At 44.6% G+C, this 65,850-nt stretch overlaps 2 protein-coding genes across 3 annotated transcripts in view; both read left to right on the top strand.

Moving 5' to 3' along the window:
- The first annotated feature begins 6,163 nt into the window (after positions 1-6,163).
- SLC22A5 (solute carrier family 22 member 5) lies at positions 6,164-31,830 on the top strand. 2 transcript variants are annotated; one of them, XM_019422053.2, is made up of 10 exons: positions 6,165-6,626; positions 13,766-13,869; positions 20,174-20,328; positions 21,330-21,501; positions 22,702-22,828; positions 24,533-24,633; positions 26,315-26,529; positions 28,688-28,870; positions 29,896-30,031; positions 30,396-31,830. In XM_019422053.2, exons 1-10 carry the CDS (start codon positions 6,234-6,236, stop codon positions 30,481-30,483), a joined length of 1,674 nt encoding a protein of 557 aa, XP_019277598.1. In that variant the 5' UTR covers positions 6,165-6,233; the 3' UTR covers positions 30,484-31,830. The 2 variants fall into 2 exon arrangements, with proteins under 2 accessions (XP_019277599.1, XP_019277598.1); XM_019422054.2 differs by lacking the exon at positions 20,174-20,328 and having other exon boundaries at positions 6,164-6,626; positions 21,439-21,501.
- Positions 31,831-42,985: 11,155 nt separating this feature from the next.
- LOC128778390 (translation initiation factor IF-2-like) overlaps positions 42,986-65,850 on the top strand; it is a 66,743-nt gene continuing 43,878 nt past the window's right edge. The window contains exons 1-2 of the mRNA XM_053907680.1: positions 42,986-43,639; positions 57,068-57,162. Of these exons, the coding sequence (XP_053763655.1) occupies positions 42,986-43,639; positions 57,068-57,162 (749 nt within the window). The remainder of the gene's footprint in view (positions 43,640-57,067; positions 57,163-65,850) is intronic.

The following is a 65,850-nucleotide window of genomic DNA, read 5'->3' as shown; positions in this document are numbered from 1 at the left end:
ATCTAGCTCAGAAGATTAAGATCATCAATAACTTATATTATCCAAATTTAACAAAGTCTCCTGATATCTTCCTATGGAATCTTACTCCAATATGACTCATATCCCATCTTATCTCATAAGGAGACCAAATGTTCCTATGTATCTTTTCTCTTGGTTAATTTCTTCCAGACTTATGACTTTAAATACCATCCATATGCAGATAACTCCCTGATTTATATCTCATTCTGACCTCTCCTATGAGAGGTCTCCTATGAACTTCATATTCACATATCCAACTATCTCCAAACTTATACTGAAATACAAGTTTAAAATATTAATATACTTACATATAAGTTTATTTTTATATTTGAAGTATACCTCTTGCACAGGCAACAAACGAAAAAATAGATAAATTGGATTACACCAAAATTTAAAACTTTTGTGCATAAAAGGACATGATCAACAGAGTGAAAAGGCAACCATGGAAGGGGAGAAAATATTTGGAAGTCACCTATCTGATAAGAAGTTAATATCTAAAATATATAAAGAACTCCTACAACTCAACAACAACAACAACAACAAACAACTCAATTAAAAAAAAATGAGCAAAGGACTTCATGGACATTTCTTCAAAGAAAATACACAAATGGCCAGTAAGCACATAACATAATGCCCAACATCACTAATCGTTAAGCAAATACCAATCCAAACCACAATAAGACATCATCTCATATTCATTAGGATGGCTGCTATTAAAGAAAAATAGAAAATAACAAGTGTTGGTGAGGATGTGTAAAAATTGGAACCTTTGTGTGCTGTTGATGGGAATGGAAAATGGTGCAGTTCCCTATAGAAAACAGCATGGCAGTTCCTCAAAAAAAAAAAAAAATAGAATTGCCATGCAATCCAGCAATCTCATTTCTTAGTATATACTTAATAGAACTGAAAGCATGGACTTGAAGAGATATTTATATACTCATGTTCCTATAGCAACACTATTCACAGTAGTCAAAAGATGGAAGCAACCGAAGTGTCTATTGACAGATAAATGAAAGAACCAACTGTGGTCTATACATACAGTGGAATATTATTCAGCCTTGAAAAGAAAGAAAATTCTGACATATGCTATAGCACAGATGAACCTTGTGGACAGTGTGCTTAATGAAATTAGCCAGTCACACCAGGACACACAGGACTGTAGGATTCCAGTTATATGAGGTACCAAGAGTGGTCCAGCTTATAGAACCAGAAAGTAGAAGGATGGTTGCTAAGGGCTGGGGGAAGGGAGAGAGTGGGAAGTTAGTGTTTAATGGGGACAGAGTTTCAGTTTTGCAACATCAAAAGAGTTCTAGAGATGGATGGCAGGAATGGTCGTACAACAATGTGAATGTACTTAATGCCACTGAACTGTATTCTTAAAATGGTCAAGATGATAATTTCATGTCATGTGTATTTTACCGTGATAAACTTTTTAAAAAATTAAAAGGAAGTAAAACTTGTAATTTCCCACACCCCCACCCACCCCATCAATTTCCTCATTCTAAAAATTGGCACCAAGTTGCTTAGTCCAAAACTCCAGGATTCGTCCTTAATTTCCTCCCCTCCTGCCCATATCCCATAGTAAGTCAAGTTACCTTTTGCTTCCGAAATATATTCTGAATTTATCCGTTCATCTCTTTCACAGATACTGTTGTACTTCAGGCCATCATATGCTCTGACCTGTGGTGCCACACTGGCTTCCTAAGCAGTTGACCTGTTTTTCTTTCTTGTCCTCTCCAGTCAATTGCTATAGCAACCAGAGTGCTCTTTTTATGGTAGAAACCACTCGTTTTTCTTTCTCTACTTAAAAATACTCTGATAGTTCCTCATCGCACCTATAATAAAATCCAAACTCCTTGCCACTGTTTACAGGGCGCTAGATGATCTGGTCTCCATACAAACTGGCCTCCCTCCAATGTCTCTGACCTTATGTCCCATCACTACTAGCTTTGATCACTATGTTCCAGTCACGCTGGTCTTCCCTCTGTTGTTCCAACACCCCCAAGCACATGCCCTTTCCTTGCAGACTTAGCATTTGCTGTGCTTCTGCTTGGTACACTCTCTTCCCAGATCTTCACGTGATAGGTTCCTTGTGATGCCTTGCGTCTCAGCTTAGCTATCACCTTCTCAGAAAAATATTCATTTACCACTCAATCTAAGGTAGTCACCCACTGATTGTCACTCTTTACACTGTCATTCTCTTCTATCTTTTCTTGGCACTTACCACTACTAGAAATTCATATTTGTTTTCACAAGTTTATCATCAGTTTCACCATCCCCCCACTAAAGTGTGAGCTCTGTGAGAATAGATACCTTGTTTGTTTCCTCGATTCCCAGAACCCAGAACACTGTTGGGCACATTACATCCTATTTGCTGACTGAAGGAAGAAGTAAGTAACATCAATGACTCAATTTTCCTTCTATATCACATACAGACATAAAAGCCTTTTGGCTGAACTGATATTTCTAACATTAGCCATCACCAATATCTTTTCTATCTATTCTAGAATGTGGTAACCAGTCTTCAAAAGTCAAGCAACATATTTGACATTTCATTTTATGCAGGTATACCCTGAGGGGAATGATTTTACATTCCTACTGTTGCTGAAGTGTATAGCAATGTGTAATTATTTACCTGGAATTTAAAAATTGTCCCGTATTTCTTGAAGCCAGGTTGTAGGTTTTCACATTGGAAATTACACTTGTTCAAAGTAAAATTCCAGACATCTAAGTCCTTAAAAACTTGTTCAAAGTATTTCATTACATACTTTTGCTAGTCCTAAGAATGTTTCACAGTTCATTCTCTTCACGGTTAGTTATCTATCTGTCCAGGACAAAATACATTGGGATTTAAAAGGCAGGACCATATACCAGCACAAATGTGATTTCTCTGCCTCTTCTATCTGTGCAACCCCAAACTCCTTCAAAGTCAAACCTCTAACCACAGTTGGGCCCATGAATATAGACTATTCTGTCATTATTTTTGAGGTGTGTCTGCAGTGGACACCAGGGCACCAGTGGCACAAAAGTACTGCATTCCCACTGACAAATGAAGTCCTGCTATGCCAAGTTCAACTGCAGCTGTTCTACTGTACCCAAAGTGTTGATAGGCATGGGTGATGAAATGCTACTTGGGATGTTGTCTGATGAGGGGGATAGACCCCTATTCCTCCACTCTTGAGTCATACTCTGATGTTCTGAGGCGAAGGCAAATGGAATGTCACAGAGATCTTGTCAAAAAAAATAGCTATTCCAGATTTCACTTTCTATAAAATCTGTACACAATCTGTGGAATTGACAGCATTGCCTGGGCAGACCCTCTGAATCATCCTTCACTCCGATAATGAAGCTATAACATTGGGCTAAACCTGGACCTCCTCTCTTTTCCCAAAGGAGGAGTTCTTTCTTTGGAGGCTTCTCCTTCCTCAGGCAAGTTAAGGGCTGCCTGCTTCAGCTCACTTAATGTAAACATTTCCAAATCTATGGAGAACTTGTAGTTCCAAAAGTGTTTCTTTAGTCAATAAGCAAAAATAAAAATAACTATAGCTAATACTTATTTCACACTTAACATGTGCTAGCTAGGCACTGAGCTCACCACTACCATCTGGGAAATTGAGGTTTGGAAAGTTTATAAACTTGCTCACGTTTACAAGCTAGGACTTGAAGGAGTCAGTAATTGAATGCTGACAGCTATACCCAGAGACTATGCTCTTAACTAATGCACTGTATTCTCTTAACCTGGAAGTAATTATAAAGTTTCCAAAATTCTATCTTGTTGAATAGAAGATAAATCAAGGAGTTATAGATGTTTATTCTTCCTTATTTTAATCCGTTATTTAATAATCTGTGTATTTTTTTTAACATTTTTTTTTTATTCTGAGAAACAGAGCATGAGTGGCGGAGGGGCCCAGAGAGAGGGAAACACACAGTATGAAGCAGGCTCCAGGCTCTGAGCTGTGAGCACAGACCCCGATGTGGGGCTCAAACACGTGACCAGTGATATCCTGACGGACGCTTAACTGAGTCACCCAGGTGCCTCTTAATCTCTCTTTTAAAAGATGCAGTTTCAATAATAATAGCATTCAGAGTAATCACTGCCCCACCTAGAACTGGAAGCTGCTGCTACAGGTTGCTCTTTGCTTTGTACACATAGACAAGCCTTTTTTGGTAAAAGATTTGTTTTCTTAAAATCTTTTTTGGTAACCTACTGAATTGTTTTCAGACCCTTCAGGAGTGTTTTCTGATGTCCAAGTGATATTTCTTAAGACCTTTTCACTTTTTTTGGTCTGGGCGCAGGTCAGCATTCTTCTCAGAGAAGCTTTAGTTTATTTTGAAATATTGAAACAATTTTGAGAATTGATACAAAAAAAGTTTATTTTCAAGAAGCTTGGTTTTCCTTTTCAGTTAGTTCCAGAAAAGGACTGTTACTTGAGATAAGATGTTAGAAAGGATTAAGTGCACTTTTGAAGGCATAGCCAGACATCTTCAGGAGGCAGGAATATTGTACGTATAAACAAAATGACTAGTATCTGTGTTAACACTTTTATCTCAAGTTTTAAAAATCTATGTTTTTATGTTTTAGGAAAATGTTTATATTTTCTTGCATAAAACATGCTGGCTTGTCCTCTATTTTTATTTTCAATTTAGAATATAATCACTATTAAAGAGTGTTTATCCAAGAGGTTACATTTAAACAATATACATTTAGTTCCCTATCACCAAGCCACTGTTATAAAAAAAGGAATATACTGCAATGTTAAATTTAGCAGCCCTAATTTTTAAAGGCTTTATAACAGTGCTGTCCAATAAGATAGCCACTAAAGCTACACGTGGCTACAGAGCACTTAAAATGTGGTTAATCCAAATTGAAATGTGCCGTAAAATACACACTGGATTCTTAATATTAGTATGAAAAAGAAAAGTAAGATCAATGATTTTTTTATATTAGAATATAAAATATCTCATTAATTTCTATGTTGATTACATGACGAAATGATAATGTTGGAAATCTCGGACTGAATATATTATTAAACATATTATTAAAACTAACTTCATCCATTCCTTTTTACTTTCCTTAATATGTAGTGTTTCCAGATAAAATATGGGACAACCAGTTACATGTGAATTTCATATGTTCCTGCTTATATTTTAACACTATAAAATTATCCCTCTTTTAACTGAAATTCAAATTTTCACTGGGTATCTTATATTTTTATTTGCTAAAACTGGTAACTTTATTAATATGACTACTAGAAAAACTTAAATTATAAACGTAATCTATTGGACAGTGAAACTTTAGAAGCATCTAGTTTTGTTTTGTTTTTTTACCAGCTATTGAGCCAATTGTGCAGAAATACCTAATCTGAATGAACATTTAATCCTAGACTGGGGTCGTCAATACTCTGGAAGTTAAATTTTTACATTTAACAAGTTAAAGGACAACAAAGGGGCTTGACGCAGACCAAAGTATGGAAAGGGCATTTGGATTAGAATTAAAAGTCATTGCTCCCAGCCTCTCCATTAGGGTAGTTAACGGTTCCACTTTCAAAACAATCCCTGCCACTGTTACAAGGATGGGCGGTGTCAAGGTCAGTTAACTGGCAGGGAGACTCTGGGCCAGTCACAGTCCCTCAAGAGAAGTCAGTAAAAAGTTGGCGGGGGTGGAGGGACGGTATTTTTATACTTGACCCTCGCACTCCGGTGGTCTAGCCATCCCCTCCCCTGGCTCCGCGCTGGGCCAGACGCCGAGGCGCCGAGTCTCACTGCCTTCCTAAGCCGAACCACGGCTACCTGGGTTGCAAGACCAAGACTGTTCCTGCAAAGGTCCGGTGCCAACCAGCTAGACCCCACATCTGCGCCCCGTGAGAGCCACAGATGCGCGCAGCGGCTGGGGCCCGCCCACCCGCCGTCACGCACAGACCCAGTCCCGCCTCTCCGACTGCGCCGCTAAGCCCAGAGCCCGCCCCAGCCTCGAGCTCTATGTAAAGCAGGTCTCTGCAGGCAGGCCGCTATGGCGTCTGGAGCGCGACAGCCCGTTCAGTCAGAGGGCCGACAAACCGCCCCTCCCTCTCTGGGTCGCGCGACGAGGGCCTGGCGCGCACGCGCACGCGCACGCGCACGCGCACGCTCCACCCCCGGCCCCCGCCCCCGCGCGCTGCCGCGCGCCCCCGCGTCCTTCGACCCCGGGCAGCGCGCCGCTGGCCGCCGAAGGCGGCATGCGGGACTACGACGAGGTGACCGCCTTCCTGGGCGAGTGGGGGCCCTTCCAGCGCCTCATCTTCTTCCTGCTCAGCGCCAGCATCATCCCCAACGGCTTCAATGGAATGTCAGTCGTGTTCTTGACGCTGACCCCGGAGCACCGCTGCCGGGTGCCCGACACCGCGAACCTGAGCAGCGCGTGGCGCAACCACAGTATCCCGCTGCGGCTGCAGGACGGTCGTGAGGTGCCTCACAGCTGCCGGCGCTACCGGCTGGCGGCGATCGCCAACTTCTCGGCACTGGGGCTGGAGCCGGGGCGCGACTTGGATCTGGAGCAACTGGAGCAGGAGAGCTGCCTGGATGGCTGGGAGTTTAGCCAGGATATCTACCTGTCCACCATCGTGACTGAGGTGCGTACTAGCCCCGGGGCCGAGGACGTGGGGAGGACCTTCGCACTGCACCCCACAAGGTGTGCGCTGGATGCTGTCACTCTCTCTCTCCCAATACACTATCCACCTCAAAGTGGGCATCCTCCAGGCAACGCTTTGAGAAGTGACTTCCAACCAGACCATGCCCCTCCCAGCACGAGTGTCCTATTAGCCGCCTATGTTAATGGCCACCTTGAAGAGGGTGCCAAGAAGGCCACGGTGGTCCCTGATAGATACTCTAAGACCGTGAATAATCAAAGACTTTTTCTAGATGGAGATGGGGGTGTTGAGCAAATTCAGAGCTTGGGCCAAGGGGCTGTCACCGCTTTTTCTCTAGCCTCTTGGCATCTGTTCAGAGAGAAACACTCCTTTCTTAAGAACTTGTAAAACTAAGGGAAGCATGTGTATAAAATAGTCACGGTGCTCCTTTCTCCAGTTACTCTTTCCTCATCCACCCTCATCCAAAATGTCGGTCTAGTCATACCCTATCAGGGATTGTTTACCTTTTGCTTATGTTTAGTTACCAGAATTATAGGACCCATTCATCTGAACATCCATTCAGGCTGACTTGTTCACCTGGAATGCTTTAGAATATTCGAAGGCCATGTCGTTGGGCAGATTTAAAGCATACAACTTTAGTTCATAGGAAGCATGGGGGGGGGGGGGTGCTTCTTATTCCCCAACCCCTTGGATTTTCCTTTTTGGGTAGCTTTGTCTCCCCCAGTGACCCTGCAGTCATTAGTACTACATGTATGGCATCACGTTAACGGATGCTTGTAGATGTGCTTTGCATCTTATTCAGATACTGGACTCCCTGGGGTCTCAAGCAGAAATGAACTAGCAGAGCAGTGAAAAGAGTCCTCCATAGGCACCTAGGTGCCCAGGTTCACAAAGTGTCAGGATCAGGGATTCACAGATGAGAGAAAGCTTCCTGGCAATGGCATCTCGCTGAATCTGGAGTGTTTAGCTCCAGTCTGGAACAGCTGGAAACAACCTGGAAGGAGGGCAGGGTTCACAGGGAGAGTTCTAAAAGGGAGTGTGCACAGGTCCTGATATGGCATCAAACCCTCCTGTAAGCCCACAGGGGTTCTGGAGGCTCCTTTTATGTTGCTTCTGGAGGCTGTCACCCTTCAAGGGAGTCTGATCACTGCCTTGAGCCTCTTGTGTCTATGGATGTGCACACCTGTGCTCTGTATGTTTGGATGTTTGATGTCCCCAGCATCTGTGCTTCCTTACTGCCATGTATATGTAATAGAAGTGTGATCTGAGCCCCACTGGGATCTCTCAGCTAGTGATATCATTCCACTGTCCTGAGGTATTGATACTTGACAAGAGAGGCACTGAATGGAGGTAGCTGACAGTGCTTTGTGACCCAAGAGTCGGCAGAGAATCAAAACTCCTAGTCATTACAAGTCCTCGCTCCTAGCATCATAAGCAAGTCTGTCACACCCCTGGAAGCCAGTGAGTTGTGAAAGCAGAGGCTGTCCCTCAGGTTGCTTGCTGAGGCCACCAAGGGGAAACCATACTTCATGACACAGGAGTCCCTGCAAATTCTGCTTCTGGCTGCCCAATGAAAGGGGAAGCAGTGAATTCACGAGAAGCTCATGGCATCTCTTTGGATTTTACCCTGACTTCTAGAGTCCCTTGGCTTACCCTACTCATTTGCTCTTGCTTCACTGCCCCTATCCTGTCTTGGGCTAAGACTGGTGGTGGCACTGATGAGCTCCCAAAGGTCGACTATAGTGGAAGGGTCCTTGAGCTACATTGCTGCCAATGTCAGGCTTTTCCTTTTTTGTATTTAGCCTATTTATTTAGCTGTCTTGGCAGTTTCATAAGAGCTGCGTGCCCTTTTACCTACATACACATTTTCAGCCTTTGCAAGGAGACAAGGTTAATACATTACTTAGCCCTTTGTTTTGGGATTCTGGAATGTCTGACTCTTAAGTCCAAGGCTGTTTGTTCCTCTTAGGTGAATAGTCACCCCTGGAAGCTATTGCATTAACATTCTGATGGCTCCATTTTTCTAAGACCCATTGTCTTCCAACCTGGACCTGGCCTGCTGATCACTGCAGACAGTTCCATGTCTGATAAAGTTTCAAGCCTGCCCTCAGCCCCAAATCATACATAGAGGTGTTTATAAGTACATTGGTATTGAATTCCTATTTGTTTTTCAACAGAAGATGAAAACTGTAGGTCTCCTGTTTAATTGTTTTTCCTTGTTGAAGTTATCAAGTATGTACATGTAGTACTAAACGTTGTGGTAGATTTACCTCTTTGCATCTCCCTGACATGAGGCTGGATATAGACAGGGTACTGGAGGAAATTTTTGGTGAATGGATTAATGAACAACTTAAGAAATGTTGTCTAAAGTTTGAGAGCTAAAGAAGGAAAGGACAGTTTAATTCATAGAAGGGAAACTTGGAGGTGGTCAGAAAGCATTGACCAAAATATTTTAAAGAAAATGTAACCTCCCAGCCCACAAACTGTGGCTTGCCCCTAAATGGATCTGCGACAAGGTGTTGGGATTGGCGGAAAGGAGGTGAAAAGGAATGCGATGAAAGGGAATGTTTCGGGAATAGTTTGGTGGTCCCTGTGCTTCTAGACTGGCCTCTTCCCTGCCCCTCAGTCATTCCTGGAGTACTAGAGAATCAGCCACCCCACCTTGCAGCGTTGCTCCAATATCTGAGTGCTTCTTGATTCAGGACTACCCCTCTTCTGAAACCTGGGTGATTTCTCAGGCTGCCTGGCCCACCTGCTTTTTGGTATTTCTCTAGCCCAGCTAGCAGCCAGAAAGATTCTCTGAGAAACTTCTAGCTCTTCTGGCACCCATCAGTTAGGGTGTCTTCAGCTAAGACCTGGCAGTCATGTGTGTTTCCTTGCTTCTGGCCATTCTCTGCTTCTCTGAAGCCTCCTGCCCCAGCCCATGGCAATACTCTGACTCACTCCTTATTGTCCTGGAAAGTCTCTTCCTCTGGACTGGCTTTTCTGTCAGTCTTATCTCAGGTACCGAGTCTTGGAAGATAGGACAGCCCTCACTGCTATCTACAAGCCTGCCTGAAGGAAAAACCACATCAACCGGGGAGGCAGGGCTGGGCTGACTCAGTGTGGAAAGACCTGGAGCTTGTGCCTCACTGTTAGGTCTTTGCTGACATGTCTCACTCAAGGGAGAGTGAGTGAGCAGACCCTCAGCCCTGCCTTTGGAGCTCATGGCAACCAGAGAAGTTACTTGTTGGGTCCCTGAGGCCCCTGTACACACAGTCTTAGTAGAACCATCTAGACATGAGTGGTCAGATTGAGCCCTGCTCTAGCTAGCTGAGAACCGACACCCTGGGTTAAAGTTCTTAGAGCTGACACAGAGAGGGGGTTAAATAGAAAAAAAAAGAAAGAAAAAAAAAGAAAAAAAATTCTAGAGATTGAAGCTCAGGGTTCATCTGGGCCTTGAGCAGCCAAGCCTAAGGTCCAAGCCCAAAAGATACTGTGGTGTTGCAAGTTAACAGCCCTTTTATTTATCTATTCCCTCACTCAACTATGTACCAAATAGCCTCTCCTCTGTAGAGCACTGCCAGGCGTTATATAGAGGATATGGCAGCAAATTCTTTGTCTCCTTGCCCAGACAGCCTTGGGGCAAGGATCTGCCATTAACTGCAGCAGGAGGCAGGATGAAATGTGTGTAGGAACACATGGCATTCAGTAACAGGTGGTGCTTACCAGTGTAGCGTGTCTGACCACTGATGCGGTCAGGCCAGGTACATCACAGGAAGAATTTCTGCCCTATGGGCACAGACCCTGTCTTTTTTCCCTTCCAGCCAACTCACAGGTTAGAACATTTAGTCCCAGGGATCTACATCACATCTCTATTTCCCATAACTGAGAAGCAGCTATAATTATATACTGCATACAAGAGACACAGTTCTCTCTCTTCTTAAAAACATTGACAGCTTTGGGGCGCCTGGGTGGCTCAGTCGGTTGAGCGTCCAACTTTGGCTCAGGTCATGATCTCGCGGTTATGATCTCGCTGTGAGTTCCAGCCCCGCGTCTGGCTCTGTGCTGACAGCTCAGAGCCTGGAGCCTGCTTTGGATTCTGTGTGTGTCTCTCTCTCTGCCCCTCCCCCGCTCATGCCCTGTCTCTCTCTGTCAAAAATAAATAAACATTAAAACAAAAAAACATTAACAGCTTTGTTGAGGTGTAAATAACAGAAAATAAATGGCACATAAGTAAAGTGTACAGTTTGAAAAGCTTTGAGAGAGAGAGATCCATGAAACCATCACCAGTAGAGAGGCACATTTCTGAACAGGAAGGATGGCAAGTCTGGACCCTTGCCAGAGTGGCTCTTAGATTTTTTCAGGCTGTCTGTTTTCACAGCTCACCCAGCTGAGGGGTCACAATGCTAGACTCATGACCTGAATCTTAAACACACATTTAGTTCTAACACTGAGACTTGCTATCATCAGCCAGTACCAGCCTATCCCACGAACCAAGAGGAAGCATCCATGAGCTAGTCTGTAGCTGCTTTAGTCACGGCTGGGGAGCCACGAGCTCAGGATAGGAACACTAGATTGCTCTGCAAACACAAATCTTGGATACGTAGCCTGGACTCTAAGGGCTTCTCAGCCCACCTCTGCTAAAGAGGATGCAAGCCAAATCCTGGAGCCCACTGCAATCCTGGTGGCTGACAGGTTGTGTTGGCTGAATGGGTTGGCTGGGAAGGATCTAGTCCATGGCTGCCCTTGTGTTCATTTTTTGAGACCTATTATCTTTCCTGACCCTACTCATAGGCTGTCTGTGGCCAGTAGGAAGGAAGTGTCAACCCGGGTTTGCTTTTGGAGGGCCCAAAGCTAGGTCCTGAGGATTGTTAAGAATCTTCAGTGGTGGATAAAGGGCCCAATTACTCCAAGGAGTTACACACTTGCCCAGAGTAAGGACAGCCTGGACCAAGTGGTGGGGTTGAGGCTGCAGGTACTGGAGAGATGCCCTGGGAATCTATCCCAAGATGAGCATGACAGACACCTTGTCTCCTGCAGGGGATAGTCTGACCTGGTTTCAGGTAACACCTGGCCTTGTCAGCACAGAATTCCCTATAAGCCTGTATCAGGAGACCTGACATTGTTGGGGGAGGGGTCTACTGCTCCAGAACTCACTATAGAAGTCCCTGTGGATTTCCAGTCTAGCTCAGCTGTATCAGTCCCCACCCCTCATGCGAATCCTGTTGAGAAGCAGCTACTGACTCTTCAGTTTTGCATCTCCATTGCTACAAAAGTAATGCGTGCTGGCTGGGAATAGAGCCCATCATAGTCAGGAGCTGCGGTAGTCGTAATCTGGCCCCTGAAGCTCTAACACTTAAGAGCCAGAGGCTTGCACCCCATTACCAAGTCCCCCAGTTCTCACTCCCTGGTCACTCCCATCCTGACGTAGCAGCTGTGTCTGTATGAGGACTGTCCTGGGAGCACTCACCCTCCTAGAAGAGAGATGGTATCTAGGTGCTAGCACCACTGAGGCTGCGGGGGTGGGAGGGCTGCCTGAGTATTTGGACCTTGGTGCTCCTCTATCCTTGCCTCCTGCTAATCTGGACTTCCTCTAGATTTGTGTGTGTGTGTGTGTGTGTGTGTGTGTGTGTGTGTGTGTGACAGAGAGAGAGAGAGAGAGAGAGAGAGCGCGCACAAGTAAGCGAGTGGCAGAAAGAGAGAATCCCATGAGGGACAGAGAGAGAGAGAGAGAGAGAGAAGGGGGGCTCAAACTCACAAACCCTGAGATCATGACCTGAGCCAAAGTCAGATGCTTAACCAACTGAGCCACTCAGGCGCCCCTAAACTTCTCTAGATTTGAGTTTCAGATTGCTACCTCTTCCTTGCAGTGAGGATCACCACACCATTCTCAGCCCATCCAAGGTGCATGCTTATTCCAGAGTGGAGAGCCAGTTATGTGGCCAAGTGACCCTTTTTGTTAGCTGTGGGGGTTCTTCATGGACTGCCTCACACCCCTCTGAGGTGCCCAGAGGCTATGTGCACACATGCCCAGTGGGGCAGGGAAGCAGACTTGTTTTTCCCCGTCACTGGCCTGGAAGAAATGCTTTCTTGGAAGCTGCACATCGCCCCCCCCCGCCTTTGTTACTGGGAAGCCAGCAGGCTCCATGGAGGGCAGGCCAGCAGCCTGGCACCAGACGGGCAAGGGTCTGCATTCCTGGAGGGCAGCCTTCTTGGTGATTACTGAGCACCATCTTTCTCTGTTCTGGGAAACATTTTTCTGGGAACCACTAAACTTTTTGTTTTGTCCTTTCCTCTCTTTTTTTTGGCTCCTTGTTAGGCTGGGGCAACCCACCATCTGAATGTTCAGCTGCTTCCCCATGCCTGCAGATCTCTTTTCATGGTAACTATAGATGGAACTATGCACTGGGAGCTGGGAAACTCAAGCGGAGCAGCCTGTTCGGTACCTCGATCCCTGTTTTACACATGGGGAAATTAAGGCACAGTGAGGGAGGAAAATCTTACCTGACATTGATAACCACTTAACAGTAGAGCAGAAGCTAAACCCAGTTTCTTGATTCCCAGCTCAGAGCTCTTGGCTGTAATTTGGCCTAGTGTTTTTGGCACAGCATTAAGGATCCCAGGGCTCACTGGCCCAGAGTGGGGACCTGGGTCCAGCTGCAAGAACAGATCCACATGATGCATTCCGGGCCCTCTGGCCTCAGTCCTTTGCTGGATGCCTTGACTCTTAGAGCCCCAGAGTCCCACTCTAGACCCATTCCTGTGCCATTCATCCTAATGGCCTCAACCCCACGGAAAGAGTACCCTGCCCCATCCACAGATTCTTAGAAGTGACCATGAAAGGCCACAGTATTTGCTCCCTACCTGTCCCCCCCTCCTCAAATTGGTAGCAAAACAATGGAGCTGAAAGCCATGAAAAACAGGATGGGAGGGGCCCACTCTCCCTGTGAGGGGCAACCTCCTCTCTGCTTCGCTGCCCACATGAGCCTTTGCCTGCCTGAATGAGGTCATGCACCTGTGCAGTAATGTAAACAGAACCTGCAGGGATGCAGGATATTCTCATTTAATTTAACAAGAAATCTTAAATTTAAAACATTTAACAAAAGAAGTGAGTGATATGTCCCTTTGCTCCCTTACAGTGGAACCTGGTGTGTGAGGACGACTGGAAGGCCCCACTCACGGTCTCCTTGTTTTTCGTGGGTGTGCTGGTGGGCTCCTTTGTTTCGGGGCAGCTCTCAGACAGGTAAGGTGGGTGTCTGTCTCCTGCAGCTGCAGGGGACCATTGGACCGAACAAGGAGCATGTACGTACCTGGCGTTTGACTTCAAATGATAGTCTCTCAGCCCAGGGCCTTGTGTTTTAAAAGAAGAGGAAGCTGTGTCTATACTATATACTCCATACCAGGTAAAGAGACCCAACAACCTCCTCTCTAATTCTTGCTTAGCAGAACAATCTGAGTGAATTATATCCATGATCCCACTGAACCAGAATTATGCCATAATTCACTTCTTGTACCAGCCTAGTTGGCTTTCCCTAGGTGACTCTTTCGTGTCCCTGAGCTTTGGAGAGGTAGACACCACACACATGCAGATGAATTTTTTGTACATCTTAAGGCCTACAATGAATGACCACCTCTGTATTTTCCAAACCATCATTCTCTCTGCATGGTGAGAGATCTCACTAGCTGGTAGTGGCATAACAGGCAGAACTCTTGGGTTCATGGGGATGGTGCCTCTTAGCTAAGAGACTTTTGGTTATGTTACCTACTTCACAACAAGCAGAAAATGTGCTATTTTGGCCCGTAAGCAGCTTATTTGTGTAATTCCAAGGTTTTTAACTCAAGTTCCATTCATGGCTTAGGGAGTTCACCTACTCTTGAAATTATGTGCAAAATTTTAGAGATTGTATATGAGCATTTTTTTCTGGAGGAAGGTCCATAGTTTCCATGAAGTCCTCAGAGGGATCCATTATACCCTGTCTTTTTACCCTAGGGCTCCAAGGTCTGTTGGAGAAGCCCACAGTGAGAAGAATAGCCTTCACCAAGGTCCTTGGCTGTACTGGATCACCCAGTGGAGTCCCAGCATTCTCCTAGCTGGTTGGGGTTTAACAGAGAAGTTCAGGATGAGAATGTCATCCTACCTTAAGAACAAAGTCAGGGGTGTCTGGGTGGCTCAGTCAGTTAAGTGTCCCACTTCGGCTTAGGTCATGATCTCATGTTTTGTGTGTTCGAGCCCCACGTTGGGCTCTGTGCAGACAGCTCCTAGCCTGGAGCCTGCTTTGAATTCTATGCCTCCCTCTCTCTCTGCCCCTCCCCTGCTCATGCTCTGTCTCTTTCTGTCTCAAAAATAAATTAAAAAAAAATTTTTTTAAAGAACAAAGTCATATTGTCCCATAGCACAAACTCAGGGTGATGTTCTGGCATGTTTAGATTATTGTTTTTACCTGAGAATTCTTTCTTCATGAGAAATAAATGCATTTCTCACTAGATTTGTGTTTCCCAAGTGTCATCTAGCCATTAGAAAAGGGTCGGAGTGCCTGGGTGGCTTAGTTGGTTGAGTGTCCAACCCTTGGTTTCATCTCAGGTCATGATCTCACGGTTTGTGAGTTTGAGCCCCACATCCGGTTCCGTGCTGACAGTGCAGAGCCTGCTTGGGATTCCCTCCTTCTCTTTCTCTCTCTTTCTCTCTGCCCTTCTCTCTCTCATGCTCTTTGTCTCTGTCTCAAAAATAAATAAATAAAGTTAAAAAAAATTAGAAAAGGATCAAATTCCCGCAGTCACCAGTGAGCATTAAAGAGTCAGGTGGGCCATGACCACTGATTGACAATTCTAGACGAGCCTGAGACACTTGCTCTTTTGGAGGAAAGACCTTGCTTCCCTAGATCTTTAATCTAGCAGCAAGCATCAGTTGATTACTTATATTTATCTAACAAATACATGGCACCTAAGATGTATTAGACACTCTCATAAGCACTGTACAAATTTAAAAGAAAGAACAAATAATCTCATCATAACCCTATGAAGTAGGAAGTATTCTTACTCTTATTTTTACAGACAGGGAAAATTAAACCCACAGGAGTTAAATCACTTGTACAGTCACAAAGCCAGCAAGTGGCAGAGCTAGGATCTGGGCCCAAAGAGCCTTGATGCTCTGTTTTGTGTGGACTACTGTTCTCGGGCGCTGCTCTTCCAGAATTTTCCTTCTATCAAGGCAGAATGTACTAAACAATTGAGGCATGTACTTGTCCTTTGTGGTGTAAGTGATACAGAGAAGTAGTACAGGAAGCTAAGAGAGTCTGACAGAGGAGGCCAGGAGAAACTACCCCGACGAGATGACAATGTGCTGGGAGTTGAAAGATGAGTAGAAACTGGCCAGTGATAAAGGGGTGCAGAGAGGAAGGAGCATTCTGGGCAAAGAGAGCTGTACTTAAGCCTAGACTCCAGAAGAGATGGCACACTTTAGAACCTGGAAAAAAGTCCTCTGTGGTGGATGTGTGGAGAGTGGTATGAAGAGGAAGCATGACACATGGAGGCCCAAGCAGAAGAGCAGGCCAAGCTTAGCTGATGGACAGGAATTTGGGCTTTAGTCACAGAGTAGTGGGGAGCTGAGAGTTTTGTAAAAACAGGAGTGTGGTATAATCAGATTTGTATTTTTTTTTAACGATTATCTGATAATTTTGCAGAGAAAGGACTGAAAGGGAGAAAGAGGGGTTGTGGAGAGACCACATAAGAGGCTGTCACAGTATTTATGTGGGAAATGATGGCTTGGACCAGGCTGACAGTGGTAGAAATGGAGAAGAGAGGTAGGAGGTCCAACCAACAGCCCTTGGCTGTGTGTTGGATGCAGGAGAGGAAGGAAGATTTGGGGCCTGTACAACAGAGCCCTTCTCTGAGACAAAGGACTCTGGAAGAGGACCATGTCTGTAGGAGAAGAGTGGAGCTCAGTTTGAGTGTTCTGAATCTGGTGTGACTGGGAGAGGCCTGAGTGGATGAAATGAGCCTGCAGTTGGATGTACAGCTATGGTGCTCCATGAGAGGTTTGAGCTGGAGAAACACATTTGGGAATCGTCAGCTCCGTAGAACCCTTGGCAAAGCCCCCGAGTGTGGAGGAGATTGCCTGGGAAGGGTGTAGAGTGAGAACAGGGGCTGCCCAGGACTGCTCTTTGAGACCTTCCAAATGGGCTGGTCGGTGGGAAATCTCCTCTCACGGGGTTGAGTGGCAGCTAAGACTCAGAGGAATTTCCTTGATGTAAAAATCAAGAAGGAAGTACCCCAAGTTCAAAGTTGAAACTCAGTGCATTTTTCTGGGTCAACTATGTCATGGGTTAAGTAGATCTTTGTGGGCTAGCCTGAGAACCTGATTACCAGGAACACCATGAATGCCTGAGGAAAGTGTTCAAGTTCCACAGATGTGATCCCAAGCAAACAGTAGAAGGAAAATTAATGAGTACATTGAGGACTACCTTAGCCTTCTAAAGGGCAAGTGCAGTATTTTAAAAACGTAAAAAACGTGAGCAGACTTCTTTTAAGTAGGGTCATCTATGTCAAGTAAATGAAGCAGCTAAAAGTGTAGCTGTTGTAGGTGCAGCCGTGCCTTCAGCTCCTAGCATCACCTCTCAAGTTTGTCTGCACCCCTATGGGAGGCACCAGGCTCGGCGGGATGGACGGTTTCTGATCTCATTACTTCTAAGTAAGCTGGCTCAAAAAAATGACCTCATGCCAAAGAAATGACCTCAGAGCAGTAGATTCATGCCCTCAACTTGTCTAGGGTATCAACAGTAACTTTTTGTATAGGGCAAAGATTTAGTCTCCTTTCTAGAACGTTAATAAGCCTGAAATTCAAGAGCAGTTAAAATAATCCTGGGTTGTCACAGCATTTTACCTGAAGATACCGAGTTACCTTCTTGTGTGTGAATTACAAGAGGGCATAGCCCTAGAAAGAAGTAGTCAGATATTTCCTGGTTTTCTAACATACGTGTGGTTGACATTTTGTTGACAGACTTTAAGAGTAAGCATTTCTGGTCCCAGCCCTGGACTGCCAAAAACTGGTGCTATGTAAGGATTCCCTGGGTCTTTCTCTTCCCTACCATCCCAGGGAACCCATGGGAAGGGAAAGCATGGGTAAAGGTTATCCCTGTCTCCTTATAGGAAGGGGCCGTCCCTAGGTTTGTGTGTAGGGTACTCTTGTTATGGAACAATGCAGGGGGAGATGGTCTCCTTCTAGACCAGAGTTTCTCAACCTTGGCACTATTGATATTTTGAGCCAGAAAATTCTGTGTTGTGGGAGACTATCCTGGGCATTTTAGGATGTTTAGAACATCTCTGGCCTCTACCTACTGGATGCCATTAGCACCAAAAACAAACATTAAACCTGTTTCATTGGAGACAAGCACCAAACTCTTTAACATGGCACCAAGGCCTTGTGCGGTTTGGTTCCCCCACACACACACCGACCCCGGCAGCCTTCTGTTGAACAGCTGACGCCACTCAGGCTGGCTGCTGGCTGTGTATGTCCTCCTGTCTCCTCCAGCTGCACTTGTGTATGCTCTTCTCTGTGTTCCCCAATCACCCCGACCTTCCTCAACCATGAAGGCCAACTCATGCTTCCTTGTGCCTTTTCTCCATTGCACTGATCGGAAATTGGTAAATAAGAGGTGTTATCTGATTAATGTTGGTCTCCTCCACTATACTGTGAATGCTTGGTCCCTTTTGCCTACTTCCCTTTGTCAGTAATAACTTCTTTTTCGGGCCTCATCAGCTCCCCATCATCGGGGATCCCTTCCCTGAATGCCCACGTCCCCAACCCCTAGTCCCAGGCCAGAATAGTTTCTTTTGTTGTATCCCTTGTGAACCTGAGTGGTGATCATTCAGTGCGCTTGTGTCCATGTGTAATTGTACTTTCAGTAGTGTGGTTGTTTGATTAGAATGTGATTACTCTCTGTCCCACCAACTGTAGACTGTAAGTCCCTTGAGGGTAGAAACAACATTTTTTTTTTTTATAATCCAGAAGTATCTCTAGTGCCTAGTATATAATTGAGGTTCAAGTAAACATTCATTGAATGAAAATGGGTATCAGCCAGCCCTGGCCAGACTCCAGCTGAACCTGCTAGGTTGGTTGAAATACGTTGACTTGTTCCTCTCTGACTGTGATACTATCTTTAAAACAGAACAAACCCCCCAAAAAACCAACAGTTAAAAATTTTTTTTTAAATGAACATAGAGAAAACCACACAGAACAAGTGTGTGGTGGATTGATGACTTATTCCAGGGAAATAACCTTGTAACTACCACCGAGTCAAGAAATAGAACCTTGCTGGCCACCCAGGAGCCCCCGTGCACATGTCCTGTCTCAAGTACAACAGCCTCTCTCCACCATAGGTAACCACCAGGCTGACTTAAAAAAATTTTTTAACATTTATTTATTTTTGAGAGACAGAGCATGAGTGGGGGAGAAGCAGAGAGAGAGGGAGACACAGAACCTGAAGCAGGCTCCAGGTTCTGAGCTGTCGGCACAGAGCCCAATGCAGGGCTCAAACTCACAAACCGTGAGATCATGACCTGAGCCAGAGTCAGATGCTTAACCGACTGAGCCACCCACGTGTCCCTCAGCCTGACTTTTATACTAATTACTTCCTTGTGGGTTTTTGGTAGTTTTATCCTTCCGATGTGCATCCTTAAACACAAGTCTAGTCTTGGCCACTTAAAAAGTTTTTGATATGTCTTTTAGTCTACTTTGATTAAGGGATTCTGCCTCCATCCTTTTCTTTACCGTATATTTTATCTCTTGCACTCTGGATTGTTCCTCTGTAGAATTTTCTCGTCTGGATTTTGCTGATTGCATACTCAGGGTGCACTTCAGCATATTCCTCTTTTCTCTGTGTCTCTTGCATATTGGTAGTTGGATATAGAGACTTGATCAGATTCAGGTTCATACCCTTTAGTGAGACTAGAAATCATGCATGCAGTATTCAGTTATCTTTTCATAAAAAGACCATTAGCAGTCACTGAAACATAATTCCCAAATCTGTCCATTTATTAAAGATTATAATATGGTGATATTCTAATTTTATCACTTCTCTTTCATTTAATAGTTGGAATACTTTCATAAAATGATATTTCCCCTCACCTATTATTGGTTCCTATTGACATTCTTTGGATATGTGACAACTGTTTCTTTTTCTTTATTTACCAGTCTTCATTTAAAATGACTTGTTTCTCCATCATCCTCCAAAGTAAACCAGTTCTCTTGTAAAAAGCTACATTCTGAATGTATGGGTGTAAGCATAATGAATACATTTCAACCCCTTGCAATCATTATCATATTTCTGGGACTACCTTGGGGGCAGTCCTTGTTCCTGGGCTGAACATTGGTCCTGGGGAGTGGGGAGGGCAAGTAACAGCACAGGGACTGAAGACCAGGACTGTCCTTGTACTGCACCCTGGCAGCACTGTCCACAGCCCCTCCCTGGAGAGCTCTGGGGGAAGCCCATCTTGGTGGAGCCCATTTCTGCCACCTCCTCCCAGCTGGATCTCTGTCGCTGTCTTCCCAGGTTTGGTCGGAAGAACGTGCTGTTTGTGACCATGGGCATGCAGACAGGCTTCAGCTTCCTACAGATCTTCTCGAAGAACTTTGAGATGTTTGCTGTACTGTTTGTCCTTGTGGGCATGGGCCAGATCTCCAACTATGTGGCAGCATTTGTCCTGGGTATGGCCATCAAGTTGGAGTTGAGTACTTGATCCTGTGTTTCACCATCATCCCACCACCCACTCTCTGAAGATAGCTATGATGTCCCCCAAGGGGAAATGGTCTGTAGCAACACCAACCAGCACTGCTTGAACCTAGTTTTGTAGGTAGTGAAATTGAGTCCTCTGAGTGCCCAGCCTTGAGTCACTAGGAGCACGGTAGCCTGAAGGCTGAATTCCAGTTCTTTTCTGGTCTCTGAGATGTGGCCCTTGGCCCCATTAGTATTCAATAGCCACTTTACTATAATTCACCCAAGATCATCTGTTAAAAAAAAAAGAGCCTTCCCAGAGCTAAGGTTGCTAAGGAAAGATGGAGACATGATGTGAGGAGCAAGGGCCATGAATGGTAGGCTTGCCAAGGAAGAAAACTGCCTCTTCTGTAAAGCATTGTGTCCAGGGAAACTGACTGTAAAGAATGAATTGATATGAATGGACTTTAGTCTCGTGATGTTTAGGGTTTTAATTCCAAGAACACACTGCAGTACTTTGGCCTGTTCTCACTGAAAGTCCCACTCTCACTGTTTGGAGGAATCCAACTCTAGCTTATTGGCCTTTGGGTTCCTTGGGTTGTATACTGAAAGGATTATTTCTTTCTCTTCACGTCTAATAGAATAATCTTTTCTTAAAAATATTTCCTTTAAGCCCCCATGTGCATCCTCCATAGTGACTTCCCCTTTAATAAATTCTTCCTCACATGAGGATTACATTTTGAGGCCTAACGTGGCATCTTTAGTTTACAGCTTGGGGAAGTGATAAAATTTTCAAGGTAGAACTGTCCTTGAGGAGCCTAAGAGGCCAGCGTGGGGCACCCCCAGTGGGCGCTCAGACTGCACGGGGTTCAGAATCCCACCGTTTCCTAGGGCGTGGCTGCTTCCATTTCTGTTGAAAATTACGTAAGAAAAAATCAAAAAGGAAATTACCTAAATTAAAGTGCTAACATGACTCCTCCCTTGTTTTGAACAGGAACAGAAATCCTTGGCAAGTCGGTTCGTATTATATTCTCCACGTTAGGAGTGTGCATATTTTATGCGTTTGGCTACATGCTGCTGCCACTGTTTGCTTACTTCATCAGAGACTGGCGGATGCTGCTGCTGGCGCTGACGGTGCCGGGGGTGCTGTGTGCCGCGCTCTGGTGGTGAGTGTCGCCTGTGCCCAGGGGTGCCCATCGGCAGGATGTCTTCCACCTGGCCTTCACTAGGGGGCAGCAGCAAGCCACAAATCCCTATTTGGGCTCCCAGAGACAGGGAGTGTAAATTAGTTGTAAGTTGTTTCAGAATGTTTTTTCCCTACCGGAAAAGCCAAAAAGGAAACAAAACAAAATCCCCAGACATCAACAGACTTGTTCTCAGTCCTGTGCTGGGTTTATTGAAGCGCAAGGAGAGGAAGAAGTTGTAGCCGGGAGACGATGGGGTCTAGTATGACCTTCAGGAAGTTATCAGACTGACAAGACTGCCTAGGCCCTGGTTCCAGCTGTGTGTTGCCAAGACCTCACACCACAGGCACTGGGAGAAGAGGGAGAGCACTGGAAGTGAGAGTCCCCTGGCTTACACGGAGGAAGCCAGGCTCCATATGGGCTTCCAAGATAGAGGACTTGGACAGGCAAAGAGGAGGCTGTCCATACCAAGAGTGGGAACACAGCAGAGCGGCTGAGGCAGGAATTGCCCCTTGCAGGTGGGGTTGGTGAGATCACTGCTCCCCTTAGAGCAGAGAGCATTACAGAGCATAGTGGGAGAGGACACAGAGCAGAGCATGAGTCCTTCCTGGTCATGACCAAAGGGCAGAGTCCATTTGGTGAGGTAGAAAATAGGATCCATAAAATCTTAAAGTCCCAGGTGCTTTGATAAACATAGGCAGGGGATCTGACAAGTCATTTGGATGCAGCAGGGGTGGGAAGTGAGGAAAAACTACAGGCTAAGAGGCCAGTGCAGAAGCTTCTGTGGATGCTGGGGACAAGTAGGAAAGTACAGCAGGGCAAGAGTCTGGGCTGGGCCAGGCCCAGGACAGAAGCCAGGCTTCAGGAACTTATCTTATGCCTTTCTCCTCAGTGTCCAGCAGGTGGCACCACCATTCTTTAGAAATGCAGGTGGCCAGCCTAAGAAGCAATCTCGTCCCGGTGCGCAGGACCCTCCAAATTTTGTGCACTCTTGAGGGTACTCAAAAGCTCACACTTCAGGTCATTAGTGGGTATAGTGTCAACCATCTCTTTGCTTCTCACTTGGAAACACCAGACATTCCCCAAATGTAGACTCTAAAACCCCATTTCCCACTTCCACTTAAGCTGCACCTGGTCTGTTGGGCAGGACTGTCCCAGTGAGATTATTGCTTATACTTCCAGGTTCATCCCAGAGTCCCCCCGATGGCTCATCTCTCAGGGACGATTTGAAGAGGCAGAGGTCATCATCCGCAGGGCTGCCAAAATCAATGGAATTGTTGCACCCTCAACTATCTTTGACTCAAGTGAGGTAAGCACCATGAGGGAGCTGGGCAGAGGGTGTCCGTGACCATGATTTTAGGCCAGCACCACGCAGGAGCCCAGCCCTCTCTCTGCCCAAGCCCCAGCTGCCCTGCAGCAGGTCCTGTTCAAATTCACATGTTGAGGAGAAGGTAACAGTTGTCCAAATCTCTTCACCTTCACCTTTGGTTGTCATACTTATGTAATTCTCTTCTAGGCAATCATATGGTTAAACCATTAATTTGAATAATAAACACTCTGAGTAATAGGAGTTGCATGAAGTTGGCATCATGGGAAATTATTGTTTCTCATGTCTTAGGTAGTTTCTCATCTTAAAAAAAATAGTACATAAAATATGGAGCAAAAGTAGGTTTGGAGTTAGAAATGTCCAGTGTCCTTCCACCCACCAGTCATTCGTGTTGCATATCATCTTGGAGCCAGCTCCTTTTTGATATCCGCCTCTTCCACCTATGCCACCCTTCTCTGCAAACCCTATTCTCATGTGCCATGGGTAATTTCCTGGCTCTACCTTATTCCTGGGTCTTGATTCTCCCTCCTGTTCCCTCTCCTTCCACCATCTACAGCAGGCAGTTTTCCTTAGTCTCATGACTACCACAAGAGGTTAGAAGTTGTAATTGCTGGCTGATGGGGTCCTGGAATGTGTCTCTGATCTGATGGGAAGACAAGGCTGTGAGAACAGCCACTAGCAGTCATGCTGAAGTGTGTGCAGAAGGAACGTGAGAAACACTCAGGACTCAGGTGCAGATCAGGGCTTAGGAAAGGGAGACCAGTTATTACAGGCATCAGAGAAGCTGCTGGCCACCAACAGCCCTGCCGGCCTCAGTTAAGTGCTGGCCCAGCAACAGCTCCCACCCAGCACGTACTGGAAGGACCTCTGACACACAGATGGCAGGGCGGGAGTAGATGGCAGGGAGGGCTTTTAAGTGTGGTAGCTTTGGTGGCTTTTCAGTGAGGGGTCAGTCTGGGTGAACCCATAAGCCCCACTGACATCTTTGAGGAAACGAGGCTATTTCAGGGGCTCCATTAAAGTCAAAATTTGACCTTTGGTTGAACTGCTAACTTGAGAAAAACAAACTCCAAAGCTGGGTTTGCTTAAGAAAGCAACATCAGTGTGTTTAGACGTGTGGTTTATTAATGTCCTTGGCTGTGCCAAATTTCATAGGAAGTTACTCTGGGTGAAGCTGAGGTCAATTTTCCTGTTTTTCTATCTGAAATTTTTTTCCTTGGAAGTAACCCAATAACTACATGGTATGAGGACTCAAAACATTAATTCTTTAAAAATATCAAATCAATAAAGTGCACAGCCAGTTTCTCTCTCTGACCCAGAGGGCAGGGAGCCAGCCTCAGGAAGGAATGCTCGGGAGGCCTCCTGGAATGTGGCCACCGATGGTGGCTGGGGGTGGGGCAGAGAAGGAGCTGTCAGCCTGGGCCTCTGCCTTGGCTGCATCCCCTGAGGGACGGGTCACCTGCTTTTCCTTATTCTTGCTCACTGATGTGTCATCGACAAGGCCTGGGGATGCCTTCTGCAGCAGCGTAAGATACACTCAGCACACTTTTTCTTTTCAAGAAAGAAACATAAAACACTCACCAACTTGGAGACGCAGAAAGCTAAGATGGTAGGGTTCAGGCGTGTTATTGAATCTCTGAGTCTCCAGCCTCTCCGTCCCATACCCTTGTCATATCATTCCTGCAGCTACAAGACCTGAGTTCCAAGAAACAACAGTCCCACAGCATTCTGGATCTGCTTCGAACCCGGAATATCCGAATGGTCACTGTCATGTCCATAATTCTGTGGTGCGTAAGTGAGACCTACCTGAGGCTTCCTGACAAAGCTTCTGGCAGTGGCTGTCAGGCCTCTCATTTGCAAATGTGTGTCTCAGACCAAATTGAAAGCCTGTGTCATCAGAAAGCGTAAGGGATCTGCCTTGCAGTGAAAGAAGTGGGCATGTCGCAATTTTTAGCTTGATGGAATCTCAGAAAAGGAGAATGAAATCTGTTGTGGGGGCTTTTTGGGAAGCTGTGGGGTCTTTGGGGAAACCCTCCAGGTCCTGAGGCAGATCCTTGATCACTGTGGGCCCTAGTTTGTTTCTGTCCCCCCTGCACCTCAGACAGTGACTGACGAGGACAGGGGAGGCCTTTAAAAAGGAGCTAAGTGAAAACGTTATGTCCTTCCCATTACAGAGACTGCTAAGTACTGTCTGGGAATGTGGAAGCAGAACATCCTCCCTTTGGGATGTTCACAGATTGTCCTGAAGGCAGGGCCCATAGCCGAGATGTCCTCAGGCTCCTTTTAATGAGGCATTTCACCAAGCATGTCAGGAGGGCATTTGTGAGTTACCAGAGCAGGGGGCACAGCCTAGTGCCTTGGTAGCATTGGCTCAGTGGCTAAACCCTTGGGATTGTAGAATACCTGAGCTTGCTGGGTGACAATAGCAGGCTTCATCTCAGTATCCTTTGTTACTGGAGCTGTCAGTTTTGAGGCAGCCAGCTATTTTGCTCCCTGGGGGATACTATGAGTCACTCACTTCCAAGGAATTGCCCAGGACCCCTCAGGGCAGTGCACCACACCTGTGTTGGCCTCAGACAGGACCAGCATTCATCCTTCACCACAGACTTGCCAGCCTGTGATGAGTCACCTATTCTGTGGTTCACCCAGGTGCTCTTCTACCTCTGGATTTCCCAGGGACTCCTGGACACTTCCTTTTTCCTGATTGTCCCAGCTGTGGTTTCAACATGCAGATGAGTCAAAACATCCTAATGCCTAAAGGTCTGGTTTGCCAGAGTGCTGGTCATCAGCAGAGAGAATGCCTACCAGGGATAGGGTCCAGGCCTGGGACATTGGGAAGCTTGTAGATGAGAGATGATGTGGCCCTGCCATCGGGAGCTCCTCCCCTTGTCCACAAGTACAGTGGGGCTGCGGTCAGCCGCTTCTGTCCATCCTCCTCTGGGCTGAGAGCCACAGATGGCGGGTCTGCTAGGAGGTCTTTCTCCAAATGTTTGACCTAATGATTGTTTTATCTTATCCCTCCAGTCCTATCACACCTTACTTGACACATGCCTCTTTTCTCATTCTCTCGCTCCTTCTGCACTTGCTGGATTTAGGGGCGGGGGGGTCACAGGGTAGGGAAGTAGCTTTTGTAAGTACTTTGGCTTAGGGTTTTTAAAGCTGAGAAGCACGTTGGAGGTGGTTATTGTTTTTGTTTTTTCTCAACAAAGTAAATCTACCTGAATTATATAAGCCTTTTTGCTGGGACTCTTTCTATTTGGAATGCTCTGAAATTGGTGTGGTCCAGGGTTAACATGGGGTTAGGAGGAAATTATCTTTTGTTCTAAGAAGTAAGGCTCAGGGTTAAACCCGCTGTCCTCCTGGCGAGGATAGTTTTGAATTTCCTGCGCTAATTGTACTTTAAAAGTTGTTGAGGTTGGGAGGCACGTGGATGCTGTTTCTCCAGCTTTCTCCCGCACTCTTTTCCAGGATGACCATCTCAGTGGGCTATTTTGGGCTATCCCTTGACACTCCTAACTTGCATGGGGATGTCTATGTGAACTGCTTCCTGTCGGCAGTGGTTGAAGTCCCGGCATACGTGCTGGCCTGGCTGTTGCTACAGCACCTGCCCCGGCGCTACTCCATGGCCACCGCCCTCTTCCTGGGCGGTAGCGTCCTCCTCTTCGTGCAGCTGGTGCCTCCAGGTAGGGCCACATGCATCTGTGGTCTGGAGTTTTTGCTGACTCACTCATTCTCTACCAGGCTGTGTCCCCCCATTAATGAAGAAAATGAAATCACGCAGAAACAGCTTACTTGCATATCTGCATTCTCCATCACAAAATCAAGAGAAAGTGTCTCCTGGGACCAGACACTCATCATGGCTTGGGCTTTGGGGGAGTGGTGAGAGCTGGTGGTGAGCATTAACTCTCCCAAGTTAAGGTGTGCTTATGTGTCCTCTGCAGAGTAAGGGGGAAGAAAGAGCCAACCCCATTACTCTTGAACCTGGGCCTATGTTAGTCATGTATTTATTCAGTAAGTAGCTCCGGAGTGCCTCTGTGGACCAGGTGCTGTGCTTGGGGCTAAAGACGCAGAATTAAACAAGTCAGACAGAACCCCAGGCCCTCCTGGAGTTCGCACACTAGTTGTGAAGACAACAGACCAGTAAATAAAATGGTTAATATGGTGCAGACTGGGTCACCTTTGATAATAACAATAAAGGACAGTGGAGAGCTAGTTTAAATAGAGCAGTCATGGACAGTGTCCCTGAAGAACAGGCATTTGCAAGTGAGCAAGGATGTAGATGGAATGATGGCGAAGACTGTGAGAGGGTCTACACATAGAGCATTTCAGGCTGAAGAAACAGCAGAGACAGAGACCCTGAGGAGGGAATAACTCTGGCATGTCTGAGGAGAAGGAGGGAGCTGGTAAGAGGTGAAGGGATGGAGAAGGAACGGGCCAGGCACCGCATGGGTCTCACAGGCCATTAGCTGGATTTTTTTTTTTTTAACGTTTATTTATTTTTGAGACAGAGAGAGACAGAGCATGAATGGGGGAGGGGCAGAGAGAGAGGGAGACACAGAATCGGAAGCAGGCTCCAGGCTCTGAGCCATCAGCCCAGAGCCCAACGCGGGGCTCAAACTCGCAGACCGTGAGATCGTGACCTGAGCTGAAGTCGGACGCTTAACCGACTGAGCCACCCAGGCGGTCCTAGCTGGATTTTTTTTTAATGTTTATTTTATTTATATTTGAGAGAGAAAAAGTGAGCATGTGTGGGGAAGTGGAAGAAAGAAAGAGAGGGAGAGAGAATCCCAAGCAGGCTACATGCTGTCTGTGCAGAGCCCGATGTGGGGCTCAGACTCACAAACCATAAGATCATGACCTGAGCCAAAACCAAGAGTTGGATACTCAACTGACTGAGCCACCCAGGAGCCCCAATTTTTTTTTTTGAGAGAGACAGAGAGAGAGGGAGAGAGCATGTGCATGCACGTGAGTGGGGTACGGAAAGAGAGAGCAGCACTCAGCACTGTCAGCACAGAGCCCGATGTGGGGCTTGAACTCACAAACCGTGAGATCATGACCTGAGCTGAAGTCAGATGCTTCACCAGCTGAGCCACTCAGGTGCCTCAAGTGGATTTTATTTTTAAAACCATCTTGGTATCCTACTGATGGGATAAGGAGGCAACCTTTTTCCAGAATTCACAGAACAGTGTGTGGACCTTCATATTCCATCATGGTATCCAGATACATGAATATGGGGGCCTCTGGTGGTTGTGTGTGGGCGCCTGAGCCTGGCAGTGTTCTGCACAGGCATGGCATATATACATAGAGCTCACACCAGAGCTCAGGGTGACCCACAGGCCACTGTGCCTCATTGGTACAGCGAGCAGGATAGATAGGATTATTCCTGGGGATCTGCTGTCCTATGAATTGTCAAGGTCTGAGTGAGGGAAAGCATGAAATGAGTTAGAATGGAACCCCCATTCATCCACAGGTCATTCATTGATTCCACAGTGCCTGCAGTGTGCGGTTCTGGGGTGCCACCTGACCCCTCGCCAGGCATGTCTTTAGTGACTTCTGGACTAGAGCAGGTTTACTTGGGCTATTGAGAGGCTCACTTTGGTGGTCTATAGGCTGAGAAGGGCATGTCCTCACACAGCTGTGGGTCCCAGCCTCCTCTCAGGAAGCAACTTGGAGGGATATCTTGTCTACAGCTTCTTATCCCACAGAAGGTCATTAGAGAAACTGTCCCCCATATCCCAGAAAGGAGAAAATATGTTTGCTTCGGGGAAAAAAGATACAAAATGCCTAATAGCAGCGTACCGTGGGTTGGTGCCTTCTACTTCCTTCCCTTTGCCTTTCCAGATTTGTATTACTTGGCCACTGTCCTGGTGATGGTGGGCAAGTTTGGAGTCACTGCTGCCTTTTCCATGGTCTACGTGTACACAGCCGAGCTGTATCCCACAGTGGTCAGAAACATGGGTGTGGGGGTCAGCTCCACAGCGTCCCGCCTGGGGAGCATCCTGTCCCCCTACTTTGTTTACCTCGGTAAGTCCTGTGGGCTGGGGCATGCAGGAGCCGTGGCATGGAAGCACTGATTGCCTTTAATGTGAGCTCTAGTGGGTTGTTAACAGCAAAGCAGGCACACACAGCAGATGGGATCCATCCAGTACCAGATCTGTGCCTAGAGAGGGCCTGTGTCCAGGCACACTGTGGAGGAGGCACTCACTTGTAAACAGAAAACAACCTACGCACTAGCTAGAAATCAGTGAGATAAGTAGAGTTTTGTTTCTGCTCTGGCTATCCCAGGCCTTCCATCAAAGAATCTAGTTTCCTTGTCCTAAGAAACTGCAGCATGGTATAGGGAGCCCATGTACTTAATTGAAGAAATTTCTTCTTGGAATCAGAGTATAAAAGGAACATGGAGGGAAGGATGTCCATTCAAGACGTCTGATGGATGAACTGAGAATTACCGTAATTTGGAACACTTTGGTTTTACACCATGGTTCTATACTGTGTAAAGATATGCCTTGTGCCATTTTATGTAACAGGGCACAGTTTTTCTCTTCTTTGGAATTATTTCCCCATGGCAGCTTCTCCCTCCTGCACACCCCCAGCCTGCACATCTTTGGGGAGGGTTGGTGGCTGCCTTGAAAGTACCCAGAACATGTTGTGAATATGCTACATGAATCTGACAAGCAGAAACACATTATCTGGCCTTAAGGCAAAGTGAGCGGGTTGTGACATATCTAGAGAGGTGGAGGAGTTACTGCTGTACCTGGATGAGAACCTCGAGTTCCGTGGAAATGCAGCATTGGGAGATAGGAATAGTGCCCTCCTCCCGGCCCGCACCCCTCCCCTGTACCGTGAGGCGCTGCAGGACCTCTGGGCACGTGCCAACTCTGGGTTCTGAGACCTGTCCAGGTGCCAGGTTTCAATCTGGCAGCTCAGACTGTGGGAGATGCAGAGGCTGAGAAGGCACGTGGTCCCCTTTAGAGTCCTGGGAGCACAAAGGGAGGAAGGGAGGCCAAGTCTGACTGCATCCCTCGCTTAGAGTTCTGTCTTTGCCATAGGTGCCTACGACCGCTTCCTGCCCTACATTCTCATGGGAAGTCTGACTATCCTGACAGCCATTCTCACCTTGTTCCTCCCAGAGAGCTTTGGCACCCCTCTCCCAGACACCATTGACCAGATGCTGAGGGTCAAAGGGTAAGGTTGTGCTGGGTTGCTGGGTTGCAGTGTTGATGCACTGGGTCCAGGCCTGGCTGAGAGTTCCCTACAAACTCTCCCAGACACCGTGGGCTAGTTTAGCCATCAGAGGGTTAGAAATGGCAAGGTGCTTAGAGACTGTCCTGTCTGGTCTGAGACAGACCACAGTGTCACCATGTGCATCTCCACCACCCCAGAAGCTCTGGGACAGCAAGAGACCAGGAGAAACCTTTTAGAATCTGCTGTAAGAGTTTTTCCCCCTTAGTGAGATCATCTCAGTTCTGGGTTTTGTTTGACTATTTAGAGACTGGTAGACATTTTTTTAAAGATTCATTGCTAACACTAGTTTTGTTTGTTTTTGTAGGATAAAGTACAGGCAAACTCCAAGCCACACAAGGATGTTAAAAGATGGTGAAGAAAGCTCCAAAGTGCTTAAAAGTACAGCCTTATAACACAGCATCCAGTGGGGGAGAAGGTGAGGAGAGGGACAGGGTCTTGTCAGAAACAGCTTGTGCTGTTGTGCAGACACTGAGCCCTTCAGCAGTGGACATCTCCACCCTTCATGCTCTTGCCTCTGTGTCTGACTTGCTCCTGGCTGGACACCCAGACTCAGAGGTTGCATGTGGCCCTAGGGCATTACCTTCCCTCCAGAGTGACAAATTTAGATACATCTTAACTCCCGGATTTGGTGGATGGTGGACTTCGCACTCCCTAAGAAGTTAACTGTTCACCAGAACCAATGGGACCTGGAAGAATAAGAGAGGCATGTGCTAAATTTACATCTTAATTTCAGGCCACCTGAAAAGACTCCTGACAAAACTGGAGGTCTAATTATCCCCCCAAATCTTCTCCCCATTTCCCTCTAGTGGTGCACTTTAGAGGAAAACAAATAATTGCACAGAGGGTTTGCTTTCTCACACTTTCTTAATCTTAAGGGGTATTAAATGTGATTGTTGCTCCCCCAGGCAGGAGAGCACAGATCTGGGGAAACCTAAAGGTAATTAATACAGAGGGAACTGAGCAGATAATGGAAGAAGGGCAAGTGCATTGATTTGTGAGTTCTGGTGCCACTCAGTGTGACTACTGGGTTGACTTGTTTACATCTGATCAAAGCCTTGGGCTTGTCCAGGCCCATACAAGGTGCATCATTGAATCTTTTATTCTGTTTTCCACTGCTGTGTGAATCACATCTCCTAGCTACTGTGGTTTCTGATGTATGATTGGAAGGAAGTGTATCAGTGAGAAAGAGAGGCAAGCAAACTCATCTCTTTTCTCAAAACTATAATGTAAATTTTGTATGTTTGTGTTTTGTTTGTTCATTTGTTGTTTGTTATGGCTTTTTCTGCTTAAGTTATTTACCCTTCAGAATAGACTTTAGGAAAGGCTTGTTCTTCAGCTTCCTGGTTTGTGTCTTTGTTGTTTTTTTTTCCAACCCAGAATCACTCTGGCGATGGCCTGCCATTGCCCTTTGTGCAAAGAAATCAGCCTTAGCCACAAGCACTTCTCTGAGTGCCAAAAATGACGTCACTATAAGAGTTCCTTTTGTGATACCTAATCATGGGGAAAAATTACAAAGAAGAAAGTTAAACTGTGTTCACAGTCTTTCAGAGTTGCTCACTTCAGTCGTGTAACATTGGGAGATATTTTGTGTTCAGTGTAACTGTCTTTTATGATTATGTTACCACGGCACTCCAAAAGCAGATGCTTCACCTGGATAAAAACCATATTTTTGTGAAAGCTACTGAAGTGCCTTGGTAAATGAAGATGTTTTAATAAATAAAATGATTTTTTAAATAACACCTGCTGCCTACAACCTTTATTTCCACAATTTGGTGAGTCATGCCACACCACCGCCTGACTTTTGTCTGGGTCAGCTTGGGCTCATTGTTGCAGTGATCAGTGATTAGTCTCTCAGGCTAAGATTTAATCCCTGTGTGCCGGAAACTTTTACTTTATTAATTGACAGTGGAATGAGCCAGCCTTCTTGCACAAGTGCCTGGGTTCTCCTGAAAGCAGGGCCTGAGACCAGTGCTTCTGTGCAGTTAGGTAGTATATTTGGGAACAAGATTCCAAGGGGGAGGAAACAGGGAAAGAGGGACACCCAGTACAAGGATGCACGCTCAGGATGGCCGCCACCAAAGGCACTGCTCCAGCCAGCCAGAACTTCTGAGGAGCCCTGTGCATCTCAAAACCATCTGATCTGCCTCGTGGATAAAAGGGGGAAGCATTTATACATCGGCTTCCTTTCCACATGCATCAAAGGCAGCCCCATAGGTGTCAGGCCCCCAGGTTTCCAGGTTGCACATGTGTGAGTCCTGAGCAGGGCCTTTTCTCTGGTTAGAAAGCAAGAGGTAATATATTGCAGACCTGAGGTGAGGCACTGTCAGGTTGCACTTCAGTGGAGATGGTCAAAGCTTGTGTGAACTGGTCACTGCAACAGTGGCTGGAGTAGTGGGGCCAGGAAGACTGTGGATTGGACACAGTCCATAATACATGTATATGTAAAACGTGCCACAGGGCGATTTGAGCTAGAACGTGTAGATAGACCTGGGTGAAAAAGCTCCAGTGTTGGACAGATAACTCAAAAGTCCTGTTGTATAACATAACAAGTAGCATCAAATTCCAGTGGGAAGGAAGGAAGCTCATCTCATGTAATCCTACTGGCTTCTCCACTCTCCTCAAATGTGGTTCTGTGCTGGGCTCCTGATTAACTAAGTTTTCTCTCTTATTCTCCATGCCACTGATCCCAATCATTTGTGGCCTTCTGCAGACTAAAATCATAATTACTGAACGCTTAGAGCTCTTCCTTTGGCCAGGCAATAGCCCATGTCACTGCTTCCAGGACTGAGCCAAGTATCTGAAAATCCAAGCCCTCTGTCTGGGCCTGCTGGACTTGCTTCCATCAGAGCAATGGCTTTGGGAATACTAAGCAAGTTATCCTGACCAGGTACCTCCTCTTAAGGAGAGAGGGGTGCATCACCTGAAGTCACAGGGACAATTGGTGCTCAGTTAAAGCCCATAAGAATTAGAAACCAGGATCGCCACAGAAATACAAAGGACAAAACAAAGTCAATGAACAATTCAGATTTTAAAAATAATAACTTTTCTACCACAGATAAAGATGAAAGCAAGAGTAAACCTATGATCTTTCTTATTCTTGGCAATAGCTCCTCTCTCTCAGAGTTCCCTAAACATTCTCATAAATTCCAGAAGAGCTGATGTTTGCCAAAGAGAATTATTCTACTTAACACCTAGTCGAAGTGATGGTGAATAAAGTCGGGCAGAGGGCCCTGTTCTCTGTCAAGAAGTAAGTAGCACAAGAAATCTTTCTCCTAAGTGTTTATCATTTAATTGCTTTTCCTAAAGGGTTTTTAGGTTGATGGAGGCTGGACGCAACACAGTATTAACAGTACCTGAGGTTGTGTGCCATTGCCCTAAAATCAGGTTGGAAAAATGCAGGCATATCTTGTTTTATTGAACTTCACTTTGTTGTGCTTTTTACAAATTGAAGGTTCAAGATGTCAGCAGAGGAAGTAACAGCAGCTGTGGTGGAAATAGCAAGAGAACTAGAATCAGGTGTGGAGCCTGAAAGTATGACTGAATTTCTACCATCTCCTGGTAAAACTTGAATGGATGAGGAGTTGCTTCTTGCTGATGAACAAAGAAAGTGGTTTCTTGAGATGGAATGTACTCCTGGGGAAGATGCCATGAAGCCGAAGATTGTTGAAATGACAACGAAGGATTTAGAATATGATTTAAACTTAGTCAATCAAGCAGCAGCAGGGTTTGAGAGAATTGACTCCAATTTCAAAAGAAGTTTTGTGGGTAAAATGCTATCAAACAGCATCACGTGCTGCAGAGAAACAGTAAGGGAAGGAAGAGTCACTGAATGCAGCAGACTTCATTGTTGTCCCACTTTAAGAAATTGCCACAGCTCCCCAACCTACAATAGCCTCCATCCTGATCAGTCAGCTGCTGTCTGTGATTGGCTGAAAGCTCAGACAATGGTTAGCAGTTTTTTAGCAGCAAAGTATTTTTTTAATGTTTATTTTTTATTTTTGAGAGCCAGAGAGCATGTGCACAAGCAGGGGAGGGGCAGAGAGAGAGGGGGACAGAGGATCCAAAGCAGACTCTGTGCTGTCAGCAGTGAGCCCGATGTGGGGCTGGAACTCACGAACTGTGAGATCATGACCTGAGCTGAAGTTGAATGCTTAACCGACTGAGCCATCCAGGCTCCACAGCAACAAAGTATTTTTAAATTAAGGTGTGAACATTTTTTTTACATATAATTCTATTGCAAACTTAATAGACTACAGTGTAAACATAACTCTTATTATGTACCAAGAAACCAAAAAATTAATTTGACTTGCTTTTTTGTGATACTTGCTTTATTGCAGGGGTCTGACCAAACCTGCACTATCTCGAGGTATGCCTATACACCTGTTTTCTCATTTGATCCTTATAAAAAGCCCATGAGATTGATATAGGATGACAAAATGAGAGGTTTCTCAGAAGTCACATGTCTTCTTGGAGTCTCAGAAGGACCCACCCCAGAAAGTCTCACCTTGGTAAGAAGAGACTTAAGTATAGTTGCTCAAGAAGCTGTCAGAGACACTGGAACATCATCTCTCTGCTGGGCCAGCCAAAGGGCAGCAGCCAGGCACCGGATTAGCTCTTTTTACCTCAGAGGAAGTCTCATATGAGAAGCTCTTCTCATGAATGTGTGGGGGTGTGGGAATAGGCTGCACGCATCAAGGATACAGTACTAAGTGCATACAATGGTAGCAGCATTCCCCAGGGCTTGTCTACTGAAGAGCTTGGAACCATTTAATTACCATGTAACCTTTGATTAGGAACAAAATAATTCTGAAAATTCCAAATGTCATTAACCAAACAAGAAAGCAGCATGATATACAACACACTTTAAAAATTGGTGAAAGGAAGTAGAAAATTCTAACACTGTATACAATGTAGAACATTGTATCTACACTCTAACCATTGTAATACAACATAATAACCCCTAAACTCTTTAGCCATACTAAAAATTCATCAACATCTGGAAGTCTAATCCTCCCAAGTCTGGGCAACAGCAGACTGGATGAAGGCCTCTATTTCCCTCTTCAAAGATTTTTGGCAACTGCTATAGAAAACAAATAGATGAAATGGAGAAAGTGGATAATGGGGCTAATCACTGAAAGAAGTGAGGCCTGCCCTATGAGAAATGTTACAGAGAGCCCTTCAGGCTGAAATGAAAGAATACTAGACAGCAACTCAAATCCACATGAATGAATACAGCACATGGATAAAGTGAACAACCTAAGTAAAATATAAAAGACATTAATCAATGAAAATGAGGAAATTATTGCCAACCCTACAGAAATAATAAGGATTATAAGAGAATACTATCAACAACTGTATGCCAATAAATTCGACAATGTAGATGAACTGTATAAATTCCTAGAAACACAAAGATTACCAAAAATGACTCAGGAAGAAACAGAAAATCCAAACAAACTGAAGTAGAGAGATTGAATTAATAATCAAAAACCTCCCCCAAAAAAGAAATGGTGAACCAGATGGTTCTACCAAACATTTAAAGAAGAATTAATACCAGTCCTTCTCAAATTCTTCACAAAAATAGAAGAGGAGAAAATACTTCCTGACTCATTCTATGAGGCCAGCATTACCCTGAGAGCAAACCCAGACGAAGACTTCAAAAGAAAACTATACATCAATATCCCTTATGAGCATAAATGTTAAATATTCCATAAAATACCAACAAACCAAATCCAGCAGCATACTAGGAGGATTATATATTGTGACCCTGTGGGATCTATCCCAGGAACACAAATATAGCTCAATGTAAAAATATTAATAACATAATACAACACATGAATAAAATGAAGGTTTAAATAAAGGTCATATCAATTGATGCAGAAAAGTACTTGACAATATTCAACCTACTTTCATGATAAAAGACACTCATCGGGGCGCCTGGGTGGCTCAGTCGGTTAAGCAGCCGACTTCGGCTCAGGTCATGATCTCGCGGTCTGTGAGTTCGAGCCCCGCATCGGGCTCTGTGCTCACAGCTCAGAGCCTGGAGCCTGTTTCAGATTCTGTGTCTCCCTCTCTCTAACCCTCCCCCGTTCATGCTCTGTCTCTCTGTCTCAAAAATAAATAAACGTTTAAAAAAAAAAAAAAGACACTCATCAAACTAGAAATAGAAGGGAACTTCCTCAACATGATAAATGACACCTGTGAAAACCCTATTGTTAACATTATACTCACTGTTGAAACAAAGCTCTCTCCCTAAGATCAGGAACAAGACAAGGAAGCCACTTGCTACTCCTGGAATTGTATTGGAACTTCTGGCCATAGCAATTAGGCAAGAAAAAGAAACAAAAGGTAGCCAGTTGAGAAGGAAGAAGCTACAGTAATCAAAACAGTGTGGTACTGGCAGAATGACAGACATAGAGACAAAACAGAATAGAGGGTCCAGAAATAAACCTTCACATATGTGGTCAAGAAGGTGATTTGCAAAGAAAGTTCCAAGATAATTCAAGGGGGAAAGGATAGTCTTTTCATCAATGAAAACAATATTGAAATATCATTTTTACCTACCCATCCTCCTCTCTGTATAAATGCAAAGAAATGCATAGAATATTTTTCTAATATTAATAGCAATGTTTTAGATGGTAAGATTTAGGGAAGCTTTTCAGGCATTTATTATACTTTGTATAGAGTTTGCATTTCTTATAATGAGCATGTATAAGTTTTGAAGTGGTTTTAGTTAAAAAATAAAACTGGAAGTAAATATGCAAGATGACAATAAAGAGGAATTTTTTTCTTCTTTGTACTTTTCAGCATTTTTTAACCACCCCCCAACCCTCTCCCAAACCATCACCTATTTTTTAGTGTATTTTGATTCTTGAAATAACACACTTCCAGTTTTGCATTTTTCCTTCACATTCCTGCATCCATCCTTATCTCTGATTTCCCAGTCCTACCCATGTTCTAGGTTCAGCTCAAACACATCCTCTTCTTGGGCGGCACTGGAGCATATTGGCTAAGTGCCCACAGTGGGACACTGCTGGAGCAGATGTGCGGTCCAGCAGGCCCAAAAGTAGGTTTCTCCAATTACTAGCTCTATGACTTTAGGCAAGTCACTTAATCTTTCTGAGACTCGGTTTCCTCCTCTATAATAGAACAGATGATCTATCTCACTGGGGTTTTTAAAGAATTAAATTAGATCATAACATGTAAAGTGCTCAACAATAATAAATTTGTGTTGACAATAATAATACTGTTATTCCTCCAGACCTCCCTAAAGCAATCATTAGCTCTACAAATAGTCAGTCCTTATTAATTCAGTTTGGTTCCATGTGGGAAATTATAACTACCTTTGGGAGAAATAGTTTTACCCATTCATCCCTTAATGAAAGCCAGAGCCCTCAGGAAAACATACTTCATGATGCCCACACCTGCTTCTTCCTCTTTTTAGTCCAAGCAAACTAATGGTATCTAGGCTTCTTGAAAGCTTGGTTTAAAAAAAGGAAGAAGGATGGGGTGCCTGGGTGGCTCAGTCGGTTAGGCATCCAACTTCAGCTCAGGTTGTGATGTCACCATCCATGAGTTTGAGCCCCGCGTCAGGCTCTGTGCTGACAGCTCGGAGCCTGGAGCCTGCTTCGGACTGTGTGCATGTCTCTCTCTCTGCCCCTCCCCTGTTCATGCTCTGTCTCTCTCTGTCTCAAAAATAAAATAAAACATTAAAAAAATAAAATAACAAAAAAAGGAAGAAGGAGATGGGGAAGAGGAGGAGGAGGAAGAGGAAGAAGAAGGAGGAGGAGAAAAGAAAAGGTAATCTCATCTACTATCAGCCTCCACACTTCACAATGAGATGGGTATGGGCTGTCTGAGGTCTGTAATTAGTGAAGGAAACATTGTTTGACTTATCAGAGAGGTCAGTGTTCAAATACTCATATTGTAGTCATGATTTCTGTTCAAGCCTGAGGTCAGCAGGATGAACCAATGTTGGACTTGAACATATCTGCCCTATCACTCTTTACTCCTGCAAGCTACTGGGGACTGCAGTCTTCATGACAGGGTCATCCTCTGGCAGCCAGCTCTCGAAAGGCACCTTGCTCAGGGAGACAGACATCAAAGTAAGAGTGCCTTTCGGAGTACCAGCTTCTTTTCCTCCCTGAAAGACAGATTTCCATTGGTGTTGCCAAATATGTAAGTACTTTCCTTTAGGAACACTTATGAAAGACTATGTTTTCACAGGAAACCAGGGCCACCCAAAGCAAAAATCTTCACCTTTAACTGTTTAAGAACAATTGCCCACTCGCTTTCTATTTGTTTACTTTTTCCTCCTCCATAAGAAATTTAAAGGATATTTTTGCTAGTGGTAGGTTGTATTTTTCCAGAGGCAAACAGTTTTAGTTTTGAGTTCTAAACTAAGGTTTGGAGACTGTCCGTGGAACAAGCATTTTACAAAGAAGACCAGACACGAGCTCACGCAGAGGACATAGTTGGATAGTTCAGAAGCAAAGCACAAACACATCTCAGCAGTAGGAAAGCAGACATGGAAATTCCCTGCCCACCTGACACCTCATCCAAGATGTGCAGAATCGAAGCCCTGCAAAATGTGATCCTTTAACACAAGTTCTCCAGCTCAAAGAAAGGGGTCATTGTGTCAGTTCAGGTCCTCCTAGAGCATATGCCAAGATGGGATTCAACACGCAAGAACTTATTGAGAAACATGTTTATGAAGGGTGAAGGGCAGAACGAACAGGAATAGTCAGACTCAGATTATGATGCAGGTCTGTCTCCTGTGAAAAGGGGAATGGAAGGAAGGAAGATTGGGCAGCAAGAGCTTCAAACTGCAGATGAGTTCTGAGAAATTATTGACCACACTGATGGAAATTCCCGCAGTACAGATTGCCTGTTAGAGGAGGCCCACCTTGGGCAGAAATGGCCTGGCTCTGGTACCCCCACTGTGTTCATTCATTGGCTAGGAGCAGCCAGAGAGCGTGTAGCCTTGTGTGAATGTTGCAGCACATCTAAAGGTGTGGCGGCCCAGGCGCCTGGGTGGCTCAGTCGGTTAAGCGTCTGACTTCGGCTCAGGTCATGATCTCACGGTCCGTGAGTCTGAGCCCCGCGTTGGGCTCTGTGCTGACAGCTCAGAGCCTGGAGCTTGCTTCAGATTCTGTGTCTCCCTCTCTCTCTGACCCTCCCCTGTTCATGCTCTGTCTCTCTCTGTCTCATAAATAAATAAACATTAAAAAATTTTTTTTTAAATAAATAAATAAAGGTGTGGCGGCCAGTGGCTCTCAGCTATGTTCTTGGTAGAAGGTTCTCTGGAAGAGTGATCTGTATAGGTATACAGCTACCACAGTCATTCACTCAATTATGCATCCTAGGAGTCATGACTCTTATCTTATCCCTATCTCTAAGACCCAATCTACTGGCAAGTTCCTAACCATTTTACCTCTAAATATCCTTCATGTCTGTCCATTTCTATCTCCTTCACCACTACCACCATCATCTTGCTCCCATCTGGTGACCATCTTTCTTTTCTTTTCTTTTTTTTTTTAATGTTTATTTTTGAGAGAGAGAGACAGAGAGAGAGAGAGAGAGAGAGAGAGAGAGAGACTGTGAGCAGGGGAGGGGGAGAGAGAGGCAGACACAGAACCCAAAGCAGGCTCCAGGCTCTGAGCTGTCAGCACAGAGCCCCACATGGGGCTTGAACCCATGGACCGTGAGATCATGACCTGAACCGAAGTGGATGCTTAACCGACTGAGCCACCCAGGTGCCCCCAGAACAGTCTTTTAAAAATAGAAATCAGGGTACCTGGGTGGCTCAATTGGTTAAACTTCCAACTCTTGGTTTCAGCTCAGATCATGATCTCAGTTTTGTGAGATGGAGCCCTGCATTAGGCTCTGCGTTGGCAGTGTGGAGCCTGCTTGGGATTCTCTCTCTCCCTCTATCTCTGGCCCTTCCCCACTCTCTCTGTCTCTCTTAGATAAATAAAAAAAAAAAAAATACAAATCAGATCTGCTTAAACAACATCAGTGATCATAGGATAAGGACCTAAGTCCTTAGCATGACCTTCAAGGCCCTGTTACAGCTTTAGCCTCCTGTGGACTTGGGTTGTCCTTCCTCTCTCTGCTCCCTCTGAGCATCAGATAGATATCTGATAGATATCAGATAGACAATCTAACCTGCTTCCAGTTCCCCAAATGTTCCAAGTTCTTTCCTGCCTCTGGACCCTTGCATATGTTGTTCCCTCTCCCAGTCATCTCTTCTCCAACCCTATGCCCCTTTACTCAGTTAACTAACCCTCATTCCTTTGCTACCAGTTCAAATATCATTCCTTTCTGCCTCCTTTGACTCTCACACAAATCAAAATCCTTTGTCATTCTCTCTCATAGTGAATTAAATGCACTTTTGCAGCATTTAGGATGGTATTCTAAATTTGACTAATTATCTGATTGACTACTTCACTATAAAGTGTGTTTTCTGATAGCAGAGACTATGTGTATTTTTGCTCATTATTGCATTGCCAACATTAGCAAAGTGGTTGCATTTTGTAGTTGCAACAAAATATTTGTTGAAAAAAGGAAGTATCTAAAAGGGTTAGTTGATATATATTTTTTCCTTTTTATCTGAGTCACTCCAAGCGTTTTATTTTCTAACCAGCGAATTCTATTTCTTTCTCTTTGTATTGTTATCCAGCTGTGTTGCATGATCTCTTCTCACGTCTACTCCCACCCTTCGCCCATGGTAAAATCTCTGAGGGCTGGCCTTGGACTTGGATTTTGGGTCTTTGCTGATAAGCAATGCAGGCCTGGATAATGTGCTTGTTGCAAAACTTACTGTAGCACAAGATTTTATTCTAGAGTTAGAAGGCTAGGGAGGTAGGAAGGAAAAGAAAGTGAGTTGCCCCCGCAAGAGTTGGGATACAAAGTTGCGCTTTGAAAGTTAAATTATAAATCAAACCCATCAAAGCAAAAATATACAAAATGCCCCCTTAAAGAGAAATAAGGGCTCCAGGACCTACAAGGTGTAACAGTACTGTCACTTAGTAAGGCCTTGCTCTACCTAAAAAAGAAATATGTTCATCTGAGGAGGGACAGCCCAGGTGGCATAATAAGGAGAAATTAGGTAATACAGATGGGGCTGTCCACCAGCCACCATCTCCAAGAGAAGCGCTGGCCAGGACAGCAGGAGTGAGTGGCCTGTCCTCATAGCAGCTTGTTTGACCTCTGATGTGGAGGAAGATGCACCACGCTGTCCAAGGCTGATTAAGTCAGACAATTCACTCTTCTGATTCTGACTTCAAGCTCACCAAGCCACCTTCCAACAATTAGGTTCCAAATTGAACAGTTACAAGAAGAGAGTGCAGTCACCAAACAGTCTCATGTTCCTGACTGTTTTGCATCTAACAGTAATGGTTAAGCTCCAGGTTTTGGAATCACATGGCCTTTATTTAAACACTTATATACTGTACTTACTAAGCTTGGGAATTTCCTTCATCTTTTGTACCTCAGCTGAAAAAAATATCACAATATACTGCACGATTACAGGGAGAATTAAACGAAGCAATGCATGTAACGTACTTAGCATACAGTTTAGCAAACAGTGAATGAAATCAGGAAGTTGGCATTCTGATTTTCTACAACATAGATTTTTAATCAACACTGGAACACTGAAAAGATGAAATTTTGTATCCCATAGTATCAAAGACCAAATCTGGACTCTGGGAAATTACCAAGCTGATAGACTATATGCTAGCCTTTTACCTCTTGGCACCTCTCTGGTCACATGTGTAACATCTTGTAAAAGGTAACCAGGACTTGGCTTTATCTTCTTGGATCTCTACCTCTCTTTTCCTAACCCTCATCTCCCAGACATACTTTTTATGCAGAAACAGATTTACCTCTACTTTGCTCTCGTAAAATCAAGAATGATTATCCTATCACAAGGAAGAGCTCTAAGGCTTGCCTTTTTTTTTTTTTTTTTTCTTTTTCCTTTTCCTTCATACTACAGACCAAAAGCATCATCTCCTGGAGGGGGAGACATGGGCTCTTATTTTTCTAAGATCATCATTTGGCCTGCTTCACTTCCCCGTGTGCTCTTGAGGGAAATACTGCAAACACTTAGAAACCCACAGCATGAGTCACAAATCAAGTCCTCCATCGTGCAGGGAACGTGCCTGAATTTCAGAGGCAAACCAAAGTGACTCTGGCAGATCAGGCAGTTAATTCGTTTTTCTGTTCCAGTTATCAGACTGCTCTATGACAAAAATGAACAAACACATGGCAAACTGTGTTTGGAGTATGGAGTCTTAGCAACATTTTCCAAGTAGGACGGCTTACAAAAAGTATTTTCAGATCTCAGTAACTGATGCAGGACAGGGCTGTGGGGACTTGTGTCCAACTTCAACTGCAGCGGTGCTCTAAGAGAACTTGGTCTACTGGCATAATTATAGGGGCAAATTGTCAGGCTGAGTGTAAGGTGCCTTCCAAAATGACTGCAGTGCCTCCTCAGTCCTTCTAAGTCATGATAACACAGTCCAAACTTTGAAAACTATCTTATTATCATAGAGATCTCCAATTATATCAACTGACATTAGAGAAAGTCTATCAAGCATCCAGAAAAACAACAACAAATATTTTCTCCCTTACATCGGTTCATTTAAGTCCTACAACCTTGACGTAGGTATGGTTATCATCCTCATCCTACAGGGAGTAAATACTCTGCCCCAAATCACACAGCCAATAAGTGATAAGCCTCTAAATCCTTGGGTATTGATGGGCACCAATTAGTCCAGGGAGTCCAAGTCTTAAGCTTGCTGTTCAGTTTTTCTTAATCAAATGAAGAGCCCCATTTCCTTGATACCACTGACTTTTTATTTCTCCGCTGACCCAGGATGAGGAGCCTGGTACCTCATGGTCACGACCAGGCTGTTTGAAGCGACGGTGCCGCCAACTTGGCAGAGAGACCAGTGCGCATGCCCTGGGGACAGGCCGACCCCTGCTGGCCCAGCGACCCCACCCGAGACCCCTCAGAGGTTTGCTCCTGGTCACCCAGGCCAAACCCCCCTCCGGACGCCAGAAACCCACGAAGCGCCGCCACCAGCCCCGAAGCCGAAGCAGGCGCTAAGGGGCGGCCTGGGAAGCAACCCCGATGGGCCGAGGCACGGTAGGCCGCGCGGAGCGAACGACGGCGAGCGGCGGGCCTCTCCACCTGCTGCCCGGACGCGGCCCAGGCCCCGTCCCGCGGAGGTGTTCGCGCCAGGCTCGCTCCGGCGCCTCAAGTGGACTGGGTTCCCGCCCGAACGCCGCCCGGCCGCCCGCGTGCAGGCCCGAGACCTGAGCCCCCGCCTCTGGCTGCCAGCCCGCGCTCCGCGTTCACCGCGCTCGGCCGGGGCCCGCCTCTCGGCAGTTTTCGCTTTCGCTTTCCTGCCGCTGTTGTTGAGGAAAATGAAAGTGACCGTGGCCGTGGCCCGGGCCGGCGCAGCTGCCGTCGGGGCGAGGGACGCACAAAACGGCGGCGGTCGGCGAGGAGCCTGGGAGCTGGAGCCGCTACCCGCGCCAGACGAGGTAAGCGCAGCCCCGTGGCGGCCGCCTCGCGGGCTCCTCCTTGCGGACCCGGCGGGCGGGACGCCAGGCGGGCCTGTGACGCACGGGCGGGTCTTGCGGGGGGCTCCTGCCGCGGGGCTGGGGTGGCGGCGACGCGGCAGCGCCCGGGCCTGCAGGGCTCTTGTCCTCCGGGCCCGGCTGAAGACCACCTGAGGGGGCTTAGAGCAGCGTACCGAGGATCTGGCAGCCCGGGGCCGAGGTCGCACCTCGGCAAGACAGGCCACGGTTCCCATCGCACGTTTTCTTTTTGTACGACGCCACCGGTCCCCCACCCCCCACCGGGCTTCAGTAAAAATCGAAGTGGGGGTTGTATAAAATGCTGAGCAGAGTGCTTCACCTGAGCTCAGCAGGGAGGAACTCATAATTTACCCCTTCGTACCTGTGAGACTCCTCTTCCCCACTCAGCTCCACTCCTCCTGTAGTTTGCCTTTCTACGTTTTACAGATAGTGCGCACTTGGGCGCACCTGGGGTGCCTTCCAACCGTTCCCTGAACTGGCAGGTTTGCAGCTCGCCTCTCCTGGTCATAGGCATGGACATCAGCTAGGCCAGGCCGTCACCCTCTCCCCAACGCTCTGTTCGTGAGAAGACAGGGGCTCGCTCCAACCCTGGGGCTGGCGATAACGGTCGGGGATGGGTGCACTCAGGGACTGAGTCCTTTCCAGACCAGGAAACCTTCTGTCCACTGCATCTGCCCGCAGAAGGGTGAAAGATGAGTGCTCTGGTCCTGTTAACGCTAAGTTGATCATGGGGTGCGGGAACTGGGCTCCACCTCAAGGCTGTGGACACAACCACTGGGAAGACATGGGGGGGGGGGGGCGGTGAGATGTGTGATGTGTAATGTCCCCAGGGGTAAGTGAAAAAGGCAAGACAAAAGAAGGAATATATCTAGGGTATGTATGTATGTGTATGTATGTGTGTGTATATATGTATATCCCAGAAAGCCAGTGATGTGGGACAAGCATACACTGTAGAAGGCACTAAGTGTTGAAAGTAAAGTGGCTTACTTGACTTATATTCGAATGATGACGGTTTTTGTAGCCAGTACCATGAACCCCCTTTTAATCAGCGTTTGTCTCAATAAAAATGAATTCAGCCTAATCACATGGATCTGATCATAAGGCCCATTACTAAAACAAAACTTGAATAATCTTTTTTTTTTTTTAATTTTTTTTTTTCAACGTTTTTTATTTATTTTTGGACAGAGAGAGACAGAGCATGAACGGGGGAGGGGCAGAGAGAGAGGGAGACACAGAATCGGAAACAGGCTCCAGGCTCCGAGCCATCAGCCCAGAGCCTGACGCGGGGCTCGAACTCACGGACCGCGAGATCGTGACCTGGCTGAAGTCGGACGCTTAACCGACTGCGCCACCCAGGCGCCCCAAAACTTGAATAATCTTAACTTTTAAAATAGCCATCCGAATTTGACAAAAGATGGCATAAGGTCCTGATTTTTTTTAAATTTTTTTTAACATTTATTTATTTTTGAGAGGGAGAGAGAGAGCACGAGTGGGGGAGGGGAGACAGAGACAGAGAGACACTCACAGAATCTGAAGCAGAATCCAGTCTCTAAGCTGTCAGCACAGAGCCCCATATGGGGCTCAAGCTCACTGACTGCAAGATCATGACCTGAGCCAAAGTCTGTCGCTTAATGAACTGAGCCACCCAGGCGCCCCCATAAAGTCTTGATTTTTAAAGCATGGAGGTCTTCTCCTACCTTGCTCCAGGGCGGTGTTGAGTATTAATTGCTTTTAGAAAACAGCCTTTATCATGAGGCAAAAAAATCAGATTCTTGGATTCAGTCAGTTATTCCTTTTCTTCTGAATTCCGTAATGTCCTGTTCTCTCCCTCCTGTTAACTAAAGTTCAGCTGAGTGGATGGTTCTCTCCCTTTGCTCCCCTGTCTCCTGTCTGCAGGGGGAGGAGGTGGTGTAGTGGGGACAACATCCACTACATTTCTACCACCCTGTGTTCTTTCTTCCCTGGAAACTGAATTACTCAGCTGGAGACCAACAAGGCTCTGGCTTTCCCACTACCTTCTTTTCTCCGTAGCTTTATGTTTCATTGAGTTAGCCTCCAACATATGATGGACTTTCTTAAATTTTTCACTGAAAAGTAATGCATGGGATTTTATTTTTCTTAGTATCTCAGGTCTCACAAATTTAATTGCTCATATATCTTAGTTCATGGCATACTATAATCCTTGGTCCATTTTGAGTCTCTCATTTTATTTCACTCTGTTATTTCCTCCCTTTATACTCCATTTCTCTCTCAACACCCTCCTCCCCATGCGCACACAGACAGGAGGCCATGCTGGCATATTTGTTCGTTCTTCCAAAGTACATTTCATTATATCATCTTAGAACACGTATAGCTTTGAAACATATGTCATGTTTTGCTTTTGTTGCACTTAACTAAATAAATACTATTATGCTATAAATCTCATACTATTTCTTTTTTCCCTTCCACATTATGTTTTTGAGTCAAACCATAATGCTGTATGTAAGTCTAATTCATTACTCTTGGCTGTTGCATAGTTTTGTATGAAAAGTATACACCACAAGTACTTAACAGCCTCCTGGGGATAGACATCGGTGGCCTGTAAGCCCTTGCTTGCATGAACAGTTCTGCACCAAACGTCCTTTTGAGTATCTCCCTGTTGCCTTGTGCAAGAATTTTTTTGATAGACAGATATGGAACTGTTGGTAAAAGACTGTTGTCTTTTACTAAAAACTGCTACTTTGTGCTGCAGAATGACTTCATCGGTTTCCTCCCACCAGGAGTGCATGAAAAGTCACTTTTCCAACAGCTGCTGGCACTTACTATTATTTAATTTACTAATTTTTGTCAAACTACTAGGTTAAAGCAGTACTCCATTTCTGTTTTAATTGAGCATCTCATCATATTGTTTTGTCATTTGTGAACTGCCTATCCATCTAATTTGCCCTTCTTTTCTTTCAGATTTCTGATATTTTTCTATATGGGGTTTGCATTTTGTTCCTTATTTTTTTGTTGTTGTTTTTATGTATTGTTGTTTATTTTATTTAAAACCAAATTAGTTAACATATAGTGTAATAAATGGTTTCAGGAGTAGAATTTAGTGATTCATCACTTATATACAACACCCAGTGCTCCTCCCAACAAGTGCCCTCCTTAATGCCCATCACCCATTTAGCCCATCCCCCCACCCAGCACCCCTCCAGCAACCCTCAGTTTGTTCTCTGTATTTAAGAGTCTCTTATGGTTCCTTCTGTATTGGTATCCTTACATGTTAAAGTGTTAGTCCTTTGTCAGATGTGGATGTTTTAAGTCTTCCCCTAGTCTTGTCTCCCATCTGTTAATCTCACATATGGTCTCCTTTTTATTATTAACTTTATTGAGATATAATTTTTATACCACAAAATCCACCTATTTAAATTGAACTCATTGGTTTATAGTACATTTACAGAGTGGGTAACTATCATCATGATCTAATTTTAGAATATTTTTATTACTCCATTAGCAGTCACCCTCCAGTTTCTCTCAATATGCTCCTCCCAAGCCCTAGGCAAGCACTAATCTACTTCCTGTCTGTATTTGCCTGTTTCTGAACATTTCATATAAATGGGGTTCTACAGTATGTTTTTGTTGTGACTGGCTTCTTTCACTTAGCATAGTGTAGTGTAGGTTTATCCACATTATAGCCTATAGCAGTAATTTGTTCCTTTTTATTGCCCAATAATATTTCCTCATGTGGGTATACTGCTTTTGGTTTATCTGTTTATCAGTTGGTGCACACTTAGGTTGTTTTTACTTTTTGGCTATTATGAATAATGCTTCTGTGAACATTCATGTACAGTTTTTGTGTGAACACATATTTCCATTTCTTTTGGATATATACCTAGAAGTGGAATGGCTGGATCATATGGTATCTCTATGTTTAAACTTTTGAGGAAGTCCCAAATGGTTTTCTAAAGCAGCTGCAACATTTTACGGTCTTACCTGCAGTGCATGAGGGTTCCATTTTCTTCACATCCTCACCAACACTTGTCTGTCATTTTGGTTATAGCCAACCTAGCAGGTGTGAAGTTGTAGCTCATTGTGGTTTTGATTTATGCTTCCCTGATGGTTAATGATTTTGAACATATTTTCATGCGCTTACTAACCACTTGTATATCTGTATCTGCTTTGGAGAAATGTCTATTCAGATCTTTTTTTTTTTTAATGTGTATTTATTTATTTATTTTGAGAGAGAGAGAGAGAGAGCAAGTGGGAGAGGCAGAGAGAGATGGGGACAGAGAGAATCCCAAGCAGGCTCTGCACCATCAGGGCAGAGCTTGAGGTGGAGCTTGAATTCACGAACCGTGAGATCATGACCTGAACCAAAATCAAGAGTTGGTCGCTCAATCAACTGAGCCACCTAGGTGCCCCTATTCAGATCTATTTTTAAAGTTGGATTCTTTGTTTTTTATCATAGAATTGTAAGTTATTTCTATATTGTTGATATTTATCCTTTCTCAGATGTATCAGTTGCAAATAGTTTCTCCCATTCTGTGAGTTATCTTTTCACTTTCTTGATGGTGTTCAATTTTGTTGATATCCAACTGATCAATCTTCTCTCTTACCTGTTGTGTTTTTGTGTCATATCTAAGAAATTCTTGCCTAACTCAAGGTTGTAAGGGGTCACTCCTATGTTTTCATCTAAGACCTTTATCGTTTCAGCTTTTACATTTAGGTCCATCGTCGTCTTCTTCTTTTTTTTTTTTTTTAACATAAATCTTTAAACTTTGTGTAGTCACATCCATCATCTTTCTCCTTTTAGCTTGAGCTATTTGCATCTTATTTTAAAAATCCTTACCTACCTGAAGATCAAAAAGTTTTTCTATATTTTCTCCTACTAACTTTGGTTATTCTTCTACATTTACATCTTTAACCCAGTTGGATTTTGTTTTTATTATGGCTTTGTAATATATCTTAATATCTACCTTTTTGTTCTTTTTCAAACTTTTCTTAGCTTGTCATGGATTTATTCTTTAATAAATATTTTAAAATCTGTAAAGTTCACAGAAGTCTTTCTGAAGTTTTGATTAGAAATTAATTGAAATCATAGGTTCATCTGTAAAGAATTGACACCTTTTAGTGTCATGCCATCTCACTTGTGAGTATGGTCTATCTCTGCATTTATTCATGTTTATTTTATATACTTTAATACAGTTTTTCAAATTTTCTCCACAAGTCTCTTATACATTCTTTATTAAGATAATTCCTAGAGAGGTGCCTGGGTGGTTCAGTCACTTGAGTGTCCAACTCTTGATTTCGGCTCAGGTCATAATCCCAGGATTGTGGGATTGCTCAGGTCATATTCCCAGAGTTGTGGGATCGAGCCCCATGTTGGGCTCCATATGGAGTGTGAAGCCTGCTTAAAATTCCCTCTCTCTCCCTCTACCCTTTCACCCGCTCCTGCTCTTTTGCTCTCTCTTAAGAAACAAAAATTCCTAGATTCAATAATATTACTATTATAAGTGTTTTTTTTTATTTTGTCACATTGTTATGGGTTACACTGTTACATATCTTCTCTCTCTCTCTCTCTCTCTCACACACACACACACACACACACACACTCTCTCTCTCTCTCTCTCTCTCTCTCTCTGTCTCTCTCTTTGTCTCTCTCTCTTTGGTTGGTTACTGTTGGTGTGGAGAAGTATAGTCAGTTGTTTTTAAGTTAGTCTCATATCCAACTACCTTTTTGAACTCCTATTAATTCTAATAGTTTTTCTGTGGATTCTCTTGAGAGTCCTGTGTGAAATAACTATACCAGTTGCAAACACTGACAACTTTTGACTCGTTCCTTCCAATTTTATACTTGGTTTTACTTTTTATTATTTCCTTGTAGTGGTTAATTTTTCTATAATTCTATTACATGTTGGTGGGGATAGCTGGAATCCTTGTCTTGTTCCATTTCTTAAAAAGAATATATGTAGGGGGCGCCTGGGTGGCTCAGTCGGTTAAGCGGCTGACTTCAGCTCAGGTCACGATCTCGCGGTCCGTGAGTTTGAGCCCCGCGTCGGGCTCTGGGCTGATGGCTCAGAGCCTGGAGCCTGCTTCCGATTCTGTGTCTCCCTCTCTCTCTGCCCCTCCCCCGTTCATGCTCTGTCTCTCTCTGTCTCAAAAATTTAAAAAAAAAAAAAAAAAAAGAAGTTAAAAAAATTTTTAAAAAAAACTAAAAAAAAAAAAGAATATATGTAGTTTCTCTATTAAGTATGATGTTAGCTATAGGTTTGTATCCCTTTCCTTATGATCTGAGATATCAAGGAAAATAGATAAAATTCATGCATTAGTTTCCAATGAAAAATTTTGTAAGAAAATGCATCAATATGGGGCTAAAGTAATGAATAATCAAGCGATGAAGGAAAGAGGGTAGTGGGGAAGACAGGGGTTTGGTCTCCTAATTCTGTTTCAGCTCCCAAAAGCTGGTTCTTGTTTTGTTTAAGGCATTTATTTTTTAGTAGTCTCTATACCCAGTGTGGTGCTTGAACTCACAAACCCGAGATCAAGAGTTGCATGCTCCTCCAACTGAGGCAGCCAGGTGCCCCTTGTTTTTGTTTTTAACACGAATTAGCATTGAACTTTGTCAAATGATCTCTCTGTGTCTGGGAAGATAATCATCTGGGGAGATAATCGTCTTCCCCATACCAGTTTTCAATGTATTATTAGAGTGTATAATCTTAGCTACTGTAACAGCCCCAATGTTTCAGTGACTTAAACCAATAATGCTATTTATTTATCACTCAAGACACAGTCGAAGGTGTTGGGAAGATAGTAGGCTCTCCTTCACTTAGTTGTTCAGGAGCCCAGGCTCTTTCTTGCCAGTTGCTTCCCCAACTGCTAGGACCTAAGTCCTTTAGCGAGTTCTCTATGATGGCAAGAGAGGACACATATCACTATTCCTCTCATTCCGTTGACGAGGACTAGTCACCTGGTCCCACGTATTTTAAGGTGGCTGGGAAGTTTAATGGTATTCCCAGGAGGCAAAGGACAACAGAGAGATGTTGAGCAGTAGTAACTTCTTCCATAATCCATTAATGTAGTGAATTACATTGAGAGATTTTCTGACTTTGAACCATTTTTTAATATTTTATTATGATATATTCTTAATACTTTTTTGGATTTGGTTAGGTAATATTTTATTTGGGTGTTTGGCATCCATGTTTAGAAGTGAAACTGGCCCATATTTTCTTTTTATGAACAGTCCATATTCCAAATTTCAAAATTATAACAACATTAAGTTGGGTGATGTTTCCTCCTTTTTTTTTTTTTTTAATTTTCCAGAGTAACACATTTAAGGAAAGAGTGTCCATTCTTTGGAAGGTAGTAGGATGCTCTTGTAAAACGTCATAGCCCTGAAACTTTATGGACAATAAGTTTTTTAGATTACTTTGGTTTTGGAGTGCCTGGGTGGCTCAATCGATTAAGCATCTGACTCTTGATCTCAGCTCAGGTCTTGATCTCTGGGTCATGGGTTCAAGCCTCATGTTGGGCTCTGTGCTGGGCATGAAGCCTACTAAAGAAAGAATAGAATAGAATAGAATAGAATAGAATAGAATAGAATAGAATAGAATAGAATAACTTCAATTTCTTAAATGGTTATTCACATTTTTATGCCAATTTTGGCATTTTTTTCTAGAAATGTATTGATTTCATCCTTGTTTTCAAAATGTATTGTCATGTAGTTATTTACAGTTATATAGTTATTTATAGTTATATAGAAAAATACAGTTATATTGTTCTTTTATAGGTTTTTAAATGTCTGTCATATTTGTCATGCCTTTTTTTTTCTGTAGTCTTTTTTACCCCCATATTATTCTTGTTCTGTCTCCCTGTGTTCAAAGAAATACTTTGATCGTGATGAGCCATGATACATAGAATTGTTGAATCACTGGATTGTACACCTGAAACAAATATAAAAGTGTATGTTAACCATACTTAAAATTAAAAACTTAATTAAAAAATAAATTCAAATTCAAAAAACCTCACAAAGAAATACTTTTATTTTATTAATCACCTTTATTTTTTGTTCTGTGTATCTTCTATTGCACTGATTCTGCCCTTATATTTATTATTTCATTCCTTTTTATTTCTTTGGTTATATGCTATTTGTAATAGATTCAGGGTAGGCACTTGTAAAGTGAGATAGGAAAACCTGCTCCTGTCTCCTATAATCGCACTCTTTATAGGCAACCACCATTACCAAATTAGTGTTCTTCTGGATCCTTTTCTCTGCTTATGCATTTTTCTGCAACTTTTCTAAACTATGAATGTCCTGGGCCTCTTTTTCTGGTGTGTACACACACACACACACACACACACACACACACGCACACACACACATCCATTAAAATGGTCTATCATAATTTATTTATCTGTTTTCCAACTAATAGGAAATTAAGTTGAAAGTCTTGGTTTTTTAATAGTAGAGTTTAATTGACATGCAAGTAAAACCTTGGTTTACGAGCATAATTCATTCCAGAGACATGCTTGTAAACCAAAGCACTTGTGTATCAAAGCAAATTTCAAGAACCATCGGCTCAGTTGTGATCACGTAACATTTGGTGTCATGTACTACTCATATTGCAAGACATCGCTCATTTATCAAGTTAAAATTTATTAGAAATGTTTGCTTGTCTTGGCACTGGCAGAACAAGTTACTCACAATTCAAGGTTTTACCATATATTTATTTTGGGCCTTATTTCTGCCTTTTTGTTTTGCCAAATATTTATCATGAGTTCTTCCTTTTCTTTTTGTTCTTATGACTTTTTCTGGATTAATCAAGGTATCTGTTTCCATTCCTTCCTTCTTTTTTTTTTTTTAGTTTATTTATTTATTTTAGAGAGAGGGAGAGGAAGTGTTTACTTATACAAGCAGGGGAGAGGCAGAGAGAGAGAGAGGGAGAGAGAGAATCACAAGCAGGCTCCATGCTGTCAGCACAGAGCCAGATGCGGGGCTCGATCCTATGAATAGTGAGATCATGACCTGATCCAAAATCAAGAGTCACACGGATGCTGAACTGACTGAGCCACCCAGGCACCCCTCTTCTTTCTTTTTATTTAATGAGTTGGAATTCTGTAACTTACAGGGAACCCTCTTTAATTTCTTAAGCATAAACAAATTTATGTTTTCCTATAAACACCAAAAGTTAATCAGAACCTCTAACCTCTTCCCAAACATAAGAAACTTTTTATGTTTTTAATTCTCTTCTCCCTTACTTTCCCTCATAGGTGCAAACACACATTAAGTGTCTGCCCAGGAATTACTGAAATAATCTGGAAGCTTCCTGTTGTTATTAATTCTTCATACTTCAGAATATACTTTTCTTTTTCTATTTTAGAAATCTTTTGTTAACAATTGCATTCATCTGTACAAGTGCATTAAACTGCATTTGTGCAGTGGCCCTATCACATTAGGATAGGAAGGCTCACACATATGTTTCTTTTAGAGTTTTCATTGACTTTCTGAATTATTTATAGTGATTGGTGTCTCATGAGTAATGCTTCTCTGGCTTCCTTATTTCTCAAAAGTCTACTTTGGAATCCATGCTATTCTGAGCCTCATTTGACCTTTGCTGGCACAAAAACATTCTGAAGTATTTGCAAATGCTAGTCACTTCCTCATGTTTTACTTAGTTTACTTTAGCTTGGTTAAACCAAGAGCAATATCAGTTTGTGTAAACTTACCACTAACTGAAGGTTCACGTAATCGTCTTGCCCCAGGGTCAGAGACTGGCTAGAGGAATATGAAAATCACTTTGAAAATTCAGCTGGTGAATATCTTACACTATAACGCTTAACGTTTTAACATTTGTGTTTATAATACTTAACTATTTGAAGTTGGAGCCAAGTGGGCACTCTTACATTAAAACTGTGGTGAAACTAATCTGGATGGTGTTTATCAAAAGCTTTTTTTTTATTGTAATTTTTTAGAGATTTTATCTTTAAGTAATCTCTACATCCAACATGTGGTTCGAACTCACAACCCCGAGATCAAGAGTCACTTGCTCCTTCGACTGAGCCAGCCAGGTGCCCCTATCAAAAGCTTCTTAAAGTGTCGACATCTTTTATTGCAATAATTCTACTTCTAGAACTATATTCTAAGACATGTTCCTATGAGAGGTGATGTCAGGTGGTGCAGGGTAATTCCAGGTGGAACACATATGTGGCGTCGTCTCACAGGATTCGCATATTGAGAAAGTTATTCATTCCCTGTCAATTCCTTTTCAGTGTTCTGATCAAGGGAGGGAGAAAGCTGTCAGTTTGGTGCCGCTATGTCTTTAACACCTCTCTAAACTTTCCCAATCTCCCTTTTGATATCAAAGAATGAGCAAAAGGATAGCAATATCTTAACTATATTTTCACAACGGTTTTTTGTTTTCCATTGTGTTTGTCTGTAAGATTGCCTTCCTTTATGACATAAGATGCTGGTTTTCCATTTATAGTAGTAAATAAAGTTTGCTTTTAAGATTCATTTATTATTTAAGGGCAGGAATTAATTAATTTAAAGAGAAATATTAAGTATAGTACATATGGTATTTAATTTTGGTGAAATAGTTATGGTGATGTATGGATGACTAAAACGTGCAAAACATGACACTAAAGAATAATCAGAGCTTCAGATACAGATTAAAAAAATTTTTTTAATGTTTTATTTATTTTTGAGACAGAGAGACAGAGCATGAGCAGGGGAGGGGCAGAGAGAGAGGGAGACACAGAATCGGAAGCAGGCTCCAGGCTCTGAGCTGTCAGCACAGAGCCCGATGCAGGGCTCGAACTCAGGAACTGTGAGATCATGACCTGAGCCGAAGTCGGATGCTCAACCGACTGAACCACCCAGGCGTCCCCAGATACAGATTTTAAATGGAATGTTCTTATATAGGAAGCTGTTCCTCTCAGTGAGACTTCTGCTATCAGAAAATTGGAAACCAGGGCAGTCAGGTGGCTCAGTTGATTGAGTGTTTGATCTTGATTTCGGCTCAGGTCATGATCCCAGGGTTGTGGAATCGAGCCCCACATCAAGCTGGGTTGGAGATACATATGTTTAAATTTGAATGTCTCCTTGCTAGGTTTACAAAACCTCTGTTGGGAAGAAAAATATGTTCACTGCAAGGTCTAATGCTTGGCAGAAACAATTTCTACCTTTTGCCTAGTAGAAATTCCTAGCAAACTGCAGAACTTTTTTCTCGAAACTCTTGGATTCTTTTGTGGGAATGGGGTCAGCAGGTCCCTATTGAGAGACTAGATGATGTCTCTTTCTGAGAGTGGTCTCACTGTCTTGGTGCAGGCTTCCTCTTTCTACAAAGGATGCTGGGCCCTGGCCAGGGCCAGACAGCCTGGTCCTGAGCCTCAAGAAGGCCTATTGCAGCATTCCAGTGACATCTGCCAGGTTGTAGCAAGACCTTTGACTGGCCAACTCCCCCTTTCCTAGGGTCCCTCAACTCCTCTCCACCCCCAATGCCACCACTGCTGTGATTCAAATTGTCACATCTCTTGCCTGGATAACACAGTGACCTCCAACTGGTCCCTACTTCTCATTACCTCTTGACTATTTTGTCACAGAAGCCAATGTGTGTTAGTCTCTTGTGGCTGCTATAACAGATTACCACAAAGTCTGAAGGTCAAAGTCCTAAAATCAAAGTTTCATCAGGGCTGTGTTCCTTTTGGAGGCTCTGGAGGAAAATCATTTAGTTGCCTCTTCCAGCTTTTTGAGGCTTCCTGCATTCCTTGGCTCATGGCCCCTTCTTCCATCTTTCGAACCAACAAGTCTTTCTCAGGTTGTACTGCTCTGATGCTCCTCTTCTATAGTCACATCTCCATCTGCCTCCCTCTTGTAAGGACACCTGTGATTACATTGGGCCTACCTGCATAATCCAAGATCATCTTCCCATCTCAAGATCCTTAATTTATCACATTCTGCCTTTCTCCATGTTAGGGGATATATTCACTACTTGCAGGGATTCAGACATCAACATCTTTGGAAGGGCCATTATTCAGCCTACCACGTAGTACAGCATTTTAAAAACACACACACATCCAATCACATTACTCCTCTGCCTAAAATTCTCACGTGGTGCTCCAGTCCTCAGAGGATGCAAGCCTCTCAGGGCTGGGGGTGCCATACAAGGGCTGCCTCCCCATACATCCTCTCTCCCTACCCAGCCTCTGGCTTGCTGTCTGTGTTCCAGCCTTTGCACGTGTTTTTTACCCTACACTCCATTGCAGGTCTTCCCAACGCTTCAGACAAGATCAGGCCTCTCTAGGATGCTCTCATAGTGGCTTGCGCCTTTCTGCTGTCACACTTAACCACAGGTCGTTATACCTTTGCATTTATTTCAGTGATCATTTGATTAATATATGCTTCTCCTATGTGAGTAAGTACTCCATACAGGCAAGGACCATGTGTGGGTTTTGCCCTTTGTTGGATCCCAGCACAATGTCCTGCTTATGGTAGATGGTTAATAAGTACATGGGGATAAATGAATAAGTGAATGCATATCAATGGTTTTGTCATCACCCTCTGTTCCCTTACCCTGCTGCTGCTTCTGCACAGCGTTTATTGCTCCTTCTCTTGTCATATCCCTCCACCAGAATGGAAGCCCACGTTAGAAGGGACTTTGTCTTTTGGGTTCATTCCAGGTCCTAGAGCAGTGTCTGGTCCATAACAGGTGCTTGATAAATGAGGGATGCATGATATGCAGGATGCTCAGATCCTCTCTCAAAGTTTTCATAGCTGACCCCTCTTTGAAATTGGCCATTATCAAGTTCTTCATTTTAATTATTCAATGATAACTTACTAATCAGGCAAAGCAGCAGAGACCTTTAAGATATTCAATTTTTTAAAAAGTTTATTCTGAGAGAGAGTGAGCATTTGTGTGAACAGGGGAGGGGCAGAGAAAGGGAGAGAGAGCAGGTTCCCTGCTGTCAGTGCAGAGCCAAACTTGGGGCTCGATCCCACGAACTGTGAGATCATGACTGGAACCGAAATCAAGAGTCACACACTTAATGGACTGAGCCACCCAGGCGCCCCTAAAACATTTTTGTGAGGATTAAATGAGTTACTAAATGTAAATCATTTGGAGCAGTGTCCGGTACTTGGTGAGCTCTGTGTAAGTTTGCTTGTTGTTGCTATTAAGAAATGCTTGAGTCCTTGATAGTTTACAATTTACAGTTCTTACTATGACGTGACTCTGTGGTGGGATCACAAACTGAACTGAGTGGGTTCTCCTGGCTCCTGCACCTGGGTGGACCCAGCTGTTGCAGCTGCCTGTGGACAGGCCAGGGGTGGGAGTGGGGGAGGGCAGTTGGTAGGCACTTCAGATGGATGATTTTGTTCATGACTTGTGCTTTTTCTTGTTTTGCCTGCAGATGGCAGCACGCCCTGGACTTGTCTGCACCGCAAGCAGCCCTGAGGCTGGACAGCAGGGAGACAAGAAAATGGACTCCCCTCTGCAACCCGCAATGTGAGCAGTTGTGCGAGGATTGTTGATGTTCTGTTTCGACCCCATTCGCCCTCCACAGATAATAATTCTAAGTTTCCTATTTGGGAATAAGAGTACTTTCTGTCCAGAAGGCTAAGGCCATTGTGCTGCTTCTTGGCATTGTGATGAGATCTAGGAGAGACTTCCTGATTTTCAGCACCTGCTTGGTTTGATGCTGTTCTTTCCTGACTTGCAACCCCTTTAGGGCCGTGTGTGACAGGGATTCTGTGACAGTTTCCTTCAGTGTCACTAGTCCTTCTTTGCAAGGAGCTTGATGATCCCTGTCCTTCATCCTACCCTCTGCCTGCTTTCCCCCAAGACTCTGTGTGTCAGGTACTGCTATGCGGTTTATATCTCATTTGGCCCCCACAAAAACCTGGTCAAATAGCAAATATTATTCCTTTGTTACAAATGCAGAACCAGGGCCCAGAGATTAAATTATGTACAAAGGTGATATGTGGCAAGCCAGGGTGTGCAGCCCAAGGTCTCTGTCACTCTTGCCTCTTATCAGAAAATGAGGCTGGCCACCTATGGGTAGAGGATGAATCATATTTGTGCTTGTAGACCAGAAAAAGGAACAAAGTAGAAGTAATGGAAAACAAAATTAGAGTCCCTAAATAACCTCACTCTCTTAAATCTACATCCTAACTTCACATAACCCTATTTTTCTTTATTTCTTTTAACCTGAATTATTGACACACTAGCAAAATTTGCCTTTGTTACTATTTGCCTTATGCATATCCTTGTGTACTTGGCGCAAGGTAGCTTTATGGTTCATTTGAAGGGTCTGGAACCTCCATAAATCAGACAAGTGGGAAGAGTCTTCCTCTGTGTGCAGAAGGTCTGGTGACCCATCTGAGGGTGCACACGGTGACGACCCTGAGCGCCCTGAGTGTGACCCTGTCTCAGCTTACCTCTGATGACTGGTACAACCCACAGCTGAAGTGTCGCCCATGTCAGTTATGTTATAAGCCAGACCACTCATAAGTGCCTCCTGATAATCGGAGCATTCTAAAATGCTGCAGTTAAAACTGTGGCCAGTGGAAGAAGAGCTGTTCTTTGTCCCGGGGGCATCTTCCTGAGTGCTACTTTGGGGCACTTCTCTAGTCCCTCAGCACAAAGAGCCTCGAGGACACATTCACTGTGGATGTTTCAAATTAGTAGATTGACACCAATCACTTTCACAAGCAACAGTCACTAGCCTGTGTGAGATATTTTTTCCTTGTACTTTTTTTTTTTTTTTTAAACAGCTTTACTGAGCTATAGTTCTCACACCATACAATTCATCCATTTAAAATGTATGATTGAGGGGCGCCTGGGTGGCTCTGTCAGTTAAGCATCTGACTTCAGCTCAGGTCGTGATCTCATGAGTTCAAGCCCCTCATTGGGCTCTTTGCTGTCAGGACAGAGCCTGCCTCGGATCCTCTGTCTCCCTCTCTCTCTGACCCTCCCCCACTCATGTGCTCTCCCTCTCTCTCTCTCTCTCTCTCTCTCTCTCTCTCTCAAAAATAAACAAAAAAAATATATGATTGAATGGCTTTTAATATATTCACAGTTATGCATCCATCACCAGAGTCAATTTTATAACATTTTCATTACCCCAAAAGAAAGTGTACCCCTAAATTGTCACCCACCTCCACTCTCCTGATTTCCCCACGCCACTGGCAGCCACTCATCTACTTTCTGTTTCTAGACATCCTATACTGGACATTATAGAAATAGAGCCACACCACCTGTGATCTTCTGCGTCTGGCTTCTTTCACTTCGCACCATGTCACAGCATGTGTCAGTGCTCCATTCCTTTTCATTTCCAAGTAATATTCCATTGTGTGGATATACTGCCTTTGGGCTCTCATTCATCATTTGATGGACATTTGGGTTGATTTGAGTTTTGGCTGTTATAACACTATGAATATTTTGGAGTGTGGGTTTTTGTGGGGGCCATGATTGTAAGTTGTAAGTTTTATGACTGTAAGTTGTAATGAGCAATTCCAGTTTTTAAAGATTTAAGAGAGGAATAGAACTATGTTGATGTTGTTTGTAACTTAAAGGGACAATTTTTTTGTGTAGATGTAGATTTCCATTCAGAGAGATTAACTATATAACACAAGGCTAAAATCAAAAGGTGTCTAGATCTAATTCTCCATATCACTTGAGTTTTCTAAGTTCTATGTTTTACTATTTTTTTTTTTTTAAATAGGCTGGGGTGCCTGGGTGGCTCAGTTGGTTAAGTATCAACTCTTTATGTCAACTCAGATCATGATCTCATGGTTCATGGGTTCAAGCCCTTCATCAGGCTCTGCACTGATGGCATGAAACCTCCTTGCTATTCTCTCTCTCCCTCTCTCTCTGTCCCTCCTCATCCTCCCCCCCCCAAAATAAATAAATAAACTTTAAAAAAATTAGGAAAGAAATATGTATTGGTCCTGAGGTCTCACTTGAAATGATGTGGAATTAGTCTGGGTGGAGGGTGGTACAAGGATTTTTTTCTGGGTGTGTTTGGCTGCTGGGTGGTTGAGGTGGAAGCCGGGACCAGAGAGAGGAACGAGGTGGGAGGAGAATCTGGGGTGATGTGTGACACCCATCTGCCTTCGGCCCAGCTTCCCCTGGCCCACCCTCATGGCTGCAGGGCACTGACTGGTAATACTTAGTATGGTTATTGCTTGTTAACTGGGTGACGTGCTTCACAGCTGAGAACCTCTGTGTCCAGTTTCACTCTGCTTCTGACTCACAAAGCTCTGGTGTTGAGCTCTTGGTTTTTAGTAAAAGCAGGTGTTAGGAAGAATGTACTAAAAGACAAATCAAGCCCCTAAGGGACTTTGATAGATGCAGTACTAAAAAACATTTCCGGGCTGTTTTTTGTTATTATGTTTGTTTTGTTTTGTTTTGTTTTTTTAAACAGGACTCAACAGTTTTCAGTTTAACTGTGTTTTCCTTCCTGAAATCTCTAAGTGAGGCTAGTCTTTGTGATTTATTCTATGCATTGTTTTTAGGGAGTTCCTCTACTTCTCATGTCTCGGTTGAAGTTAGAGAGCATTGTTTTTCTTTTCACACCAACCATACCTACAGAAATAGGAGTGATTTGAGTTTGCCTCCAATTTCTTTCTTTATCTCTATTTTCCTTCCTTTGGGGGTGTTTTAACTGAATTCTGACTTCGGGTGAGTCAACAGGAATTTTTAGGTATCATTCAATGCATGACAGGAAAGATATCATAAGAGATGGTAGCCCTCAAGGATCCCACCTTCTGGTTTGAGAGTCAAAGCTTTATTCCCACCTGTTGACATACAGTACTAACACCTCTGAGTGCCCAATTGTGAATGGCCAGAGAAGCCCAAGTGAGGGAAGGCTTTGTGAGGCCTGCCCCTGAGACTTTAGTAAACTCAAATGGGAGAAAGAAAGTGGGTAATAGTCGTAGGCATACAGACATGACAGCAAACTGGAGTTGGGAGGCGTGATGATGAGTAGGGTAGTTGACAAGATTTGGGTGATGGTAGGATTTGACTATCAAGCCAAGCAGTTTGACTTTAATAACCTAAAGAATACGAAGTAAGGGGGCGCCTGCTTGGCTGAGTCAGTGGAGCATGTAACTCTTGATCTTGCAGTTGTGAGTTTGAGCCCCACGTTGGGTATAGAGATTACTTAAAAAAGTATTTAAAAAAAAAGAATAGGAAGTAAAGACTTTTGAACAGGAACACAAGCTTACTGTTTAAAGGAGAGACTTTTATTTCCATTTTACACCTGAGGAAACCAGTGCTTTTCAAATATTTTCTTTTCAAATAACTCTCCAAGGTCACATGGCTAGTGGAGGTTGGATCCCCCAGAGCCCAGGGTAGATATATATATATATATGCGTGCACTGGCCTGAATCTTCAGATCACCAAGGCTTCAGCCAGCTCCACCCTTGTGTGACCCTGGGAGTCTATACATGACTGCATTTGTTTGTCAGCGTCACTCCCTGGGCTGAACCGATAAGGGGGAGATGGGGGATTTGGGGTAAGTCACTTCCCAGCCTTTATGAAGCCCTGGGAAAGCAGGGGCAGGCACCCAGCCAGGCCTCCATAGTCTGCACAGCAACAGTCCAGGCACGTTCCAAGAGCTGCAGAGAGTGCCTGAGGAGTTTTGGAGCTACAGGTCCCTGGGCAAGCCTTTCCTCCAAAATGGGAGCCGCAGGGCTGATTGTGATCTGGGCAGGGTGTCAGCACAGCTGCAGCCACAGCACAAGTCGACTCTTGTCACTGCCCTGATCCTTTAGCGCAGGCAGGAGAACAAGAGGACTCCGTCTGTACTGAAGTTTTCCATTCATTCCTTTGCTCACTCCTTCACAGACTATGCAACAAATAGTTAAGTACCTAAGATGTCCTGAGCCGCCTTAAGGCAACACACAAAACAACCTGAGTCCCTGGGTTGCCTTTGCTTGATCCTTCTGGTCTCACCTATGGAATTTGAGTAGGCAGAGCATTCCTGTCCAATGGGAGAGAGAAAGGAAAAAAATGAGTTATTGAGGGTTTTCCTCATCTTAGAGGTCTCTGATTCTGTAGACAGATCTCACAGAAGGTTCTTAAATGGATTAGGAATATCCCTTAAATCATGTCCGGGGGTTGCAATTTGTATTTCTATTATGCAGCGCACCCCTCCTCTTTTTTTTTTCTTTCAAAACACTTTTACTTCTGTCCTTGATCTTTATGAATTAATTCTTTATGTCACAGTAGATATACAGACATGATACTGAGACCCACGTCTACCTATACTAACAGTGGACCCTGGTCCCTCCAAAATTTCCTTGTCTGAAAACGGGAATGAAAACAGTACCTACCTTAGAGGGCACTCCGGGGATAGAGGTGACGATGCTCCTGGCACAGGGCCTGGCTCAGAGAAAAACCTCAGGGAATGATGGTTACAATGATGACTGTCTGTAATTATTTCCATTTAACAGGAAGGAAAGCCTTAGACCTGGGAGGTTAAGTGACTTGCTTAAGGTCATGTAGAGAGTTAGAGGCAAAGCTGGAAGTAGGAGCCAGGGCTTATGGGGTCCCAGGCCAGTGCTCTGGCCTTGAGATTCATTTTGGTCTCCAAGAGAAAATGTTAATACACATGGATAATTTCGTCTGAGGCTAATCCTCTGGTAACTGGTTTTGGCTTTTATCGGGGATTGGAGGGCAAGGCTTCCTCAACACACAAGATTCTCAATCCCGGGCACCTGTGGGAGCAGAGGATTGGGGGCCTCCTTCTTTGTTTTCTGAGAGGCATAGTGGGCCTGGGGGTGGTATGATTCCAGTACTCCTCTGCTCCACCCTTGCCTGGTGCTGGCCAGATCCTGCGGACCCCCCTGGGGCTTCACAGGGACCAAGCCTGGCCTGGGGTGGGTGCTGGGCTAGGCATGCAGATGGCAGCTGGGTGTTCTAGAATTCTCCATCCTTGAGCAGAGCTGGGCCCTTACTGCTGTAGGAGGACTCTCAGGCTTAAGCCTGGGAACTGGGTATGGGAGGAGTCTCCTTAAAACCCTTTGGAAAAAGAAACCTGACATTTGCCATTGGGGCAGGGGCAGCAGATGTCCCTTGCAGCTTCCCTGGTCACCCTGTGGTCAGAGGACTGTTCCCATTGGTCTTAGGTACACAGTGGGGTGCCCTTACTGCTGGTAAGGGAGAGTTAAGAACTGCCCAGATGGGTTTTCCCAGGAAGTGGATAGCACTTGGAATTTTGCTTCAGGTGGGATAGTGCAGTGGAGAAGTCCACAGTCAGGACTGGATTTGAATCCCAGCTCTGCTTCTCTGCATGCAGGGGTGGATGGGTGGGGCATGCTTGGAAAGTTATTTAGCCCCTTTAGTTCTCAGTTTCTATATCTGTAAAATGGGAATGAGAATACCTACCTCATGCATATGCAGTATGAAATAAAGTAACGTATGCAAACGTGCATGTGCATGGCCTGTTGTGGCTATTTTTATCATTCTTATTGTTATTAAGCACATCACTGGGCTCCACTAATATGTGGGTGGAAACAGCTTTCACGTGTGGCTCAGCCTCGCAGAGGCTGTGCATCTGCCATGACTCAGGAGCTTAAAATGAGCCGAGGAGCTTAAACCTCTCTTTGCCGTATTGTTATGTGCAGTCATTTCTGTTATCTGGGGGGGATCATTCGGTTCCTGCTGCTGTGTAATGCCATGTCATCTTTCACAGTTTCTTCTCTGTTTAGTTTGGTGTTTTTGAATGAAAAAAATAACTATATAGCTAAAATGTATTGAGGGTTTACTCTAATAAAGTTTTACTTATATTATCTTCTTTAATTCATGTAACAACCAAATGAAGAGACAGAGGTTGAATGATGCCCAAGGCTACACTGCTTTTGTACAGCAGACCCCAGCTTCCCAGGCCCAACGCCAGAGCCCGCACTCAGCCCCTGCCTGCCTCCCTTAAACAGGGCAGTGGTTGACTTTGGTGGCCTCGAGAGATCACGTAGTCTGGTCTGTTCCCCAGCCCTCTCTCTGGATGGAGCTGTGTGCCACAGAGGTGAACATCTGCCTGACCTTAGAAGCTTTTCTGAGGACACTGCAGATCCTGTTCCGGAAGCCATTTTAGGGTCTGTAGGGACAGTGGCTTCGTCCTCAGTCCTCTTGCAGTGTCCCCTTCAGGCTATCCACACATCCTCAGGAGTAGTTAGGGACTCACTTTGAGAGTGTGCTCAGTCCTGGGTTGGGCACAGACAGCAAGGGTGACGTTCCACTGGTATGTGGATGGTGGGGCCTTCTGCCGCTGTGTCTGTGGTATGTGGCATCCAGTGCTGGTGTAACCAGACATCATCTCTGCCTTCCCTCCAACTGAGTCACCAGACCACAGCTGGCTCCTTCCCCACAGGTTTGTGTCTACTGGGCTCTGAGAGCAGAGAGGTGGCCTGTGGGCCAACTGGATGGCTTGAGGAGCTGAGTGGCTGTATCCAGCCTGGCCTGCGGTCCCTGACGTGACTGGGGTGGGTGGATCAGCTCCGACCACAGCAGCCACTGAGGGGTTTTTTAGGGACCTTGAGGCCTGAGAACTAACATACTCCCCGGGTGTGCCTTCATGCAATGAGCACTTATTGAGCATCCACTGTGTGCCTCAGGAGACCGTGTGAAAGAGACCTCACGTGTGAGTTGGTGTAGTGCTGCTTCCAGCCCAGTGGGCAGGGCCACCAGTGGCCACCAGGGAGCTCCACTGCTCTCAGAAGGATCCAAGGCTGGCAGAGGGGCCAGGTTGGCTGTGTTTCTGTTTATCTGAGCAGCTTCCATGACAACCAGGAGATAAATACCTGAGGTCAAGCAAAGCCTGGAGCAAGATTAGGTGTCTGGATAGGGTGGGGCCTATACTATGATTTGGAGACCCTTAAGTGACCAGAATCTTCCAGGTGGCCTATTCAACCTATCTAATTAGTTTTTTAGTTAATTAATTAATGCCCCACCCAATTCCAGGAAGGATTTAAAGTGGCTCCATACAGCAGGTGTTTTAGAGGGAAGAAGGTATCCTAAGCTTGCTCTCAGTGAAATGTTGGGGTTTAGGCCCCACATGGGTCATATACCAGCTGCCAGCTCAGCTCCATGCTCCCAGGTCTGGCTCCCTGAGAAGCACAACCTTTGCAGCTTCTATAATCACCTCCTGGGCCCTTTGCAACAAGTGGCCCCCGACACCTTCCTGCCTTGAGGCAAATCATGTGACTTAAGAGAAGCAAATCTGACCTCAATTACCAGGTGCAAATATCAGTCACTGGGAGTAACCAGGAGGCCAGCGTCCCTGGTTGTTTCAGCCTCTGGCGTTAAATATTAAGAGTGCACTGTTCAGGGTGTGATAAAGGCTGTCTCTAACAGTTTATGATTTCCAGTAAACCAGAAGGCTTCAAGGAAGGCCCAGGGGCAGGTGAGAGACTCCAAGCCTGGCCCACCACTGAGCTGGCAGAGCAATTTCTGCAGGAATAGGAGGGGCGGGAGCAGGGCTCCAGCTTCTCAAAGCTAGCCCTGCTCTACAGCAGAGCCAGAGAGCCACACTGCCCAGCCACCATGAAGCAGGGCCAGTTTCTGCAGCTAACCACACAGTGATGTGCACTCTGGGGGTGGCCATATGGGGAAAGGAAGACATCTATCCGCAGTGCTGTGGCCATTGTGCCTGCTTCCTGCTACCCAGCTGCCAGGCCAGCTAGGAGCCTTGGACACATTCCTCTGTACGTCTGGGCCGTGGGCAGCTGGAGCTGCTCTCACAGAAAGCCAGAGGAGCATTTCCAGCATCTGGGACCTGCAGACACTGGGCTGAGAACCCTCAGCATCTGGCCACGTGGAAGCTCTAGGCAGGCAGCATACCCCATCTTGGCCTGGGAAGGGACCTGAGCTCCCCCTCCCCACTTCCAATACCATAAAGGAGGCCCTTCTAAGTTTCTCTGGAGTATCTGATCCAACAGCAAAGATAGAAGACACACGTAGAATTAAATCAGAACACAGTAACAGTAGCATGCATTCACTTAACAAATATGTAATGAACACTTCGCTGTGTGGCACACACTGTGCTAGATGCTGGGCTTAAAACCGTGAACACCTATCCCTGATCAAACGGAGCTTGCTTACTCTAGTGGTGAAGATAGGAGGTAATTAAACACATAAATAAAATGTTAACAGTAGGATTGAGTGGTGTGTAGCAAATTAAAGTACACTAAT

The sequence above is a fragment of the Panthera pardus genome, unplaced genomic scaffold (assembly GCF_024362965.1).
Source record: "Panthera pardus isolate Hobbes unplaced genomic scaffold, ASM2436296v1 HiC_scaffold_2, whole genome shotgun sequence".
Classification (NCBI taxonomy): Eukaryota; Metazoa; Chordata; class Mammalia; order Carnivora; family Felidae; genus Panthera; species Panthera pardus.
Note: the sequence above shows the minus strand (reverse complement) of the source record. Positions and strands in the feature narration are given on the sequence as shown.

Coding starts and splice junctions, on each gene's coding strand:
- SLC22A5 (XM_019422053.2), top strand. CDS start 6,234: ATGCGGGACTACGACGAGGTGACCGCCTTCCTGGGCGAGTGGGGGCCC. Junction 13,870..20,173: donor TCGGGGCAGCTCTCAGACAG/GTAAGGTGGGTG, acceptor CTGTCTTCCCAG/GTTTGGTCGGAAGAACGTGC. Junction 28,871..29,895: donor CCCCTACTTTGTTTACCTCG/GTAAGTCCTGTG, acceptor TCTTTGCCATAG/GTGCCTACGACCGCTTCCTG.